General features: G+C 41.0%; 1 protein-coding gene across 7 annotated transcripts; it reads left to right on the forward strand.

Annotated features, from left to right (window-relative positions):
- Positions 1-5,335: 5,335 nt before the first annotated feature.
- LOC128153703 (integrator complex subunit 6-like) lies at positions 5,336-48,069 on the forward strand. Of its 7 annotated transcripts, none has more exons than XR_008239067.1 (19): positions 5,353-5,672; positions 5,759-5,836; positions 24,801-24,950; positions 25,652-25,741; positions 26,048-26,231; positions 27,146-27,274; positions 29,275-29,438; positions 30,516-30,668; positions 32,137-32,269; positions 38,758-38,852; positions 39,604-39,714; positions 41,389-41,604; positions 42,091-42,214; positions 42,799-42,941; positions 43,301-43,532; positions 44,223-44,615; positions 46,524-46,617; positions 47,051-47,428; positions 47,795-48,069. XR_008239067.1 is itself a non-coding variant. In XM_052813303.1 (18 exons), the coding sequence occupies exons 1-18, from the start codon at positions 5,562-5,564 to the stop codon at positions 47,148-47,150; spliced, it is 2,700 nt and encodes an 899-aa protein (XP_052669263.1). In that variant the 5' UTR covers positions 5,353-5,561; the 3' UTR covers positions 47,151-47,557. The 7 variants fall into 7 exon arrangements, 5 of the variants coding, with proteins under 5 accessions (XP_052669267.1, XP_052669268.1, XP_052669263.1 ...); XR_008239068.1 differs by having other exon boundaries at positions 47,051-47,352; XM_052813303.1 differs by lacking the exon at positions 47,795-48,069 and having other exon boundaries at positions 47,051-47,557.
- The last annotated feature ends 6,961 nt before the right edge of the window (positions 48,070-55,030 follow it).

The raw sequence follows: 55,030 nt of genomic DNA on the forward strand, positions 1-55,030 counted from the left end.
CACATTCATTTAATTCATATTGTTGCTTTCCACATGGCTAATACTCTGGATTATTATTTTTTTTTATAATGCCTTTCATCCAAAGATCCCAAGCTGATTTGGCCCAATTCCCAGGTACAGCTTAGCAACACTTAGCATAAGACCAGTAAAAGGAAGTAACAGGGAATTTCATGCGGTTCTTGGCTGGCTGTCAATTCAAACGTACCTACAAGTCAGAGCATCCCTGGCCTGTGAGCCCCTGCTTCCCATGGCTGTGACAGCCTGGTGCATCTCTCTCCTGTCTCAGGTAGAAATCCCTCTTTCTCTTTCCTATCTCTTCCCCCCCACCCCCAAACAAGCTCTGCTGTCTCCCAGCATTTATGAGAGAGAGATGATAAATCTTTATGTGAGGAGAACTTGGTGGGACATATAGGGTCTTGGAGCTGAGCGACCCACCCCCTTAATCTGATGTTATTTGCCATTTGATCACAAAGATGCACTAAGCGGAAGCACACACTTTCAGTTTTGTATCTCCCTGCATATGCATAGGTATGTGCATGATTTTAACGTCTTTTTTTCATCTTCATGTCTAGAGTAACTCATTTCTCCAATTTGCAAAATTTTACCAAGAGGGTTTCAGTTTCTTTTTCAGTAGGCAGCATGTTTTTCAAACTTTTATTCTGAATGTTTTTCTTCTTTGGAGAGTCTTGGACTTTGAAACCAGCTCTCACATGGAAACCCTTGCCTGTTTGGAAATTTGTTCCAGCTTGTTTTGCCGTTCAAAGTGCTGCTTCATGGATTCATTTTATGTCTCCTCAGAGACATTTAGTCAGAATTTTGCTTATCTACCATTATTGCAAAACGATACACCATCTTAGGCAACCAGTCACTTCCTCATCCCCTTTTCATTGGTCTTTAAAGCAAAATAGAAATTAAACTGTGTCTGCTGTTACGCAGGCTGCAGTGATCTGGCTTTCACCTTTGGACCATGGGTGGTATTAGCTGTGCTCACATAAAAACCTTGCAGAAAGAGGAAAGGTACTCTGTACCATGCACAGCAAAGGGTTAACCCATGTGTTGGGGAGATGGGGAGGAAAATCATGCTGGCTGGACTCTGCCTCTTTGCTAATAGGCCTCTTTTTCTGAAGTGCATGGAAGACAGATGAAAAATCTCAGAGTTGCCTTGAATTATTTTCCTGAGCATACAGCTTTCTCTTTCTGTGGTGAAATATGACAGTTACAGTGTAGTATTTATGCACAGTCAATAAATCAGCAGTAAACGTGCTGCATTCAGGGCATGTATCTGTAGTCTGCTCCTTATGCTTTAGCTGAAAATGGAATTCTTGAATTTGCTGAAGCCTGTGAAAAGAAATTCAGGTGCACATCTCCATGGGAGCCTTACACAAAGTCTGATGGCCCACAGTAATGCAGGATGTGGATCTCAGCTTCCGTTACTGTCCTCCAGTCTGCAAACCCAGACTCCCGAAAGGCAGCGGAAAGACAAGTTTTGGATTAGACTCCCAAACTCTTGCTTTAGTGGAATGGTTGCAGAAAGGAGATGGAGCAAGTGAAAAGGGCAGAAATCTCTAAGGGGTGAGTTACAATTTTGTGGAAATTTGTAGTGTAGTTACAAAATAGGGAAAAAAAAAAAAAAAAGTGCTGCTGAGCAATATCCTGGAAAATACTGGTTTGCTTTTTTTTCAGAAGGGGCTGTGTGACACACTGGCAGAAGCAGCCTGGGCCTTTTCTAGTGTCTGGCTTAAGAGCAGCTAACTGCTGACTGGTGAGAATATTTAGCCCTGATACAGCACACAATATCAAAGGACTTGAATTTGCTCAGCTTCTGCCATCTTGAATATAATTCTCTGTATTCTTGCTCTGCTGTATAGTTACTGGAGCTCTGAAGGAGAAATTATTTAGCACAGTTTCTTACCTTTCATACTGGAGTTCAGCTGTACACATTCTTTATGTAAATGGGAGATTTCATCCTTCTGTGAGGGACAGTGGATCTGTGGCTGGCTAAGAGCTAAACACTGCTGAATGCTCACTGTGGTACTGAAAATTGCATCTTGTGTGGTGCCAAGCAAGTCCCTTAGCCCTTGTGGCAGCCCTTCTTTCTGTATGATAGGGATAATATCTCCCAACTCACGGGATGGATTAATCAGTATTTTTATAGTAATTTAGCAGTGACCATTATTGCTTTGGCTTGAAGCCTTTTAAATCAAGCAGGAAAGTCATCAGGCAGCTGTATTACAAGAGCAAGATAGGGAGCCACAGAAGCAGAGGGGGGTTTGAAGGGTTTATCTGTTGATACAGATTTTCAGGAGATAATTTCTGGCTAAGGTATCAAGCGTGCCCCAAATTCAGATGGCTAATTGGTGCCAAAGCTGACCTCCTTCAGTGCCTGAAGGAGCATGGCTAGTGTCTCACAGGTATATTGCTTGTTCAGGTCAGAAAGCAGCTAGGTGAGAAAAAAGTAACAGATGAAGCAATATAAAGGTGTTAAGAAGAAAGGAAGATTGTTAGAGCTAAAATCCTGTTAGAGGCAACAGCTTAGACGTTAAGCTGTGTAAGGATGAGGAACAGAAAAATAATAACTCATCAGCACGATAGGGAAAAATACCACTGATCTGTTTGGTGAGAAATTGACTGAAATTTTCTTCCAGAATTATGTTCCTTTTTACTGTGGGACAGAATATCTACACAGAAGCTATTTCAAAATATTTAATTATAGGAGAGCTTGATCTGCAGTAACTGTTCTGATTAATTTCCCCATAGAGACAATTTCTTTAACTATTGCAGTTGAAGAAATGTAGATGAGTGTAATTTCAATTAAAAACCAAGAAAAGTTTGAACTTTATAGATGTAACAAACGTCTGCTGCCACAGCTGCTAGGTAGTCCGCACTGCAAACACAAATTGTATGGAGGAGCAGTAAAGAACCACTCACTCTAGCTGCATTCATGCACATTAGCAACCATGGTGTCTGTTATTTTCAGGAATTAAAAAAAGTCTCATTAAACTAAAAAATGTCTTGCATTGTGCCCAGAAAATTGCTAGACTTCAGCTCTTGTGGTGTCCAGCAGGAGCAGGCTCCAAAAGCCAAAATCTTCAACAGAGAAAGAGGGAGAGTATGTGAACCCTGCCTGCTGCTGCCCTTGGAAAGGTCAACCTCTGAAACAGGAAACAAGAGAGTTTCATCTTGACCTTTAAATACTATGTTTGGATGTGAGAGAAGTGGCTTTTAGGTATCTGGCAGTCTGGAATAAAAAAAAAAAAAAAAAAAGAATATGGTGAGGGTATGAACTTCTAATTGTTTAGCATTTCCTACAGTCTGACTTGAGGACGCTGTAGGACGCAGGGCCTCTAGGTTGCCACTTTGAATTGGCTGAGGTCAGCTGGAGTCAGAAGTTAGTCTCTGATCTCATCTGGTTGATGTGAGAGACATGCATAGGTGGCCTCATCGAGTTCTCGGTGCTGGGACCTAGCAATATTAGCTGGCATCTTCTACCAATAGTTTAGTTTCCATTCAGTCCTTAGCAAATCTATTCCTATCCAGGAGTTGTCTTTCCAGGCTAACATGCAGCAGTGCAAAAATACGGTATCTGCATTTTTGTCTTATCTATCGATTCAAATACCATTTCTTTCAGTCTGGCTCCATTCATGTGCACTAATCACTTGCATAAAAATATTTATCTGTTTATCCCTCCTGGCATTTCTGCTATGATTGTTAAAATTCAGAAACCTGGCTCACAGTTGGACTCGCACATATGCAACTTATGGAGAGGGCCTGGATAACGGAATGGAGTCTCCAAGTTTGACAGTATTTGTCTTCAAAATGAGCTGCTTTTCAACTATTATTTTATCCACTTTTGGTTCACTAAAATGAAATAATTTGATAATGTTATATGAAAAATATTTGCAGAAGCTAAGGTTTTTGAAAATACAAACTTCTTTCTAAAGGCAATATAGAGACTTGCCGCTGTCCTGTATTCAGATGTTGGGTTTTTTTTGGTGACAGAAGGGACAAGCACATCCCTGAATTAGATGAATTTACACCTCCAATTATTTTGATCAAGATGGGTAATGATATCTTTACAAACATTAATATTTTGTAATGCTTTGTAATGGGGATTTTAGAATTCACCTGTGGTGTTGTGAAACAGCAGTATCATCAAAATGCTTTACAAAACCAGAGCGAAAACTGAAACTGCCTCTTTGCCTGTTTTTCAAATGAATGGCAAAAAAATCCATGGAAAAAAGCCTTTCAATGTAAAAGCAATGGAAAATATTATCAGTTTCTTAATTATTATTTTAAACTAAGATTCATGTTGACAGTGCTGCTTTTGTGTTTTTTGGATTCGATCCTGGAAGCAAACAAGCATTCGGGAGCAGACATAGTGCTAAATATTTCCTCAGCCTCACTCCACTTACCCAGTTACAGTCAGAAGTAGCTGCTGGGGCCTGTGTACGCCCAGGGGCCCATCCCAGCACAGCCTGCTGCTCAAGGGCTGAGGCCTCACTTTTTTTGCCTCAGAGCAGGGCACCTTGATCCCTTCTTTCAGACTGAGACTTTTTTTTCCCCTTTTTCACCTGGGTGGTAGGATATAATGCAGGGGTTTATATATTTGCAGTTTTGCCACAGTTAATTTGTTGCCGTCCTGCTTTCATGCAGGTGGGGTGAGGAGCCCTGCGAGCACCTAAGGACAACGCCCCACACCCAAACCCGGCCGCTGCCTTCAGAAGATGGCCGTTACCTGACTGGAAAACAATCGCACGTGGAGGGCTGAGGATTTAGTGCTTAACTGAAACCTCTGAAGACCCGAAACGGAGCGATTCTATCACCAGGTGATTAGCTGAGCTGCTTCGCTCGGTTCCCCGGGGCCGGCCTACAGCTCCTGCCCGCTCCCCGGCCGTCGAGAGCTGCGCCGTCTCCGAGGCCGGGCCGCGGCGGGGGTAGGCCGCGGCGGGCAGGTGTGAGTGAGGCAGCCGCTCGGCCTGAGGGCGACTGCGCGCGCCCCGCGGCCGTGTGGTGACTCAGCCGCAGGGAAAGGCCGCGGCGCCGGGACGGTCACCGGGGGGGGGGGGGGGGGGGGGAGGGCAGGCAGCGAGGCACCGCCGGCACCGGGCGTTCTCCCTCCCCGGGGGAGCCCCCGCGGCGGGGCGGGGCGGCCCCTGGGGCGAGGTGCGGGGAACCCCGCAGAGGGGCGGAGCGGGGTGACAGGTGCGGCGCGCGCGCGCAGGGGTCCGCCGGCGCCTCCCGCGTCCCTCCTCACCCCGCCGCCTCCCCGCTCCCCCCCTCCCTCATGAATATGCAAATGTCGGTATAATTGGCAGCCAATGGCGTGCGCGCTGGTCACATGGTGCTGGTGGAAGCTCAGGGAAGAGAAGTTGAGTCTCGGTGAACACAGGCAGCTCAGTAACGAGCCGCAGCGGCCGCAGCCGGAGCCGAGCCGGAGCCGAGCCGAGCCGAGCCGGGGCGGGCGGACAGGCGGCCGGCCAGGGGGAGTGAGCGAGCCGCTCCCCCCCCCCCCTTCCCTCCTCCCCGCAGGGTGCCCGGCGGGCCGGGGCTCTGCCTGGACCATGCCGATCCTCCTCTTCCTCATAGACACGTCCGCCTCCATGAACCAGCGGGCGTATCTGGGCACCAGCTACCTGGACATCGCCAAGGGCGCCGTGGAGATCTTCATGAAGGTGAGTGCGGGGCCGGGCGGGGGGCCGCCGCCGCCCCGCTCGCCCCCTTCGCCCGCTCACGCCGCTTCTCTCCGCTCTCTTCGCAGCTGCGGGCCCGGGACCCGGCCAGCCGCGGCGACAGGTACATGCTGGTTACCTTCGACGAGCCGCCCTACTGCATCAAGGTAATAACTCCCCCCCCCGCGGCCGCCCCGGCCCCCCCCGCGGCCGCCCCGGCCCTGCCGCGGGGCCGCCCTTGGCGTGGCGGCGGCGCGGCGCAGCCCCGTCCGGCCCGGCGGCGGCAGCAGCAGCCTGTGAAGATGGCGGACATTTTGCTTTTGTATGGAGGAGAGAGGCTGAGGGCGCTGCTGAGATGGAGGAGGGGGGGGGGGGGGAGGAGACGGACGGGAGCGTGATTCACCGCCCCGGCGTGCCGAGGGAGGCGGGCGGCCGGCCGCGCTCCGCCTCCCCGGCCGTTGCTCGCCCGCCTCCCGTGAGGCGGTGGCTCCGGCAGGGGCCGCGCCTTCGCCTCAGCCCTCCGCCGCGGGTCCCGGCCCCCTCTCGCTGCCGTTTTACCCCCCCCGTCACGTCAGCGGAGGTCGCGTCCCGGCCGGGCTGCGGGGGCACGGGGTTAGGGCAGGAGGCAGCGCCCTCCTCACGGCTGCGGGACCCCCGGCTGGCAGCGGGGAACCAGGGGACAGCCGCGGAGCCCCCCCCGCGCCACCCTCCCCGCCGCTGCCGCCTCCGGCATGGCTGTGGTTTTGGGGACGGAGGCACCCGGGGCTGTTCTCCGCCTCTGCGAGGCAGGAAGAAGCAGCGGTGTTGGGGTTCCCCCTCCTGCTGTGCACTGGAACCCGCACCGGTTTTGTGTAAGGTGCGTGTAATTCCCACTCGGGTAGACATCTCCGTGCAGGGTTGTGGCGAACTGGACGTGGAGTCCGCCCGGCTGGCTTCTCTCGTCCCTGTTTTCTCATTCCTCAAGATTGAGGCAAGTAGGGCCATGCCATTTATCACGTCGACTGCGCCACGAGGTTATGGCAAGAGGAAAAAAAAATCGCGGCTCTGTGTCCCTTATACTGTAGCCTTCAACTTGCTGATAGAAACGTCCAACTTAATTTAAAATAGTTAAATAAAGCATGCCACAGAAAACAGCATTGCTGTGGAAGCTTTAGAATCCTCCTGAATAGTCCTGGATTAGGACTGTATTTGCCATGACTAGTATAGTAGTTATCATAACCATTGGGCCTTAGACCCATACTGTGGCAGCCAAAGAGGTTCATGTAAAATTGCTTGCTAGTCATCCCGGAGAAGAAGAGAGAACCCTCTCTAGATCCCCCAGCTAAAACTTCTTGAAGAGAAGTTGTAAAAATAACTGTGCTCACTGATGCTGTCTGCTCACATCTTTGATAGTGAGGAAACTTAATTATCAAGAGCTATGTATCTTGGCTCCTTTCATCAGCAATATATTTACACAGCTAAAAAGTACAGCCTGCTTTCTGAAGTGACAGGAGTGATTTAGTGAGTCAGTATTTATTGTTTATTGCACCTTTCGTTTTCTCAGAAGAAGGTGCGGAAGTCATCCTGTTTCTGTGAGTTGAAGCCATCCTCCCTGAGTTACAGAAACCTACTATCTGTCAAAAAACCCTAGGTCTGTCTTGGAGAGTGCTTTTTTTTGGTTTTGTTTTGTTTTTTTTTTAAATGCTTAATGCACACATCCTTTTCCCCATCCATGTTTGTGGCTGGATGCAAAACCCAAATCTTTGTCACGCAAGCATTCACTAGATTTCTTGCGTGAAGAGTTTTTTCTCCTAGTCGTGTGTCAACTATTTTACAAGTAGACCTTTCTTAAGTTTGAGGAAGAAACCTTTCTACTGCAGTTACAGCAAGCATACTGGTGATTTAATAACACCATTACTCTTCTGCTGGAGGTCTGTGTGGTAATGCTACAGGTTATTACCACATATATACTCAGATTTGCTGAGGAAGATCCTTATGTTTAATGAGCCTCTGTGTACATTCTGATGTACTAATGAGCATCTGACTGTGTTCCCAGTTTTAGTAAATAGTAATTGAAATAAATGGGACTGTGTGATACCCATCATAGTATTGAATCATGTTTGACATACAGTAAATAGCCAAAGGAAAAAAAAAAAAGTGTTGTAGTTCTTGTAACTTGCTAATGTCTCTTCTTAGAAATTTATTTTTCTACCTTTAGCATGCTGGTTTTTAAACTGGACCTTAAACAGACTTAAAATATTTTTTCAAAACTTAGTAACTTGTGTAGGAACAGGCTGCAGATCAATAAATTTATGTTTATAATAATTATGATCACAACTCCAGTTCAGCTATTACGTAAAGACTTCATGGCATAAATTAGTGTGGTTAGGCTGTCATCCTGTCTCTTAGTCGAGCAGAGAAAGCCTTACAGCAACAACAATGTTTCTTCCCCTGTTTGAAGACATGTTCTCAAGACCTTTTACTGGTATTTATGATACCCCTCTGTTGTGTTTTCTAACAACCATAGTTATGCCAGGAAAACTTTCTGGTCTAGGCTAGATTCTGTATGTCTTACAAAACAAGTTGTAAAAGAAATAAAATTTTGTTTCTTTGCTAATGCTGCTGTAGTTAGATACTTTATCTCTCTTGATTTAGAGAAGGAGAAAACAACCTTGACAAGTGAATGCATTTTGCAAGTCTGCTTTCCAAGTATGTGCGTTAGTGGCTGCTTTATCCTCTTGTTTTCTTTATGATTTACCCTAATTAAATTATATAATCTCACAGATAGTTCTTAAGGTTACCAGTGAAGCAATTGAGGGGAATAATCTTGTTGTGGAGTTGAGACCACCCAGGAGACGTAGAGGCATTATGGAACTTCAGCTTGGAGCAAGGCTGCCTGTGAGATGAGTGCATTGTTTTTGTTTCAGAATTCGTTTACCTGTAGCCTTAATGTATTTTAAATCAGCAGCGCTGGTTCACTTTTGATGGACAAGAATGTCTCAAGAAAACATCACGCGTGTGGTGGTATTGTGCTAAGTGAAAGGATCCTGCTATTGCACAAAGATTTGCTAAAATCTGTGCAAGTAAGATGACGTTTTTGGAACTGTCTTCAGCGTAGAGAGTTTGAAATTATTTACGAGACCTATGGTCCCTCTCCCAGTCGCTCCTGTTTTTAATTGACTGCTCATAGCTCTCTGTTTGTGCCACGTACTTTAAAATGGGATTGCTTAGTCTCAGTTTGCAGTGTGGCTCTGCAAAGAACTGTGCTGGCATGTATCTAAAGAGGGGGCAGGGTGCTGTCCTCGGCAGGTGGGGACAGTGAGATGGGGATGGTAGGAATCTCAGTTCCATTCCCACAGCAAACGCCTCTGAAACCTCATCAGCTGTTTTGCTTGTGTTGGTTACGTAATGTATAGATGGTGATTTGTGACAGTAATTATGATGCAGGCATTTACAACTCTTGCTTTGCTTCCAAAATACTCTCTGATAAGAGACAAATATTTAATATTTTAAAAGCATATTATGAAATGTATAAACCTGTAGTTGTCAAATCATGTGATCCTGTATAGGTCAATGGAAAGATACCTGTAGGTTCTGTGGAATGTTGGGTCAGGCTCTGATTTTATAGACTAGGAGGCAAACATAGTATGTTATTTTCTGAAGTAAGAATGTTCAACCTAATGTTTATAGTGTGTTTTTCCTCCACTGTTTTTAGATTAAAATTGTAATAGGATGCCGTCAAGTGAGTCTGTCTCAGGTTAGTGGCATGTTAGCAACATTGAAGTGAGCCAGTCCGTTCTGATTTTGGGTGTTTGGCATGCTTGGGAGGCTAACGGTACCTATGGTAAAACTTCTTTGTAACCAGTAGCATGTGGCAGGTGTCTATTACGTAATATTAAAAGACTAGTGCTTAAATTTAGGTACTGAAGGAGTTTATTCTCCCATGTGTATCCCGTTCTCTGGGTGAGAAAAATGGGTTTAAGAACAGCCTTGCTGTCTGGCACAGTATTTGATGTTCTTGGCTTTCTAGCTAAGATAAATGCATTATCTGATTCAATGAATATGGTACCTGACATGTCCATGCTTTGAAGACTTTATATTCTTGGATTGCTAGAACCCGGAGCTTGCTCCATCCCATCTGTGCTTTGACCTGGTGTTGCAGTACCTCTGAGCCTTGTGTGCCAGACCCACCCTTCTCATCCCTTTCTGCAAAACGTGGCTGATACCGAATGCATGGGAAGGAGGGTGAAAACAGGCCAAGTGTATTACTGACAGTTCTGCAGAGCATTTACCCAAGCTCCCACAGTTTGTGGTTCAGAGACCCATGCTGAGGGTTGGTATGTCAGTAATGGTCTTCTGTGGCTTTTTCTATGTATTTGCCCAGTTGCTTTTTTTGAAATCACATAAACTTTTAGCATCCTCAGCTGCTTTTTTCCCCCCTCTTTCAAATATATGTGTTTCTCTACACCTAAGCACGTGCCGCGGTATAAATGGACAGAATCTTCAGCCATTTTATTTGTTTTTTCCTGAAGTAGTGGTGCTAGAGTAAAAGTATGGGGAGAAGGGAAGAGTATTCTCACCTGTCCCCTTCCCCAAACTTTTCCTGTTTCCCACGTGGGGTCTGCTTGTGGATTTGTGCTGCAGATAGCTAGTTCAGGCCCAGACCAAAAAAACTAATGGAGGTCTTATGTGAAGTTATTGATTAACTGGACTGGCCTGTTCCCTTGTGACTGATACCTGGCTGCTGGCAGCGATGTGGCCTTTCCTCAGTGCTTGAGGAATATTATTTGTGATAGGGTCACAGAAATATGGCTTTTGTTTTACGTTCCTGTGAGACTCTGTAGTATGACCTTCATAAATAACTGGTCACAAGTCAGAGGACTGAGAGAACTTAAGTTGCGTTTACTCTGCTGAATCTGAAATTACATGTATTTTCCTCTTTCTGTTATGTGTTATACTGAATTCAAGAGTCAGTTGTGACTGCACTGTAAAAATAGGCTTCCTGAATTTGAGTGCAGAAATATGTACGTAGCTGCCTGAGAAGCAGCAGAAAATCCTTAATACAATGTATGTGAAACACTTTACTGTTTGAGAAATGCAAACTGGGACCGATAGATAGGATGCCTTCCAGTTCTGTTGCTGTTCCTTGCTAGTCTGAACATAGGTCTCAGTGCTGAAGAGGTCTCTTGTGGAAGCAGCCCTTCATGATGGACTCTGAGCAACCTCTTCTGTTTCTGTGAAATTCTTATAGGGAGTTGAGCTTGATGACCTTTGATTTTGGTGTTGGATTGGGATACCTTAGAGGCTGGAATAGGAATTTGTAGAAGGCTCTTTTAAGCGTCTGTCAAAGAGTACTTACGAACAGGTTATTTACATATGGTTTATGGTACTAAAATAGCGCTTCAAAACTGGGAGTTCATAAGGTCAGACTCAGGAAGACTGACTTTGTTATCTCATTTTTTTTAGTGGCACAAAAGCTTTTGCCTGCATTTTTTTAATTCTGCTTTCACACAAGCTGTGCTGGTATAGAATGTAACCAATTACCACTGACTCTGCAAAGAGGGGTGGCAAATGAATAGGCTGTGCTGCAAAACAGAGATGTCAGATCTATTTGTCTGTTTCTGGAAGAAACGAAATCAGAGCTCCTGACCCTGAGCTGCAGGGAGAAAGAGAAACCCAGCTGTGAAACCTGTTGGGTTTGAGGCAGAGATCTTCAGGAAAGCTGCCTGAGGTGATGGGAAATGCATGCGTTCGTGTTATAACTTTTGTCAAGGATGAAAAATAGAGGAATATCTAGTAAGCTAACCTGTAGCAAATCCACAGAATAATCTTAAATTGATTAGGCTTTTACAGGAACCTTGAGACACCAAAACCCATCAGTTTTACATGTAAAAGGTCTGGCTTCTGGCAAATGGCAAATACTTGGTGGTCTGACCTGCGCTGTGGAAAAGGATGCGTGAACAGCTGGAAATACGGTTGAAGGTTTACAAGTTGGTAGTGAGGTATGCAGGCAGAATTGTTTGGTGCAAGGCAGATAGCAGCTGCAGGGGCAGGAGGGAAGCTGATAGCCGAGAGATGCAAAAGAGAAAGAAAACTGAGGTAAATGGGAGAGGCCTATCTGTCTCTCCAGATACGCCGTACATAATGTATAAACTTAGTGAACCTACTAGCCAAGCATTATTGGAAGGATAAAAAAAACCCAAACCATGCAGAATATAGTACTGAAGAACTGGATGAAATGTAGGTAGGATATCCAGTGTCTGTTATTGATAACTAATTCAGGACACTTACGTTCTGTATTTGTTTAGCGGAGAGAATAGCCATTCCTGTTTTACCACCATAAATGTTTTGAGTCAGTCATAGCAATACTTGTATTTCTGAACACTAACATCTTCCATTGCCTGTGACGTACTAAGCACACCTCTCCTCCAGTCTTGCAATACCTCTTCCACTGTGCTTGGTTCAGGTTTTGTCATGGAATTTGTGTATTTTCAGAAGGCTGGCTTTCAGCATAAATGACTGGCAGGTTGAAGCCAACAATTGCTCTTCCTCTGTTAAACACAATGAATTTAAGAAAAGAAACAGAAGTCACTTAATTGTGTAAGGAGCACTCCGTGCAAATCCTGATTGTCTAGTTCTTGTTGAGGACAAACCAAAATCACTTAATACTGTTTGAGAATCCCCCACAAAACAGTTTTTACCTGCTCTTTTCTATTTAATTGCCTATCACTTAGGTCTTTGGATGAAGGATATGTGCTCTGTGTGTATGCATGCAAAAAGGTCCTTGTTTTTTTTTTTTTTTAATTAAGCATCTATTTTGGAATTAGACAAGTAAGGCCAAAGACAGTTAAAAGGTTCTTGTTGGTGCAAGTGGTAGGTTTGTATTTTATATACTGCAGTGCATGTCTCTCAAAATATATAAAAGTCTGAAAATCTCTTTTACTAAAAACTTAGGAATTTCCCTGTAGCAAGCATGCAATAAAGTGTTGTAGCTCCTTTTAGCTTATAAAGGTACTAAATGCATTCCAAAAGAGAGCATCGTTTAAAAAGCACATTCCCCTTCCTGAGAGGCAACATATTGGGTAGTGTAAAGCATGTTAAAATGCTTTAAACATGCAGAAGCATGCTAGTCTTACTTCTTTCTCCCTCTCCTGAGTGACTACTTCTTGCTGCCTGCCTTTTGTGAGTTGTAGTGAACATCCTTTTGCAGGAACTGGTGTAATGAGGAGAAAGCACTATACTAAGGAATTTTGTGCATAGTAATGTACCTTTCCCTCTAAAAAAACCAAAGAAACCAGTAATGAACAGAGTGATTCATTCTTCTAAAAGAAATCGTTTGGTGCATTCTGAAATTGAGGTCTCTTGTAAAAATTCAAGTGTTTGCAACAAGAAGGTGATTAAGTTTTTGAAAGGAATTGTTTTTAAATGGAAGGGTAGTTCAGAAGTTAACAACTTCTTGATAGATATGATGGACCAAACTCTGCTTGGCTGTAGTTTTTATCATTAGTTTTTGGAGTTAGTTAAATATTTGAGCTTGTACTTTCACCTGCTGCCTGTGTTCACAGGAAGGGAGAGCCTGGGTTGCTAGGTTAATTCTTAATGAAGATATTTTAACTGGTTCTGTTTCTACAGGAATCTGCAAACTAAAAGCTTGCTTTTTCATCCAAAGTGTGTTGCTGCTTCGTACTATTGATGAGATGCCAGAGGCCTTGAATGGAAATCAACATCTGTTGTTCATAGCCACTGTAGCAATTTATTTTTTCATCTTTCTGTTTGGTTCTTTATTTGATCTTGGACACATTCAAAGATGTAAGCCCTTAAGACTACAGGATAAACTAGACAAAAGTAGATATGTTTGCACTAAGAGGCTTAATTCATCCTCAGTGCAAAGGTCGCTTTTATTTTAAAAATAGAAGCTTAAAATGTGGAATCAAACAGTTGAGTTGGATCTCCATAGCTGTATTTTTTTAGTGAGTCGTTCTGTAAGAAGGAAGGTGCTTTGTGAAGTTGGTGGTTCCTGCCACGTGTAATCTTTATTGGCTGCCTCCTCCTCCTTTGTGCTGTTAATATTTGAGTTTCACACGTGGGGTTTTTTAAAAGATTTCTTTTTCGTTGGTATTTACGGAAGAAGGCCTAGGCCTTGTAACCTGGCTTTGTGGTGTAGCTAAAAATATGCACAGAATACTTCTGTGATTATCTTGAAAATGGGCATTTATTCTTTTTAAACTTTAAAATGGAAAAACTAATATGGTGTTAGATGGTGGTTGTCTCACACTGTAACAATGGGAAAAGGTAGTTAAGGTTGCAGACACTTCTACAATGTTCATCCTTGCATATTTTTCAAAACAGCTTGCCAGAAAGAACTGTGATTTTCAGCAATGGTGCAAGAATGTTGTTCTGAGCTTACTGTGAACAAGAAAAGACAGAACTTAGTGCTGTCTCCTGCAGTGTTCTTATACTTCAGACAGTTGAAATCAAATGGGAAAAAGTAATTTCTGTACTGTGTGACTTGTCTTCTGGAGATCAGTGCTTTTGGAGGGGAAAGCAGTGTGAGTCCAAGGGCCCTGTGAGAAGATTCTGGATGTCTCCAGTCTTCAGCAATTCTCTTCTTCACCTTCTATATTTTGAATGCCTGTATCCCTGATTTTATTTAATAACGTAGGCTACAAAAAAATCAATGGAAAAAGCAGCTGCTGCTCTTTTGAATTTTAAATGCAGATTGTTATTTAAGTAATTCACTGTTGTAGATTTAGAGTCTTGGAATTTTTTCTTCCTTCTTAAACTTTATTCTTACAGTGTACCACTTAATATGTAACTCTTGTGCTTCTACCCCCCCAAAAAGTATAGCAGGTAGTAATTTAAAGGAATCTTTTGCTTTGCATTTTCTTGCTAATTTTAGAATAGTTAGAAAATAGTTGTGTAGTAATCAATTTCAGCTGTAAGCAGCATGCTCTAGGGTTAAGGTTTTAGTAGGGTGCCCAGAAAGAAGTATATTCTTGTAATGAGACTTGATCATTATGCAGATCAGAATCTGTGGTTGCCCATAGACTTGTATTGATCCGTATATTCACTCTGCAGAGTGTTTGGAAGGCAAAGTTTCTTTTGGTGGAAGATCTGACATTTACAAGTATCTCAAACTTAAACGAGTTATTACCAGACAAGTAAACCAGAGCCCTGTTTTCTTTTAAAGAGCTTTTTTTCTTCCTTATTATTTTCTAACTAAAGGGCCAATCTCATATTTTACCCAGTTACTGTGATTCTTTGCTTGGGCTCCTATGCAAACTCTCCAGGAAAAGCAGCACTAGATGTGTTCAATGTTGTTCTAGGCTATAAAATCAATGCTTCAGAACTCCTTAATTTTGCTTTTTAAAGATTAAGATGATTGTTGATTTGGCTGCGTTTTCAGAGGTGCTTTTAAATGCTTAAAAGTGTAGAATAGTATTTAAAAAAAAAAACCAAATCTTCATAAGATAGATGTTGTTGAATGACTAATTTGACTGCAAACAAAGATCTACAGTGTGGTTAAGCTGGTGTTGCTATGCTCTGCTTGTAAGTGAGAATAATGCATTAGTATTGGTCTTCATAGCATGTTACCAGTAGAGCAAGTAGGTTTTTACTTGGGGGGGGGGGGGGGGGGGGGAGTTAAACTCTGCTTTGTGGGAAAATCTGTGGCTGTTGAGCCAGAACACTTGGTGCCTTTGGCTGCTGCCAGGCGTCCTGATGGCGTGCTGGCTCGCAGGCTGGGGACGTGGTGGGCGCCCTGGGCTGGAACGGGGCCTGGCCTGCTCCTGGGAGGCAGGCAGCCTGCAGGCCCTGGAGACTCCGTGGGCATAGTCTCAGGCCGGCCAGGTCCTCGGCGTGGCAGCGCGTGAAGAAGTATGCAGGGTGCTGCAAGATAGAGCGAGGCGGTGAGTGCCTCCGGTTAATCAAAAGAGCTGCAGCTGAGATAGTTGCTTTTGAATCGCACGACTCTAGAGGAAAGCTGTGACTTGCTGTCTGCTAAAATAAAAAACTGACTGTGACAACGCTACCAACTCCACCAATGTATTTTTTGCTGTATCAGACTTGAAGGTGAAGTTGACGCTATTTGCTAGGCTAGTTAGTTGAGGTTTCTCAATTTGTGTTCCTTCAGTGAGTATATGAATTTAATTGTGATCTTAAGTCTTTTTTTTTTCCCCAGCAGTGCCTTGGATAGCATTTCAAATGTGAGTTGAGGAAATTGGTTGATTAGGTGACCCCTCTAGATTTGTTACCTTCTTGAGATTCAAAGTAATCTTGCAATGCATGTAGCTCTCTGGTGTGCTGCGCTAGTCCTATGATGTGCTTTTGGAAGGAGTGGGGAGGAATGTGACAATTTTCAAAATGAGTGTGGATCATGCTGTGTTGTCTTAGCTCTGGGCTGTAAAGCTAGAGGATCATCAGTAATTAATTCTTTTCCACTTGATTCCCAAAAATGTGCCCTTGTGCTGATAGCACACACTCTGTAGCCACTTAGCTGTTGCCTTTATTCCTTGTGACTTTTCCAACCATGCTGGGAGTAGGAAAGGGCCAGGAGGACAGAGCTGGGGGCTGACTGGCATTGAAAGCATGTGTGATAGTCTGGAAGAGCAATGGGTGCTATGGGTAAATGCAAATTTTTGATTGAAACTTCCACGTTTAAACTGTTGCCCCCTGTACAGTGTTTGTTTTAGGTGCACCTATAATGGTATTTCTAAAATGAGTGCTACGCTGCTGAACAGAAGCACGTAGCCTCTCATTTTGCTTACTGTGCTAGAGCTGCAAATTGTATGATTACATCTGTGTTCACTCTCCATTAAGCTATTGTGTAAAACGTAGCTTGTTCTGGTTCAACTCTGTACTGAAATATCCTAGCTTGTCGAGCGTTTCTCAGAAATACTGCTTTTTTAACTGGATAATGTTCTTTCATTTAAATAAGAATGCTTTTTGAAACAGAGTGATACCATGATCTCTTTGGTATTTATACTTTCCTTTCTTCATGTGTAGTCCTTTCATCCTTGTGCAGCAAAAAGTGTGGTGAGCGTAGCTGTCAGAACACATGAAATATTGTTGACCAAAAAGCTAAATTCAGAGACAGATTAAAGCAGGAGCAGCAGGTAATAAATAAAAAGGTAGTGTAGGCTTTTTTTTTTTTGCTTGGCATTGATTATTGTTATCACTTGATTGCAAACATAGCTTCAGCTTTGAGCATCTCTGTTTGATGTTTCTTACAGGTGAAGGTACTGCTTCTCTGTAAATGCCGACATTAACAGAAGGCCCCAGTACTCGTTTTGTAACTGGAGCTTAAGAGCCTCTCTACTAGTGTTTGCCATGGATACTGTGCTTAAAGATTAATATGAGTTGTTCTTACATAAACATCTTGAATTCTTCTCGATGGAAAAGCATTTCCATATCTTGTTTAATGTTGAAGTCATCTTAAAAGGACAGTGAACCACATGGTGTAGTTTGACTGAGCTTGTTTCCTAAGGTGTGTGATTTAAAAAAAAAAAAAAAAATTTTTTTGAGATGTGGAGAAACACTTTTTTTTTCTATTTAATTGACTGCCTGTCAATAACAGTTACATATTGTACTAGAATGCAGTTCTGATCTTGTTCACATTCACTGATACATATGCTTTAGAAAAGAAGCTGGTCCAGTCTATTTTATAAATGAGTTAGTCTTTGATTGGTGCACCTACAGGAGAGTTCAGCTTAGAAATGTGCAATTAAGCGGATCTCCTGTGCACCTCAGGTCACATTGCAGACCTGCCTTGGAGTGTAAGAACTGCATTGCTTTTGGATGAAATAAAACTGGAAGATGCACCCCAGCCACCGAGTGAGGAGTCTACAGGACAGCTATTCTGAAGTAAAACCCCTGAAATGTAGTAGTATGGCTGTCATCTCCTTAGAAACAACTGCCTTGTTTGTGCTGCACTGCTTGCTGGCCTAAAGGTAGCCAGTGCGTGACGCGTTCTTCCTTGCACTAAAGCTGTTGCCAGTTGTGTAGGAAGAAATAATTTGGGTGAGGGGAGGAGAGGCTCTCTTATCAAGGTACATAGTCTGTCCTAGAGCTGGAGAAAAGGGAAGAATTGTGGTGCCTGAAAATGGATGGAGGTGGAGGACACGTAAAGTGACAGCTTTCTGTTAAAAATCTGGTGTCAGAATGTCTCGGCTGTGGGAGATTAAAGGAATTGTCTACTCCAGTGTCTTTTTTTTTTTTTTAACATGTATTTTTTCTAAAGAGGTACGAAAGCAGTTTATGCTTCTCTGTTCTCTTGGAGATGGTTTACCTATATTAAACTCCTGTGACTATTTTTATTTGACTGGGACTTGAGCAAGTGTTTTTTAAAAACAAACAAACAAAGCATAAGCACTTGACCACTAGGTTTCAGTTTGAGTGTCCTTCAAAACCAGCAGAAATAAATAACTTGACAGGAAGAAACGAATTCACTTACTATTAAAATTCTAACCTGTTGCTCACTAGCTGTAATGTAAGGAGGACCAAGTGATGGACGCTCTTGTAGACTCTTCGCTGTACTTAATGCTCTGTGGGCTTATTGAGGAAGTAGTTTAAACCTGTGAATTTACTATCTGTTAAAATACTCCTCAAATAAGAACTGAAAAGGTGGGGGTTTTTTAGGCTGGTCTCATAGTAAACAGCAGCGTGTACCTGCTTGAGTGACCAACCAGGGCTTGTTTCTCTTCTGCCTGCAGTAGGGTCATATCCAAGTTTTACCCTGAAACTCTGTTCCCTGTTTTGCTTTGCAAAGCCAGATTTCCATGTGAAAAGCTACAGATAGGCTCCCTTGGCTTGCTAACCCAGATGTATTTGTCTTTTCATCCATCCTTGCCCTAGAATATTACTTTGCTACAGCAAAGGATAGGGGTGGCAGCTGTCTGTGTTCCAAACCTGTATGTAAGGCAAGGGGATACTGGAAGAGTGGAGAATAAAACTAGTAATAGAAATGACTTACTGTGTGCTGGAGAGCCTAACACAGCAATAGCAATTGCACGCAGCTGGCTTGGTGCCATCAAACCTTCCTCCTCTTCCCACAAGCTTTGCATCAGACCAGTAAGATCTGCTGGTGTACCTCCACCAGCACTCACTAGTCTTCCAAATCCAGGACAGTACAGCTTGGATCCAAGCTAGTTCATTGTGTTCAGCACTACCCTGATGATAAGCTGATTTCAGGCCTGTGTGCCAGTATCTTTCTGTGCTGGAGGTATGCTAATCTCATATCTAAGAGGTGGGTGTTGTGATGCTGTGTCCTGTGCCAAGAACAAAAAATAATTGATCTTGTGAGTTTCTTTACTAAGGGCTGTTTGATACTGTGCAGTGACAGGACTGGTATGTTGCATAAAAGTAACTAGAGAGCACAGGTACTGAAATGAGAGAAGAGTTATTCTGCAGCCAAGGTATAGATAGAACCCGAGGGCTCTGTTGCCTCAAAAATGGCATTCATAATTATTTGGAGGAGAGTCAATGTCTGTGTCTCTTAGAGCTGTTCCTTCTGCCCCATTAGCACAGTGTAGACAAACATTTGTGAGGATGAAATTAGTAGGTGGTGTAGGTTGTGTGATGTTGACTTATTTTAGGACTTTTACATGTTAAATAAGACACAACGTTTATAGCGTAGTCAGTACCTTTCTTCTGCTGTGCACTACTTCTAACTAGTAAATCTCTGAACATCAAATAAAAACCATGGGGGTAGCATGGGCATTGATTGTTTTGTACCAACAAGCAGCATAACCCTTTCCTCCATGGGGCAGGGAGACACATGGTACCAGGACTTCTCCTCTCCCCCTTTGCTAAGTTTTGCCATAGCAAAACTGGGATGACCAAGATAAGTCTTTGTGTTTGCTAGAATTCCAATTCCAGAGTTGCTGAAGCTGGGGCAGGGAAGCTCTGGGTTACATAGGAGGGTATTCCTTGCTGCAGAACCCACTGAGCAATGCTGGGGCTGTGTTCAGGAGATTACGAAGAGGTGAAGGTATTTTGGTGTTGGAGAAGCAGCCTCTGGCACTATAGGGGGTCCAAACTTCAGTTCCCTAGAAAAGAAACATTTGCTTGATACACACATAGATGTGAACAGGTTTGAGTGGTGATCACTTGTACAGTTACGAGTGAACAGAAAGGTAACTTAAAAATTAACCATTCTGATGATTTGGAAGGCAAAATGCTCTGCTGGTTTCACTGTCTTCACACAGTACTTGCAAATTCCATAGCAGGAGTGGTTTCAGATTTCAATAGCTGGATTTTTTTCTTATTTTTTCCAAATGGATGTCACTGACAACCTAGTATGCCACAGGCATGTTATCCTGACCTAGTCTAGGTTTTCCGAAGATGGGTGCATTTAATAATAGCTTGAATTATTGAGAAACTTAAATACTTTAAACAAGTTGTAATATCTAAAATCTAATTCTTTGTAGAGGAACATTAGCAGTACTCTAAAAATCTGTATGTTTAAATAAATATTGAGTACTTACTGTAACACAGACTGTTGTGATTGGCATGCTAGATTGCAAATTGTCTTTACTTGGAAGATTATTTTTAGAAATGTTATAATTTTTGAATCAGATCTGAAAGCAATCCAGTGAACAATAAACTCTACAGTTCTGTCTTTTGGCATTGCCTGTAGAAACACTAAAGATGAAGACTTGCAGCCTCAAAAGCATCAGCTCCTTGGATTTCACGGAGCTGGTGAAATCAGGAGAGGCTGCTTTGGGCCTGGAATTCTTTTGCTCTGATGCCCAACCTCTGGGTCTGCCCCTGGAGGCTGACCAAACCGTGCTAAGAAATACCTGGAAACAACCATGCTGCCCAAAAATGTTGTGTTGTCTTTAAATTAAACAAAAACAAAACCACCCCCAAAACAACAGCAAAAAACCCCTAAAAGCCAAAACCAACCAACCAACCACACTACAATAAACCAATAAATATGACATTTAAGCTAGTGTAGGTGAGATTACAATGCTTATGTGTTACATGTATTCAAAACTTCGTAATGTTTTACTTGTACTTTGATATTGCTTCCTTTTGTGTGATAAAGGTGGTGGCTTCCCCTGCCCCCCAAGCATTTTATAAGATGTTCTTTCCTGCCTCTTGCAACTGAAATCTGCTTCTGTTGTTTCTCTGATGTCTTGAAGGTCTTTTTAAGCTACTGATCTGAATGAGACTTCCTTTTGCTGCTCAACTCTATTCCTTCTGATGTTCGGTTAGTCCTGGTTCTGGTTGTGGTAAATAAAACATTCTCTTCACTAGGTTGTTCACCTTGACATTTGTCTGAAATCTATATAATCTGGGCCTATCTACTGCTGAAAACAGCAATTTTGACCTTACCTGCTTCTTGAAGCAGCTTAAATGCTTCTGTAGCTGTATGGTGAATAGAGCAGGGCATGGATTTGTCTGAAAGCTAAGTCATGAGAAAAAAATGTTAATTTTTAAGTATGTTATTTTTTTCAGTATTATTTGCTTGCAAAGGCCGAAGCCAGGAGCTGGAAGGTGGTATGCTGCTTCCAAATCTCAGGGTTTTGTAGGATGGTATCCAGAGCTTGCAGTTGTCAACACAGAAGGCTAAATGACACTGCATTTTTGCCTGTTCTTGGCATAAGCAGGCAGGATGAGATTTTTGCTTATAGTACTTGGTTTTTTCTCTGCTATCTTTGAAAGTCTTTTGGTATGTGTATACAGGCTAAAATTATTTGTTCGTATAAATTGTCAAAGGAGAAGCTAGTAACATAGTGACAAGACAAAAGCTGCTGAGATTGCTATTAATAAGTTCTGGGCATAAAAGTTATTAAGTAGGAATGTAATATTGAAGATGATGAGAAATTACTCACGATGTTACAGTTGGTTCATAAACAACTAAAATAATTAATGTTTAGTTCTGACTTCATAATTATGGACTTGTGGACGATACATAGGTTTTGTAGAATATGTGTTCAGTCCTCTAAGGTTGTGGAGGTTTGGTTTTTTTATTGGTTGGTGGGGGGTTTTTTTGGTCATTAGTGTTTCTGCTGGCAAATGGAAGTAGCACTACATAAAAGCAGCACTTCTTTCGAAGCAGCATTAGTGGCAGTGTTTTGAATTTAGGAAGGATTATTATTTAATCACTTTAAAGTGCTTTGTTGAACTCATTATGCATATGCTCTGTATTATGTACTTGACTCTTTATTTTGCCCTAAGAATGATCCTACTTTATATATGGAGGGGAGAATATATAGAATTCTTTGGGGCTTTAGTTTCTGTCCCTGAAATACATGTGTAATTATATATATCGGCTAGAGTCCTTCTGGAAAAAACATTTCACAGAAGTAGACCTTGTTGTCATTAATTCTGGTGTTTTTGATTCAAAAAGCTTGTTTAGGCTAGAGAATGTGGTACACTAACTGATCAGACCTTTATTTAAAACTGGGTATGGAATTAGGAAATCTTGCATTTGCTGCCCTTGTTCACTTAATGAAAAATTCTTCAGTACTACTCTGTTTATTTAAAAGGTACAGTTCTCCTCAGCTTTATCTTTAAAGATCCTGTGAGAGGCTGTAAGATGAAAAATTATTTTCTTTGAAGGCAAACCAGTGGTGATCAGCTGCTCCTTGTACCTTCGGTTTACTCAGTTACGCATGGGAAAAATGGCAGCATATTTTGCAGGCAGTTGACCACACTGCAGCTAGATCAAACACCGTAGGAGCTGGAAGCCAAGCAAGTGTTTTCAGAAAAGGAAAATAAGAATCTCCACTGATATTTGGAGATTCTGCTAATTTTACAAAGAAATACTCCTAATTTCCTTAGAGGTCAGATCAAGAGTTGTAGGCGAGGAATAGTGTTTCCTTAGTAAATGTTTTATTCCCTGCCATGTGCTTTTGCAACAAATAACTCAAACAGCAGTCTTTGCTGGAAAACGCTTTTTGAACTACAGCCTGGCTATTCTCAAGAAGCTGGACTAATCTGATGTTTTTACCAGACAAAACGAAGCAGTTTCACCTACATCTAAGGGTTCATAGGATGCATACAAAAAGATTCTTGTAATTGTTCATTTTAAATTGTTTTAAGGCAAACTCGTTGGGATTTGGTGTTCTTTTACTCATTGACTAAGTGACTTTTACTCCAAACCAATGACCCCTTACTTTATTCTTGCTTTGGGCTGAGAGCACATGTGGGGAGTTGCTGTGGCTCAGCTGGTGAGATGCTGTATTTTGTTAAGCTGTGGTGAGGGGATGTTGATGGTGTTTTATTGAGAATTACCCAGCTGATCGAACTACACTGTTCCGTTGAGTACAGTTCAAGTGCAATTTGATGATAAAACTGGGCCAGTCCTGCTGGAAGTCTGTTCTTTCTTTGCTCCACTGCAGAATTTTCTCTGTCTCCCTTGCAGTACTCTAAAGCTTGAAGAACTGGTGCAGGGAGCTAAACTTGACCAAAAACTGTTTTTTGTTGAATCTCCTTATGATAACTTCTGATTCTGAAAAGGAGCCCTTCTCAGTCCTCCTAGCTTAGGTCTGAGCAGAGACATTGATCATCTCATGTCTTTCCTTTCTGCTCCATTCTTGTATTTGTTTATGGCTCTAAACTTGTCAGTCCTATGGCCATCTGCGCAGCCAACAGTGTGTACTAGAGATTGGCAGTGGGATATATCTGTTTAAAAAGTACAGGAAAATCCTGTCCTTTCAGGTTCTTGTATAGCATGGAGTAGTCAGCAGGTAACTGTTGCTGAGCCCAGTGCCCCGGGGAGGAGAGGACCTGCTCAGAGGTTGTCCCAGCAAAAGTCAGACTGTCTGAAATGATTCCCTCCATGTCTGCGTAACTAGGATTCCTTGTGGAGCATGGGAATGTCTCCGGTGCCAGATGGTAGTGAGCCTGGATGAATAACTGCTTGCTTACTGCAGGAATGGTTTGGAGAGTAAGATGTGATAGCAAGGCTGATAATTGTGTGAATATCTGGGGTTTTCAAGCTTTGCTTGTTTTACTTGAGGCAGTTTAAATCCTGCACCGATTCCCTGCGAGCTAGTGTTTGCTAAAATAGCTTACGAACTCGGCAGTGTACCACTTTTTAAGAGAAGGGTATGTGAACTGCAGCTGATGCGTGTAGGATTCAGAGTGCTTGGTAGAACTGATTCATCCTCATCACTTTTTGCTGTTCCTTTGAATGTTCTGCAAGCTTTGTCAGCAATAACAACTTTTTTCATGACTTCCAGAATTTCAAGCTGTGATACTGAGACACTCTAAACAATGATTTGGTTCTGTGTTACATGGGGTGCTTGCAACTACTCCATAGAAAGTTTTGTGCTGGAAAGTAAGGACAGAATAGTGTAGCTGGAAGGCTGGCAGTTGAAATACCAAGGTAGGAGAAAGGCAGGGGGGTTTGTAATGCAGAAGTGACAGAGGGTGCTTGATAATACATTAAAAGGCATGAAATGAGCCTGGGAGGTGTGTGGAGGAAGTACAAGAAAAACGGAAAAGTTGAGTGAGAGTCATGCAATGTATTAAAAATAGCTGATTATGATTTTTTTTAAATACGCTTGCATGCTTCCTACTTGGGGATGTTGTGGAAGGGGGAGGACTAGGGAGCAAAGATGGCAGTCACTGTTAACTACTAGTTCTTTATATTTTTTCTTTTTAACTGTCACTGTTAGATTTTTTTAACTCCTGCATTAGTACACGTTGCATATGCATCCTTTCTTTCCTTGCAGCCTCGATTTATGGATAAAAGGGGGATGGGTGTATGACAGAAGAAGCAGCAACATTATGCTGCTTGTATCTTTGTTTTATCATCGCTATTACTTTGGCAGCTGCATTTCTGATTTCCAAATTTGACAGTTTCTTCTAATAAAATATTCACATGCTAAATCCAAATACTTCTGTTAATTCCATCACCTCTACAGCAGTTCTCATGGTAAGAGCTGGGTATTTGCAAATTTTTTCAAATGCTTGACAGTGCTTGTGTTTTGTGAGTGTCCCATTGTAGTGTTAACTGTTTGTTTCACATCAAGTTGTGCATACGTGAATTAGGTGTGTATAGCACGTAAATGATGCAGCGTATCCATTAATCAGGAATATAATCTAATTTTTGGTGGGAAGGGAGATAAACGACAACTTGCAGTTGATTGCTGTTTGTTGCTAAAATAACTAATAAGCTTTTTTTGTTTTATGTAATAGGCTGGATGGAAGGAAAACCATGCAACATTTATGAATGAACTGAAAAATCTTCAGGCTTCAGGACTAACTACCCTTGGTCAGGCACTCAGGTCATCATTTGACTTGTTAAATCTCAACAGATTAGTGTCTGGAATAGACAACTATGGACAGGTAACAAATCTTTTTATAGTCTTCTGCCTTCTTTATTTTTCTGTGTTTTTCGAAATTATAGCGGGCAAGGGATTTTGGTGGTTCAAGTTCGGTTTTGCATTTTACTACTTTTTAAAAATGTTGGATAGCTGTGTGTCCCAAGTTTTAATACACAGTGAACTTTTTTTTCTTTTTTCTTTCTTATTACATCTGCTGAACATACCCTGGAATATACTAGCACTTTTTTCCTTTTGAGCTACAAAGAAAGCAGTAGTATAAATGACCCCGACTGTAGACACACAATTGCTATGTGTGGGAGTATGTACACTGGATGGTAGTGAATCTGCTTTGCAGTTTTGTTATCTGTAGTTAATGTCCTGACTTCCCCTCTCTCACATTTGAAGAGTTTTTCACTGTTGTCATGAAATTGTGAGTTCCCTGTATTATTACCCATTTATATACTGCTTTTGTGGGCTAAGAGGGATTTTGTACTATTACTGGAGGAAAAAGACTAGTAATTCAAAAAATCTTTAGGGGGTGTGTGTGGGTGTACAGAGTAGCACATCTTGCATAGTTCTTTATGGCTCCACACCTATTGAAAGAAAATGACAGGATTATTTTGAAAGATTGCTCATCTTACTGTTTATTTTATAATGACAAAAATATAAGCCTATAACTGAGTGTTAAGGTTACTCTTAGCATTCCTGTGCTTTTGTCTCTAGGGAAGGAATCCATTCTTTTTGGAGCCATCTATTTTGATTACCATCACAGATGGAAACAAACTGACAAATACGTCTGGAGTTCAAGAGGAGGTAAACTTGAATTAAATTCTTTCAAGTTATAATCTTGCAAGTTGGTACTATGCTGAGATTAATATTAATTGTATTTTCCTGCTAATAGTACTTCTGTTTCATCAACCTTTTCTTTATAATAGAGAACAGAAACTAGTTATGCTGTCATTGCCCAGCCGGTAAATTCATAGTTCACATGGGATTCCAGACTATAACTTCAGATAAATTAGTGGATAGGAGAGAAGTGGGGTCCTTTACAGAGTAATGAATGAATTTGAGTATTGGTTTGTCAAGTACTTGAAATATTCTTAAATCTTTCTTTACCAGCTTCATCTTCCTTTGAATTCTCCTTTGCCTGGAAGTGAATTAACCAAAGAACCATTTCGTTGGGATCAAAGGCTGTTTGCTCTAGTGCTGCGTTTGCCAGGAGCTGCATCTGCTGAACCAGAGCAGCTTGGGAGTGTGCCTACTGACGAATCTGCTATCACACAGATGTGTGAAGTTACAGGAGGTAACTAGATGTTACTTTGCTTTGGTTCACATTTGGTATTTGCCTTAAAGTATTTCTTTTCCTTTGATTCAACTTCATCTCTTGCTGTTTTCTCCATCTGAATTACTAGGTGTCCATGTGAATCTGTGTGGTGTTTTTTGAGCTTGGTTTCCAGTAGCACAGGAGCACTTTGAAATAAAACCATATTCCTATTTCAGATCTTCTAGATGCGAGAGAATTTTCTTAATGCACCAGTAGGAGGGATTGGAAAATTTCTTAGATTGTCCTTCCAGAGGTTGGCTTTGCTCAGTCATGAGATTTGTTATTTAAATGATGAATTGAGTGGGACAGGTATTATTGAGATGTTAATTCTGCTGCAGGGCTAATAAGCTAAATTTAATCTTAAAAGAATTAATTCTGGAGCCTGTTCCTTGAGATGTGATCAAAATTTTTTTTTTTGATTGGTGCTTGAAAAAAATGTTGTGTGGGAGGGGGAAGTTCGGGTGTGTATAGAAGTTGGTAAGGTTTGGGTAGACAAAAGCAGATAGATTACATAGACTTGGTGAAATCAGATGTTCTTAAGGGCCTTTTATAAACTTGGCCTCGGACCAGCCTGATTTAGCCTTAATGGCCTCTTTTACTAATGAGTAAAAGCTCAGCAGGATGTGTTGTGTTTGGTGGGTTTTTTGGTGTTTTTTTTGTTTGGTTTTTTTGGGTTTTTTTTGTTTTTGTTTTTGTTTTTTTCCCCTCAGTTGTATTGCATTTGAGAAGTATTTTGCCTTTTACATAAACTTGTACAAAGTTTGTTGCTGTTATTATTTTGGATAAAACTGAAAGCTTTGGCAGTGTGACTTATATAATAAAACATCTTCCTTAACTAAGATTACTCAAAACTCGCTTTCATATTTTCCTTGTGTAATTTATCTCTTGCATAGGTCGTTCTTACTGCGTTCGGACACAAAGAATGTTGAATCAGTGTTTAGAATCTCTAGTTCAAAAAGTCCAAAGTGGAGTTGTTATTAACTTTGAAAAGTCAGGACCAGATCCAGCTCCTATTGGAGAAGGTATAGTAACTGTTTTGTTTTTTTTCCCCTAATGTTCAAGAAGAAATGTTTTGTGTGCATGCAAATGTCCTTAAGCATCTTCAGTGTCCTTCCCACCAGCTTTTCACTGTGGTGTACAGGATGGATCGGATGCCTAATACATTCTAAAAAAGCGATTCAGCTATAAAGCTTCTGTGCTTCAGTGATAGAGCTCTGGTATCTCTTTAAATACCCCAAATCATAATGGATGTGCTGTTCATAGCTTTTGAGTGGTTTTATGTTTGCTTATGTTTAGTCTTGGCTTTGTTATGTTTTTACAAGTGTTTGATCCTTGATAAGTTAAATGGTGCTATATGTTTTCATGTATTTGTATGGATGATCGACCTGCTTGCTAGCTCTCCTGTCAATCTTTTCTCACCTCTTTTTTGGGGGGCTGAGGGAAGTCAATGTTTGCAGGAAGTAGTAAAGCTTGAATTACAGTGTTGTCAAAACTTGGTTTTAAAATAATTAAATCCAGGACTAGTGTATCTAAACACTTCAACATCTCTAAACTAATCTCAATGCTTAATTTTCTGTATGTTTTCATTCTGCTATTAATCACAACACAGTAAGTTTCAGTTGAATGTTCTTAGCTGCAACTGAAAAACTCTGCAAAGAACAAGGAATTATTTTGCTAGCTCTAAAGTGCCTAACAGGGAAGAAGAAAATGCACTCTTAATGTGGAGCAGTTTTTCAGATTTGCAGAAATTCATGGCTGAAAGGAAGGAGAGCAAGCTGACCAGTTCATATTTAGGAAATGAGGATGTTCCTGGAATGTCAGAAACATAATAGCTTTTGGGATCCCCTGAGCATCCTAGCATAGCCAGTTTTATTCCTGCTTTCATTTTTAAATCGCCTTTTCCTTGCTGTATATATTTTTTTCTCCTTTTGCTTATTTAAATGTCATTTTATTGGAAGGCTTTCCTATAATGCTGTGCAGGACAGCACCTCAGCAAATTCCTGTCTGCCTGTTGGCCCAAATGCTCTCCTATGTGGCAAAATGACTGGTGAAATTTGTTGGTTTTTCGGGTTTTTTAAATTTTTGTCACATTTAAATCGTGATGCACTGTGGATATGAATGTATAAAAATATTGAGACTTTCCATCTTTATGGGAATTGGGAAAGTCCGAAACTAGAGAGAAATATGATAGGATCTACCAAAGCTATAAAAATCATTGTGTACTTAATGCAGAGAAACCAAATTGACATGTAACTGAAAGGTGTTTTCCATAGTAGTATTGGCCAGCTATCTAAAGCAAGGAAAATTAGTAATGTCAAATCTTTTTAAAATGAAGGAGATTCTTTAAATGGGTGATCTATGCTGTGCTGCTTGCTTTGAAGAGCAATCTTTGAAAACTAATGGTGAAATTCCGTACTGCTGCAAAATTCTTTGTCCTCAGTGCGAAGAGTCTGCTCTGGTATATTGCAGTGGACTGGTGGAGAGAACACTGGTCTTTCCAGTAGACAGTGGGGTTTAAGTGATCTGTGAATTGTTACTAACTAAAAAATATTACACAAGCTGCACCTGCAAGATGCATCTAACTTTTCTCCACTTTCAGTTTCCACTAATGGCAGCATCAGTCAGTGAGCTTTGCAAATTATCAGTCTTTACAGATGCAGCAGAACTAAAAACTGTAGGCTTGCTGTTGCCTATCAGATCTATGTCAAAGTACTAAGCTGAAGCAAATAGCATTTTCCATAATATGTGAGTATGCCTTGTTGCACTAATTATCTCATGGCGATGCCACAGGAGCAGAAGAGTAGATGTGGGCAAATGTTATCATTGTTTCTCAGATGATGCTATTCTACATTTTAATGTATAGGTTTTTTTCACCCACTGATGTAAAGATCTGTATGTCTTTGAAACAATTGTAATAAAACTCCTTATTGGTTGCTAATACAGAAATTTTGCTGGGAGGCAAATGCATGTATGTAGCGCTTTATTTTCTTTTTGTTGTTATTTTGCTTTGTTCAAATTTTAGATGGACTTGTTGATTCATCCAGACCCATCAATTCATTTGCTTCTCAACCGTGGCATAGTTGTCATAAACTCATTTATGTACGGCCTAACCCTAAAACGGGTGTTCCTGTTGGGCATTGGCCAATCCCAGAATCTTTTTGGCCTGATCAGAATTCACCAACCCTGGTAAGTAAAATAAGAACTGAAAAAAGGATTCTACACCTAATTAAAAAGACTGAAAACGAATACTACAGTAGTGTTTTACTTCCTCTGTTTACTAATATGATCTGACTTTGCTTTAAAAGGGTAGTTAAAACTGTTTTTAACACAGAATGGTATCATCTAATGTAGATACTGTATGCTGTGATGTTTTTTGCATCTCGATGGTTTACTTCCATGTATATGGTTAGTTAATTTTGGTAAATGGCTTTTGAAAGATTATAAAATTGAACTGTAAATTACTTCACATACCACAAATCATAGTGAGCCTATTAAATTTTAATCAAAGCTTTATAAAATGTATTTATATGGAAAAAGGAGTATTTGTTTTTGATAGATGATCAACCGTGTTTTCTCTGCTTAGTATTACTTCATGTATGGACTCTTTCACTAGCAGGAAGAATTAAAACTGAAACAGAAGAGCTACCCCATTCAGAAAATGAGGAGAAAACAGCATTCATTTCTCCTTTTCTTACTGAAATGATCGTACATTTGGCATGCCTTACTAAACATCTAGTTTTTGTTAGGCATGTTGTTTCTGTACTTTGCAAGTGCTCAAGGTACTGTCTGTCCATTTCTGCCCTCCCTCCCCGGTTCAAAAGGAAGAAAAATCAGTCTTGTGGGGAATATCTTAAGATATCCTTTGAAGAGAGTGCGGTTTCACATCTGGAATTCTGTGAACATCAAGCTGGGAAGCAGAGTTGAAGTTTTCTTTAAACCTATCTGTGCTGTTATAGGTTGATTGACATGGAGGTTTTTAAATATCAAGATAAATAGCTGAATATTAACCATGCTTTTCTCTTGGCGGGAAGAATGTGTGTATCAGTGTGTGGCGCTTTTTTCTTTTTTTTAAAGTTAGAGAAATATCTGGTTAATCTATATTCTGTTGTGGGAACGTGTATCTTTTTTTCTCTGTTAAAGGAAATTGTGGAAACTGAGAGTTTAAGCCTATAGGATGCTAAAATATCCACTTGTGTATCTTTTTAAGAGATTTTTTTATCGCAAATACCAGACAATTGATGTGCTTTTCCCCCTTCCTTTTAGCCTCCGCGCACAGCTCACCCTGTTGTGAGGTTCTCCTGTGTTGATTGTGAGCCAATGGTAATAGACAAGCTTCCTTTTGACAAGTATGAGCTTGAGCCTTCACCCTTAACACAGTACATCTTGGAACGAAAGTCTCCCCATACCTGCTGGCAGGTATTTGGCCTTTAATTCTAGAAATGTAATGGGTATCCTAAGGTACTTTAGTCTTTGTAAGCCTGAGGAATTGGGGTCTGGTTGCAGACTCTGCATTTGATGAGAAGAAGCATGTCAAGGTTTCGGTTACCTCCTTTCTAATAGAATTATCAGGAATCAGAATGAGTGTTCCCTCTACAGGCTTTGTAATCTCATTTAATTCTGTTTCTAGGTCCATCTCATTTTGCTAAGAAATGTGTCCTGCAAGTTCCATTTTTGGCTAAATTGAAATTCTCTGTAGGCTTCCATTTGCTTACAGGGAAAACCTAGCACTAGTTTCCATCATGTTACCTAATCAACAGCTGCAAATAATTTCCACTAGATGGTTGAAACTGCTAATGGGAATTGAATGGAAGCTGTTGATCTTGTTGACTAGATTGGCCTTGAAGAGGTCAAAGTTCTATTGCTGAAATCCTTTGTCACATGCTCCTTTTGTGATTTTTGGATAAGTGACTTGTTTCTGTGTCCTCTACAAAACAAGGATTGCAATTCCCTTCTGAATGGGGTTCCTGTAAAGAATGGCTTAATAAGTACACCAGGAGTTTGCTTAATGTGATGGAAAGATGTGTTTGGAGGTGTCTCTTTCATGTTTCTGTTTCCCTGATATATTTTCAGTTAAGTTGTAATATTTAACATGCATATTCAGAAGAAAAATTTAACTTAGTTTTAATAAACTAGTTTTTAAAATGTCCTTTAAGCATTTATAGGTACATTATTTGCCTAAGTTATTTTAATAACTCTGCTGTTTTTCAAAAACTGCTTTTTTTCTCCCAGCTACGTATCAGACCCTTACAAACTTGAGAAATAGGCTCATTGTCATAGAAACCACGTAACAAACCCTGTTCCTTATGCCCTGAAAAAAACAGAGGAAAAACACTTCCTTTTTACTGCAAGGTTTACTTTTTTTGGGGGAAACCCATTTTTGGTTAGATGTGGGTTGACTGTCCCAATAAGAATACGTACCATCTTTATCCTATTGAAATAGTTGTTTGCATGTATTGCTTTTCAAGGTTAATACCCCATATATATACACTCAAAAAAAAAAAAAAAAGCCAATGTTAAGAATGTTGGTGCTTGGCGTAATTAAAAGACATTCTTGAATGTTTGTTTGTTATGCTTAATTTCTGTGCTTAAAAAGTTTCTTTTCAGAGCATCACTTCAAAGTAGTGTCAGTAAAGCACTAAAGATTATACTGTGCAGAGCATTTCCACATTGTCTGGGGGTACACTAGATGTTGCATGTCTCAGTTTTGTGATTGAGCAATGTATGTGCATGCTCATCCTGATATGTGCAACCTCGAACTTGGCTGCTCTTTATAATTTGCTGTCTTAATGCAATTAGATTCAGATTGATTTTAATTTTTAAATGCCCCATGCTTAATATTCTTCATATTCTTCTAATACAGTGAATATCTCTTATTCTTTGTCAGGTATTTGTGAGTAGCAGTGGAAAATACAGCGAACTTGGCCATCCGTTCGGGTATTTAAAAGCAAGCACTACTTTAACCTGTGTAAACCTCTTTGTGATGCCTTACAACTATCCTGTTTTACTTCCGTTGTTAGGTGGGTAATAAATTTACATTGGACTGCCAATGCAGCTACTTCAGAGTAAAAGAAAAACAATAATGGTTGGTGTTCTGCCTTAGTTTGAGACATTATAAAATAATGGAGATCAGAGAGTAGAGAATGTTGCAAACTCTTTAACATAATTTGGGAGGAGAGGATTTTCATACCCCCTCTCCCTTTTTTTCTCTCCAGCAGAGGAGGAGAGCTACCTGCTTCCAGTGCATGTTTGATGCTGTTCACCTCCTAGACACGTAGCCTCTTCCTTAACCTGGAGTAAGCTTCAACCTCCATTCTTTTCCCTCATTTAGGGTGTGGTGTATCCAGGTTTTGCAGTTGCTCTTGTAGCAGCTAATTTTTTACTGGAAGATCAGATGCAGTGTTTGTGTCATGGGTGTTGGGAAGAGGGAATTCCCTGACGCAGTTTAGAACAGTAAGAAGGAATTGAGCAGTGAAACAGTCTACATTTCTTCCCTGCCCAAAGGACCAGTGTGGTTTTTTTTCACTCCCACAATGAAATTACTTTCTACAGGAAAGACGGTATGAAAAGGTACTGTGTGAATAACTGCCATAATAATTATGGCTATTAGGGTTCTGGCATAAAGGTAATGGCAGAGAGGAGAGTTTACTGGGTGCTGCTAACCCTTTTAGTTACAGATGCTGTAAGGCTTTTTTTGTTCTGGTTTTTGTGGGTGTGTTTAGTGATACAGAGTAACAGTGGAGCTCAAGAGAATTAATGTTGACTCTTAACTGTCTTACACAGGATTTTTCCATTCATTTCTAGAAAAAAAACCACAACTGAGTTCAGGAGTGCTTTTTTGTAATCATGGTCATAACCAAAAAAAGAAATTTGTGCTTGCTGATAATTTGAATGTGTCTTATATAGTCATCCATGTAGCCTAATAATTGTCCCAAAGTGTGCAAGTAGGATATTTCTAGACTAAATTAGAGTTTCTGCAAGTTTGTGGCTACTGAATTACTGCAGCATCTCCACTAGCTGAAAAGCCATCAGTGTTGACATTTGCAGTTCTGTGTCTTCCCTGGCAGCTCTTGTCTTCCCCCTGCCTTTTTTGCAGGGGTGTAAAGCTCTTCCTACTCTTTGGAGAAAGGCATTTTTTCAGTATGTGTAGTGCTATTCTGTAGTTTAATCACCTGGTATCCCACATCTTAAATTTCTGAAGGCTGTTTAAAGGAAAATGCAGAGCTTCCATGTTGCCTGAGTTGTAGAGCAGATGTTTTCTCTAGAATGCAAATACTGTGCATTCCATATTGTTAACACAAACACATACACAAAGTGTTAGGTTCAGATCTCATTCCAGGGCTTTGTTTATCCTTGGTCTCTAAGGCATGGTGAAATTAAGTTCCATGGAATATACATAAAACGCAAAAGCAGATCTGACCCCTTTTCTCCGTAGTAGTACAGATTACCAAGATGATAAGCAGCATACCTGTTAAATTATTTGTAGATGTTTTAAAAAATACTGACTCTGTGTTTGTCTCGGTAGGTAGGGGTTGTTTAAACCCTCCCCCTGTGTCTGTCTTAATACATACCGATAGTGGATACTGATGGTTCAGCAGAGGACTGATTTGCATGTGTAAAACCAATCTTTCATTACTCTCACCCTGGTTAAAAAGGATGTGAGAACTTCCAAGCACAGAAGTCTGCTCTCTTCAGCCACTACTACCTGTATTGCCGCATCAGTGTGGTTCTAGTGGCTGCTGCCCTACTGGTAGAATATTGTGTTGGAGGCCTGGGACTTACCCTGGGATTGTACTGTGGATAATCTCTCTCCGTTCCTTCCAGTGACTCTTTCAGACAAAGCCAAAACCACTTTACAACTGTATTTGTACTGTCGTATCAGGTGGCTTATGTGTGTTCAACCTTATAAACAGATAGCAAGATGCTTAAGACTTTTTTTTGCTTGCATTTTTGTTTTCCTCCTGTGTTCTTGAGCCAGGGAAGTTTTAATTCTGTTTTTGGAAAATAATCTAAGAGACAGCCCTAAAAGACAGGGTAAGATAGGCATGCATGAGGAAGCTTGCAGACAATACTTGAGCAAACTGAAACAAGTTGTAGTGGTCTGTGACTGAAGGAGGTAAATTGTACCACCACATCCTATAGATCTGGTGATTTTATATCTCAGTTTCTGCAAGAGTGGATTTGGGAATGCTGTAGCTTCTCCTAGTTTGTAACTTAATGGGTCTGCTTTTAGAATCTGAAGCTTTGTAAGGAAAGGAGCCAATTAATGAGAATTCATAGAACAGTGAAGCCACACTGTATATGTGTGTATGTGTAACATAGTCCATATGTTAACCTGACCTATGCACTATGGTAAATTGGTTGTCTGACAAAAATTCTGGTCTCTAGTTCTTTTACAGAGGTAAGACAGACCATGTGGGATGTGCTGCTGCAGCTGAGCAGCTCCTTTTTGCTCTCATAGGAAAGGCTAGAGAGGCATCATGACTAGCTTGGGGTGGTGGTTTGGTCTGAGAACCGAGGCAGTAGGGTGCAGTTCTTATCATCTTTTTTGTTCAGTGTGAGGCAGACTTCTGAAGACAGAACTTTTCAGAGACAGATGCTGACATACTTTGCTGAGTATGTTTGGCCCACAGATTATAGAAATTTCCTCTTGAAGGATTGTTGCCTTTAACTGATACTAGCAAAGCTGTTGTACTTCAGATACTGTTCTATTTAAAAACTATTATACAGCCAAGTTCATAAAGTAGAAGTCAAAGGGTTAGAGAGAGAGCTTAGCAAAGATGAGGTATATTTCTAAAGGCTTCTGCCTTGCCTAAGATGTTTCCTTGCCTGATCTTAGCTGCATTAGTGGGAGGGCAGGCACTGCTGGGCAATAGGAGTGATTGTTCATTAGGAGCGTCAGCAGAAGCAATAGTGAAATGGCCATGATGAAAATACCATGAGAAGGTGGTTAATCCCCTTTCTCTGTGGGTCTAAATATGCAGAAGGATGAGCATTTAGAAAATGTCTTCCCATGAAGGACTGCAACACGGACAGTTTCCTTTGATGCTTTTACAGGCTCCTTGAGAGAACCTACAAGTAATGATTTTATATTTTGGAAACCAAGGGCTGCCTTTCTCACAAATGTGAACATAGCATGCTGTGACACTGGGAGGGAGAGCCAAACACTTTGTATCAATGTGCCACAATACCTTTTTTTAATGGTGGATGCTATTTTACATTGTAGTGCCTTATTTTTGGCTAGATTGTTTGCAGGGAAGGATACTACTTTCAGTGAATGTGAAGTCTTGAGTCTCTGCTGCTTAAAACAAATGAGTATATCTGTTAGTGCAGAGGCATTAGAAAGCCCAGAGAATTATAGGAGTCAACAGGGAATGGTGGTGTACTTGCTCAGGTGGAATTTAATGTGAGTGGTGATTTAAAAAAAAAAAAAAAAAGTGTAAGTTTTTACTTTGGGTTACATAGTGCAAGCTATCACTCACAACTAGACTGTTTTCACATGAACTGATCTTGTAATTAGGCTCCAGCTGAACTAAAATTACCTGCTGACCATTCTTGCTCTCATGCTCTTTTTAACTGTTCACTGAGCTTGAAAGTGCATCAAGCCCCCTATGTGGTACTGGGTATTAAAGATGTGTATTGGTATCCTGTTTGTCACAATTTGGTTGTTTTGTACATTAATCTGAAGTGGATAAAGACTTTGCAACACAGTTTTAAATTAACTGGTCTGTCTGTAGTTTTACCTGCTCTCTTGAATTATTGCAGCTTGTGGGCCTTTCCTAGTGTTTTTTTTTTATACCATGTTCCCAATTATCCACTGCTTTCAGCTCCCTCTGAGTTTAGAAGTAAAAAGAATTCAGCATTAAGTGGACTACTTAAAGAGTAGTGTCTGAAAATGAATAGGTTAGATTAAAACTAATTTATGAAAGTATTTTTTTTCAATACTTTTGGATTTTTATCTACAGAAGTTTGGGATTTAATCTATGAAAGACATAGTTAACTGGGTTACTGTTTGTTTGCTTAATGTAAACTATTATGTGCAGCCCAGGGCACAAAAAGTACATTTCAAGTGCCTGTGTTGCAATCTGCTGACAGTGTATGTCTCAAGCTCTTGTGATAGAGGCAGGTAAGATGTTGATGATGTTCCCATTGAAACTTGTGGCTATGTTTACCACCATGACTGTCTTCCTTTTGGAGGGTAGGAGTTCCTGCAGTGAGTTTGTGCTGTGGGGAGGCTCTCATTTTAAATAGACAAATCTTCACTGAAGCTCTGCTTAAAGAACTTCTTATAGAATCATAGAATCATTTCGGTTGGAAAAGACCTTCAAGATCATCAAGTCCAACCATTAACCATGCCCCCTAAACCATGCCCTGGAGTACCCTGTCCACTCGCTTTTTTAATACCTCCAGGGATGGTGAATCAACCACTTCCCTGGGCAGCCCATTCCAATGTTTGACAACCCTCTCAGTAAAAAAATTTTTCCTAATATCTAACCTAAATCTCCCTTGCCTCAACTTGAGGCCATTTCCTCTCGTCCTATCTCCAGCCACCTGACAGAAGAGACCAACACCCACCTCACTACAACCCCCTTTCAGGTAGTTGTAGAGCGTGATAAGGTCTCCCCTCAGCCTCCTCTTTTCTAGACTGAACAACCCCAGATCCCTCAGCCACTCCTCATAAGACTTGTGCTCCAGGCCCTTCACCAACTTCGATACTTCTTACTTCGATAGCAAAGATCAGGGAGGTGCTTTTGCATTTTATGTCTCAGACTACAGCTATGCTGTGGATTAGGGATCATAGCTAGCTGAGCCAATATGCATTATGAATGTCTGTGCCATTTAAGAGTGGCTGTGCAGTCGAATTGTAGGCGTTACATATACTGGTACAACCTTCACGGTGCAGGAAGTGAGACAGTAAAAAGGCGTTGATAAGGGGTTTAAGGTTCAAGCTGTACTCATAATCAACTCAGACTTTAAAATATTAGGACATACTATAATACTGAACATTTTAATTTTTATTTTTTTTTTTTTTAATTTTGGGAGAGGGGTATACTTTAACTTCCATTTTGCTGAAAAAAGCTAAGAGGCCTATAAGATAAGAATGGATGTTACTTTATATTTGTCATATGTCATGATATCATCACAGGTTCTTTGGGATAATAGTGCTAAGCATGTGGTATATTGAGATTTTAAATGGAGTTTTAACTTGTCCTCTCAAACTCCGCCCCAATTCCTTCAGGCCAGGAAGGAGAACAAGTAGCATCTGTAGTGTGGTTTTTATATGCGATACAGAATTCATTTAGATTGGAAAATACCTGTAATTAAGTGTGGTTTCATTGTGAGAACTTGGAAAATCGTATCTTAACATCTGTTCGATTTGTGCAGAATACTATGCAAGTCAAATTTTGTTCTCCAAATACATCTTCCTGAAAGCTCAATCTGGAGAAAACAATTTCCTCGCTGCATCTGTCTTTCGCACACTCTCTTCTGTGCATCTCTGTTTCCTGCAGCTCTCCCCAGTTAATTTTTGGACATCCCTTTCTCTAGTCCTGCGTGTCCTTCCATTAGCCTCACTTCGCCAGCATGTTACAGCCATACTAAGGAGAAACTTGATTTCAACTGATGATTCATAATTTCAAGTGATAAATTGCAGGATACTGTGCTCATTTTTGATGTTTAGAGATCACTGTTACAATTTATAGCATGCATGGCAAATAGGTACATGCTTCAACTCAGTGATTCCTAAATGGCAATATGCACACCGCTAGTGTGAGCAAGGTATTTCTAAAACAGCATCCAAAGGAAATAATCTGTCTGGTTGCCCCTCTCTTAAAGGGCAGCAGTTTTTGTAGCTAATTGCTGTCTCTTGTCTATATCTGTGGGAGAGTTTGCTGCTCTGGCAGGAGGCAGGCAGTGTGGATGGAGGTACAGCCCTTCTCTGCTGGGGGGCAGCTGCTGCTGTTGTCAGCAGAGTCCAGCAAAGCTGACCAGAAGGATTCCCTGCTCTGATAGTTTTTTTTTGTTTGTTTGTTTGTTTTATTTCCCTTTGATGCCCAAGAATATTTTTACTGGAGACCAGAATTCGTCATGCAGGTTGAACAAAAGAAGGCTGGGCTGAAAATGGAAATTGAACCAAATGAATGTTTTTTGTTTTAATCAGATAGGAGTCCCTGATGATGTGAGAGAGAGGCAAGGGAGGTGAAATTCTTGACAGGTGGATCTGTTGCACCTTCCATGCTGCTAGTAGTTCTGTGCAGTATTAAGTCTGGTGTACCTTGTAAGTTTGTCTGTAATGAGGACTTGTTCTGGACTGTCTACTGCAGCTAAGACTGGGGATTCACAATCCTTCAAACCTAAGGTTAAGAACAGTTTTTGTGGGGAAGCCCCAATGGGAGATGGGTGGAGGGAGAAAAAAAGGGAGGGGAACCTGGCACGTTGAATTTTGCATAATGCTAATGGTCTGGGACTATATAAATGAAACATTCTTTTGTTGTTTTCCTTGTTGCAGATGACTTGTTTAAGGTTCACAAACTTAAGCCAAATCTGAAGTGGCGACAGGCTTTTGACAACTACTTAAAAACGATGCCTCCTTACTACTTACTGGTATGTTCCTTTTCTCATTTCATCCTCCTGAGTATAATGGCTGGTGTGACCAGAGTCCTGTGCATCATACCTCTTCCTAGTAAATTTTGTTTACATAATTATGATGACATTTTAGGTAGTAAACATGTTGCTTTGCAGAGGTATGTAGATCAGGTCAAACATTTTTAAGAAATAAATAAATTTCTAGTAATATTGAGTAATAGTAACTGTATGAAGATATTAAATGTGTTTCCTGGTCATTAAATATTAAATAAGCCTTGATCTGAAGTACTTTAGATTGTTAGAGAAACCAAATTTGGCATTATTTTTGTAACTTGATAAGGAAAATGCAGATTTGTTTGTTTATTAATGTGGGTGAAGTGCTAGAACTTGGGAAGCTGATACTAAGAGAACTGGCTGGGCCAAATAAAGGGTGGGGGGAGGCACTGTGTCACCTTTACATGTAGCTTGGACAATGCACCTCAATATGGACTTGCATCATCCCGGCTATTCTGGTACCGAGCCTTTGAGTGGAAATTGCCAGTGGCACCAAACTGTGTGGTGTCTTGGTAATGTGGCATAATGTCCATCGCGAGCTAGTTAGACTACCAAACTCATGTCACATGTTATCTGAATAGACTTGAATTTTAGTGGCCAAAAGTGGAAAAGCTAGAGCACTAATCCATGTGCCTTAGCTTCCTGTAATTGATCTTATAAATTTTTTTTTTAAAGACTTATTCTCTTACTATTGTGTATTTTGTTTTCCTTATAGCCATTAAAGAAAGCCCTAAGGATGATGGGAGCTCCAAATCTGATATCAGATAATTTAGATTGTGGACTTAGTTACAGTGTTATCTCTTACCTTAAAAAACTCAGCCAACAGGTAGTATTGATAAAACCTTTGCAATTAGAAGTGCGTTGATTATTTAGTTTGTGGTAATCTCATTATAAAGCAGTTAATCCCTGTGGGAGTTCATACGGGTGTGCAGCATATATTATAATTGAAGATTGGTGAGCATTTTCACCGCCAATATGGATGAATCCAGAGTGGTTCTGTAGCCAGTGATTGTGCCTTCTGTAAGTGGTGGAGGGGAGTGTGAAGGAGACCTCTTCAGCTATATTTTAAGTATCTGCTAGATCTTTAAACTCCAAAGATTATCACTAATTGGATTTATGACTGCTCTTGCCGTTGTTCTTCACAGCTGAAGTCAGAGGCTTGCTCTCAGTCTCATGTTTATTTGCATGTGTGCCTTGACAATGTGTATGTTGCAAAAAAAGTATGTTCTTGTCCACGGGGAATAAAATCACAGCTCAAGCTTTATATCTGAGCTTCCTGTTTCCTTCAGGTCAATCCAATCCATGTGTTAAGCATGACCTGGTGGGAAATAGTCTTATGTATCTTTTTCTCTTTGTCAAGAATGCTATTTCAGGTGTAACTGTCTCAAAGCTGTGCCCCCTTAGCATGAATGGTTCTTAGAACAGTAGTTTAATATCTAGAAGTCAGTGGGGAAGCAGTGCAGCCTTTAAAATTACAATGAAAAAAATCCTCCTCCTTAAAGAATGCACAAAATACTTTCCAAAAGCGTCTGAGTGACTGAGCATCTCTTAGACAGAAAACTTCCTGTGGTATTTCAGTAACTTAATGATATGCAAATTCATATTATTTGTCTGCAATATGGAGTTGGAATGGCTTGAGATGGCTACTGTGGTTTTCACAGACATTCTCAGCGCATGAAATAGTTTAAATGTGTTGGATGCATTATAAGCTCCTGTACAGGGACAAGCAATTCCAGAATTCTGCTGTGCTCCTGCTGTCATTAAATTCAGTTTCCCACAGATAGTGAAGCAAACTCTGCAGAGGATGAGATCTGGGGGAAGTGGGTTGCAATCACCGTGGGTTTTGGTTGGTTGGGGTTTTTTGGAGGTATTGCCAGTGGGTAAAAATCTTACTTTGAATACAGTTAAAGATAAATACAGTAAAATTAACTGTAGCTATAATAAGAGATCTGTGCTAATTGGAGAAATAGTGTGCTTTTAGAAACTTACTGATGAAGCAAATTTCTTTTCTTTTACGACTTTTCTCCTTTATTGCAAACATAGTGCAAACCTTAGTTTGTAGGTTGTTTCAAAAATAAAATCTGCAATTATGTTACTGTATATGAATAATACTGTTGTTTTAGATGCAACTTTATAGTAACCTAAGGCATCCCACCTTCCGTTATTTTTTTTTTTTGCTTTCCCTTTAAAGATGATTCTTTAGGGACACAGAAGAGTCACAGACTTGCAGCAAAGTCAGGGATATTCACAGACCTCCTACTGGCATATAAATTTAGATACACTGGCTAAATATTTTTTCCATATGCTAGCACATTAGGGTTTCTTTCTACTTGAGATCTAATCAATGTAATCCAATATATCCCTGGGTAGGTAGTTCTCCTGTTTGTTGAGTAGTTGGGAATTAAATTTATAGTTTTATTCTGTTAATGTACTATGTGTTTTGTACTGGAAATCTGCAATGCCTTCTGATTCTTTAACTCATGGTGTGATTCCATTTTAGACAAAAATAGAGTCGGAACGGATAATAGGTTCAGTGGGTAAGAAAGTTCCACAAGAAATTGGAATAAAAGTGAAAAATCACTCCAGTGGCCTCTCCTTGGTACACAGTAGGGATTTTAAGCAACTGCTGCAAGGAATCACTGGGGAATCTCCACTGAGACTGGCGGAAATGAATGTTAAAGAATTTGCTGGCTTCCACATAGGACTTTTAAACAAGGTAAACAGCATAGTGATCTTGCATGATTAAGCAGTTGATCTCGTCTGTTTTAAATGGGTAACTTTTATGGACTTAGTGTAGAAGAAGGAGGTTAAGTACTTTCACTGAATCGTGAAGAGTGCAGCATAGGCATAAATAGTGAGAAGAGTAAATGCAATTTTTTTTCACTTGATTTTGGGACACTGAGAGTCCCATGGTAGTAGAGAAAGATTACTCTGTTTTAAGTGACAATCTCTGCAAAAGATAGCTAATGTTATTCATACAGGAATTAACATGCTTAGTCTTAATGGAGCTGAAAGTGCTAATGCTGAATAAGGTCTCGTTGAAACGACAGTCATTGGTTCTGCTGTATCCAGTTATGGAGCTCTGAAGTTATTTTAGAATAATTTTTTTAATAGTTAACGTTATTACAGTTTATAGAGGAATTTCTCTGTGCGTGACAACTGATGGGTTCACTGAAAGTTATTTGTTTGGTTATAAAACTAGGATTTGAAGCCACAGGCATTCAGAAATGCATATGATATTCCTCGTCGCAGTCTTCTAGACCAGCTAACTAGAATGAGAACCAATCTTCTGAAAACACACAGGCTTATCTTGGGGCAGGATGAAGGTAAGTAGTCACTGTTCTTCATTAACAGTTTGGAGAGAGTACAGCTGGTTTGTTTTTTTTTTTTTTATGCTCTGAAGTAGTGTTTTCTGTCCTGGGTGTGGGAGCAGAAGTGGACATTGCATCATTTGTTGCGTCAGTCAGTGTCCTTTTCTTGACTCTGAAGGGGAAAAGAAGGAAATTTTTGCCTTCTGTCATGCAAGATGTCATGCTTGCTTTGAATTTTAAAAATAAGTTTCATGGGAGAGCTTTCCTGTACACTAAGGTTCAGTAGACATGTTTTTTATAGTGATGGCGGCTTAAAGCAGGGAGGGGCTTATTTTGTTTCACCCTCGTTAGGTGCTGGTGGTCTAAAGAGGCAGTTGCTAGCATAGAGATTAAACTTGCTTATTTTTCGTTTTTCTGCCAGTTAAGCTCAGCTCTTGCAAGCCTTTTTTCCAAAATTGTAGTCTTCAGCTCTTCCTCTGTAGTGAAAAGAAATAGTAATTTCTAGTTCTTAAATGCTAACACTTGCAATTGAAGTGTGTGAAGTTTGTATTGCCTTAATTTTAAGGTAGACTAAATTAAGATCTCTTGTTCTGTTGCAGACTGCCTTCATAGTGTTCCTGTTGCTCAAATGGGAAACTACCAGGAATACCTGAAAATGATGCCTTCACCCCTTCGGGAGATTGACCCGGATCAACCGAAAAGACTTCATACATTTGGCAATCCATTTAAACAGGATAAGAAGGTAGGAGGAGCCATGCTGTCTGCTGTATCTTTATATTTAACATGGCTTGAAATAATTCGCAAGTAGAATTTCTCTCCTGCAACTGCAGTGTTTTGGTAACCTCTGCAGCTCTTCTGTCATGTGCAGAAAGGAGTGCTGTCTTTCACATGGTCCAAGAGAAACGTGTAAAGAATCATGCTCATTTACAGAATGCCACTGGTTTGTCTCTGGTTACAGTGTACATTAGGTATCTCTGTTCTGCGAGCTGTAAAGTGTTCTCAAAGCCACCTGAATTTTAGCACAGGGACTTCCTCCATTAACACATTGATGAAACAATTTCTATTGTACTGTTTTTAAAACATTTTTTCTTTCTTTTTCAGGGTATGATGATAGATGAAGCAGATGAATTTGTCACTGGGCCTCAGAATAAGATTAAGCGTCCCGGAGAGCCCAATACTCCAGCATCACTAAAGAGGAGGCGTAGCATGTCACCACTGTTGAGACGGCCACAGTCACCACCCGTCGTAACGAATCATGTCGGTGGGAAAGGGCCACCATCTGCTTCTGGATCCCCATCGTATCTGAACCTCAAAGGCATCCCAGCAAATAAAGGTATATTGAGTTGTAGTACAGCAGCCTGCGTGGTTACAAGTGGGAATATCTGTGCCAAAAAATAAAAGCTCCCTGTATGCTGAGTTGATTCAAAAGGGTATATAGGCATGTATGTATGCTTTAGTGTTATGTAGGACTGAATTTCTTTTGTTGGCCTAGATAAAAAGGCTGCTGCTATAGCTGATGAAGTCTGGAATAAAAAAAAATAATTTTGAAGAACTGTTTTTAAAAAAAAATTGCTGAAACCTTTTGCCAAGGTGATTTGGAGGTAGCAAGGATTTCAGATCAGCTTTTAGTTCTCATTTGTGTATTCTGTGGTGGGAAAGAAAAGTTAAAATATGGTTACGTTTTCACTTCCCACAAATATAATTTTCTTACCCACCATTGCAGCAAATGGAGTCAGAAGAAAACTGTTAGCTGGAATTGGGAGAAGGAAGCAAAACATTAGTTTATTTAGAGGTCATAACACTGCAATAGGAATACAGAAAATGGTGATTTCATGATAGTGATATGAGATGGTAACAGTCCAGAGGGAAGTACTCCCTTGGTCACATCAAAGGTATTGGGGAGTTGTTCAGCACTGTCAGATCACTACACAGTACTTAAGCAAGAAAGGATACAGAACTATTTCCTTTTGGTTTTTTGATACTGCAGTTATGCACTAGTAAGATACATATTTTTAATTTGTAGATACCAGTAACAGTATTGTCCAAGATGGCAATGGAGAGAAGAAAGCAGAAAATTGTCAGTCACTGGAAAAGCAAATTGATGGCTTACCTGTGCAAATGGCTCCTTCGGTTCCAGCTGCTATGGGAGAGGATGAAATGTTACCCAATGACTTAGACTCTCTACCTGTTGAATTCAATTGTTTAAGTGAAGATGGGTTGGATCATAAACCTGGTACCAACGCACTTGTTCGAGGGCCTCTAAATTACAGTGTGGCTGGAGATGACCAAAAACGGGTGATGGAGTCTACTTCCGAATCTGTGCCAAATTCATTTAAAATAACACCTATGATGTTGGAGGGAAACAATGCTGATATCAAAATTAAAGTGATGAAAGAGGTTCGCAAACCTGGAAGAAGTAAGTTTTGGGGGTGGGGGTTTGTTAGTATATTGTACATGGTGCTAGAGAGAAGACTTTTTTTCTTGAAATAAGGAGCTATTTTCAATATACATACAACTTTAGATTTTTTATAATTCCTGATTGCACATGAACAATGGAGGGACAAAAAAGGAAGAAAAGTTCTTACATGCTGGGCAGGTGAGTTGAAGTTTAGGCAGCAGTGTTTGGAAAGTTGATTGTGAGTGACCTTGTTTGCCCTTGAAGATAGGTTAACTGCTATAAGCAGTACCCTGTGAAAGCACCTTTCAGAGACGTTCTTTGTAGCTCTACAAAGGTGTTACCAATGATCTAATGATACTAGATAGACTTTGCCTTATGCTGCACTGCTCCCTGCATATGCATAGTGTACTTTGTTGCTTTGTGTCTGCCAAAACTTCCTTTGGAGGGCAAAGGCATATGTAGCTACAAGGGTGCATCCTGGAATATGTTTGAAAGGGAATCTTAACAGTTAATAGCAAAGTGATTTTTTTTTTTTTAATTATTATTTTGCGAGATAGTGTAATTAGTGATGGAACACTGTTGTAAATAAACTCTTTAAGAACTGAAGACTAAAAATTACGTTGTTCTTTTTTTCTGTAAGGCTTGATAACCCCCCCCAAAATCTAAAATGTTGTGAGGAAAAGTAACTTGCCTCCTCAGCTTTTGTTACAGGTTTACCTGTACTTGTATACAGGATCAAAACCAAAACAATAACCTGAAACTCCAACCGATGTATATGCTGTAAGATTTGCCGTAGGCATAATCTTTCAATTTTTCTTAACTGGCAAATGTCCCTAATGTGGTCTGTGTCTGAGTGAATTATTTCTACAAATTAAACTACTGAATGTTTTTTCTAATACATTGTCAAATGCCAGTAATTAGTATAATGGACTATTCTTAACTCTTCTGGTTTTCTGACCTTGTGTTGCTTTCCCAAAACCTAGTATTTCATTGAGGCATATAATCTTTGTGACAGACTGAGGATGTTGAGAAATGAAGCCGTTTTTATGCTGTATCTGTATTTTATTTTTAAGATGTTTTAAAACTACCTACTTGGGTATGTCTTTGCTTCCTGTTTTGAAAAGTGGGCTCATCTAATCTTATACCAAATTCATGTCTAATAAGTGGTGATGTAGAGTAAAATAGTACTATGTTCAGTATGAGTCACCTGTCTTGCTGCAGAGTTCAGGGAGTCATCAAAGAAGGAAACTAAATAGTAGTGAGTTAAATATGTACACATATTCACAGTTCTGACCATATATCCTCTCTGTGCCTGTTGCATCACTCTGAGCAGGCTCTTAGTCACAGCACCATAAATATCTTCATACTGGGTTCAACTATGGAAAATATTGAAGCAATGCTATTTTTTAATTTGTTTCTAATTTAATGTGTCCAGTTCATTCTTTTGCAGTGGATATATTTACTTTGTACCAGTAAGAGAGTCACATTAATTGTGCTCACGCTAAATATTGATAATTTGTCCTTCTGAGAGAACTAATACTAAACTCTGCTTTCAGAAATGACAGCTGTAGGTAAAACAGGGCTTGGTGGCCCTACATGCATATTAACTGATAATGATGGCACCGTGTTCATGGAGATAGGAGACTTCTCTACCTAGCCTGCACGTTCTGCATTTCTCTTAAAGAGAACCTAATTCTTTGGTGCCACATTTGAATATCAGATCATCAGTATCACTTCAGATTATTGGTATCACTTGCTTTCTGCGCATAAAGCTAATGCGAGCTTTTTTTCTTGCCTTAGATGTATTACCATACACAGAAGTGTGAAACTCTGGGCTTTGTTTTTTCTTTTGGCTGTTAAGCCTTATTGAAAATGCATTTGCAAGACTTGTTTTTAATATATGGTTGGATTTTTATCTTTTTTTAGATTATGAAAAAATTTTCTCTCTTCTTGAGGAGGTGCAAGGACCTATGGAAATTCAGAAGTATTTCATTGAATTTGCTATCAAGGAAGCAGCAAGGTTTGTATAGATATAAATGACTTGGGAGTTCTAAATTAAATGTCAATTTAGAGTCATGATAGTAATCATAAACTCTGCCAGTACTAGTATTTTCTGTTTTCCTTTTTGATGTATTTCAGTTGTTATAGTTGTTTTAGTGGTCAAACTACCATTATATTTTTACGGAGTAGATGTTGTTTATTTAAAGTTTAAATGTGAAGTAGAGAGATGGGTTGTTATTGAAGACCGACCCAAAATTTGGGTATGTTGGGGAAGGGTGGCTGTATTAAATTAAATTTTCTGGTCATTCTAATGCCAGAAATAAAGAAAGCTCTTGCATACTGGAAACAGAGAGCCTCCGGTCCTATGATTTGTCATGGCTGAATAGTCTTGAGTTGTTCCAACTGTATTTTTGGAAGAAAAAAAATTAAATTGCTCTCCCTCTCTTCTTTAGGTTTAAAAAACGGGTCTTAATACAACACTTAGAGAGAATACTAGAGGAACTAGAGTTCAACAGCCTACCCAACAGAGTTAATCATGTCAACAGTAGATAATAATGTACCGGCCAGGCGAATATGGACCAGGAATGAGTTTGCTGTGCCGCAGAAGAGTGGAAGAGGATGTAGCTGCTGCCCTCACCATCTTGGCAGTCAAGTGATTTTACTGTCGCAGTCTGAGAAGAAGCAGTGGAGCTTTAACTTTAAGAACCTCTATCGGCAGAAGCTGGGCTATAACCTTAAGGATTTGCTATGAAAGGTGTGGCTTTTTTCCTGTGGAGGGTGCTATTTGCTCAACAGGCTGAAGAAAATAACCATTGCTGCCCCTCCTGCAGGTGATGAGAATTTACTCATTTGAACGCTGTCATTAGACATTTACGTGCTATAGGCAGCAGGTTGCACTAAAATGGGGCACTGTCAAATGCACACACTGTCTGCATCGTGGAGAGAGCCCGTGTGTTCCCCCCCAAAAAAAACCCTCTCAGAAACACCTGTACTGGTAAAATTGCATGTTGCCACCACAGAGACAAGGGTCTTGTTCCCAAGAACTGCTAGCCATGCCTTTAAACTTGAGATTCAGTGTAGATTGAGAGTAAAGAAACTGCTATTGTGTTAATGAAAGCTAAAGACAGCCCTGTGACTGTTACCACCTGATGGTCACTAAACAATCTACCTCAGACTCTCTTCTGTTTTGTCTGCAGACATTATGAAAGTGCACCTGAGGCTTCCCAGGTCCCCGACTTCAGTTCTCTTTCATCCTGTGAGGAGGACGGAGATTCTTCAGGTGGCCTTGGCACACGCTGTGCTTTGGAAGCACTAAAAGGAAACGCTTTTAAAAACGTGTATTTTAATGTTCATACAAAAGAGATTATTTTGAACAGTATTGTTACCAGATCACTAATTTGATATTTTAACTGTATAAATTTTTTGGAACATATGTATATATAAAATAAACCATTTTATTAATTTTTAATAAGTGCTAATCTGAGGAGTCTGTAGCGGGCAGCACTGAGTTCCTCCAATTGTCTGTTATCAACAGACTGCTCATATTTTTGTAAAACCAGTGAGTAGTGTAGCTATACTGCAGCTGAACCTGATCTGCACACCCTCAAACACAGCTTGTGGTGATAGTTGCAGAATGTGTTTGTACCCTGGAGCACCTGCCCCATCACTCAGCTCAGCCTTCATGGGGTGCGTGTTTTTACTCAATATTAAAGGCACAAAGTTCCAATTTACCAAACCCTTGATTACCTGACCTGGTATCCTGTCCTCCGTTTCTCTTACTATTTTGTCCAAAGGTAATTTTATGTATTACAAAACGTACAAAGAAGACTGAAGCACCTGCATGTAATTATTTTTTTCCTTTAAAGCAGTACTGATAATGTGCCAGTAGTAAGCGGCTCTTCTGATAACTGTGTATTTTCAGTTGTTCACACGTAACATCCTCTGATCCTCTAACAGCTTTCTTTTAAAGACAGGTTGAAGTTGTGCTCATGTTAACTAGCTCTTTACCTTGTACTGCAAGTATCCTAGGGATTGCGGTTGACTAGCCAGCGTGTGAAAGGCAGGGAAACAGATTTTAGGTGGTGAGCCTGTACTTCTCTGTTTCTGCTAGTATTTTTAGTACTAGCCAGCCTGTGAGACATCTTTTCCATCCGCTCTGAAGCAGTGGCCTTGTCTCTCTGGAAGATGCAGTTTGACCATTGGAATTACACCAGTGAAATTCAAGAAGGAAATAAAATCCAGCAACAGCAAATCTGTCACAGTGTTATATGAATGAAGTGACACGGGGAAAGGCGTTACTATAAATGTGTCCTAATTCTTCTCTTAGAAGTAGCGTTTATTCATCTGTACAGTTGAACATTTTTTAAAAAACCATAGAAATACCTTGGAATGATACAAAGGGGGGATTCACTCCTTCAGAATCGTTACATGGAAGCTGTATGTCACCGTGATAGACTTCCCATGCCTAATGTTGGACTCTTAAAAGGGAATTTATTTACAGAAGGTCAGATATACTGTGCATACCTTGTTTTAAAATGGCCTTGTTGCATGCACCAAGTTGCATGTAATATGCTATTTTTGAAGTAGTAGGTGGTAAGAGGAGACAGCCCTCTTCTATCTAGTTAATGGTTATTTAATTTTCTTTTCTGGTTCCAGAGACACTCACTTGATCATACTGTGTCTGAGCAGGGGCTGAGTTTTTAACTAGTGACTTTGCTAGTATGTAAACCTGCTCTTTTGATGTGATGCAGTTGGCTGCCAAATTAGCTACAGGAAGCTGATGACTTATATTCACTTGTTTGGAGTCTTATACCTCAGAAACTACAAAATAGTCCATTCAAGTACAAGCAGTGAGAATTTTCCTTTACATCACCATTATTTGAATAAATTGAATTTGGATCGGAATATTAGAGGGGAAGAAACCTTACAGTGAACTGGACGTGAGTCTTCATAAGAAGGAAGATGCACCATCCTCACAGGTTGTGTCAGTGAAGAGGTGAAGAAAAAGGAGCAACAGTAATTCATCTAAGAGTGCGCACAGCCCTGCGTCCCAAATGGAGCACGAAATGAACGTTGCTTGCTTAGGAAACAGTAAATGCTCCACAACCATGTTAAGGAGAATCTTAACGGAGGTAACTCGTCCTAAGACAGATGGCCTAATGCATTGAACAAATACAGCCACAAGCTTTGAATGGCACACTTCACTTTGCTGCGCAACTGGGAGAGCCAGGAGAGGTTAGGCTAGTGTCGCCTTGCCTTTTCTAGGTAGAGACCATGACCCCAGAAGCAACAGCTGCGTTACTGAGAGCATGTCTAGTCTGTGTGACAGATGAGCCTCTGCACAACGAGAGTGTTCCTCAACAAGGGCTCAGGAGACAGCACAGGTCCACAAATATGTAATGGATGTGTGGAAGGAATCTGGAAAGCTATATGTGCTTTGCTCAGACTTACATTTTTGAGCCCTTACTAAGGCTGAAATAATGTGGCATAGTTAAACTGGGATGTTAGGAAGTGGGGAAAAAAAATATGGGTTGCTGTGTTTCCTGTAAGGAGCATTGTTTAACAATCTGAATTAACAAATTAAGCACTTATCTTTCTGCCATGTGTAGAAGGGTGTGGTACTTTGGGGTCTGGATACCTATATGTATTCTGCTTCTTCCGTTTCCTCACCATCTCTTAACAAGCAGTGAGGTTGCCTAGTTATCTTTATTTTTTTCCCTTGTAAACACCAAGGAGTCTTCCTCTTCCCTAAAATGAGTCCATAGCCATGCAGCTCCCAGTCCAGTCACTGATGGCAGATATGTTAGGTGCTGCTGTTCCCAATTTGTGCGCACAGTGCGTTTATGATGGGCAAGTATATACTTGCCCAGGTTTAAGCAGCATGAGAAAGTGACTGTGATCTTCCAAAGTAAAAGCTGCAGAGGCTGTGACAGTGCTATGCTTGACTTCGCAGTGGTCAAGCAATTTTATATCTCCCTTTATGGGAAACTTCTTAAAAAAAAAAAAAAAAACAACCAAACAAACAAAAACCAAAACCCCCCCCAAACTTCCCCCCTGCCCCCGCTTTGCTTCTGGTAATTTTTTCCAGGTTCTGCCTCTAAACTGAATGGCTGCAATGGCAGCAATGTGGGGTACTGAGTTTGTTTCCTTTTGTTCTGTTCTTTAATATCTACTAAGAAACTTCTGTGGAAAAATATGAGTGGAAATGCATTGGCTAACAAATGAACTATTAAAAAAAACTATAAAGCTAAACTATAGCGTTTCATACCAGCAACATGGCAACATCACACCTTTAGCGAATGGACTCTAGAGCACTTGTCTTGAAGAATATGCAACCTAGTTAAGCTGAAAACAAGGCCAAAGACACTTCAAATCTGGCAGAAACGAGGTTTGGCAGAGATCTGAAGGAAGGATGTTAGTCACTGGATTTAAAAGGAGCTGCTGCTTTCAGGTCTGCAAAAACAAGCTGAAGTCTGTCTTAAGTGGAAAAGGAAGAAACTGGAGAAGAATAATGCCTTGGGATTTAGCAAAAATCTTGTGGCTTGCAGGAATTGTTAAGCTGTACTTCTAAATCTGAATCTTGTGATCATTTCAGGGAGGGAAGACTAAACCAAAAAGGCTGGACTTGCCTATTTTCTCTATTCCAGTTCAGCTGCAACCTGGCATGTTGTTTCATCCTTGAAAGTAGACTCTTGGCTTGGCTTCAGCATTGGTGTTTTTCTTCTCTCATTTTGCATTGACAGTGTTTGAGACTGTCTCTTGGTAGTGGCTAAAAGTGTGGCAGTTTTGTGGGAACCTCGTTGTCAGTTGAGCAGGGGCTGTGGGTAGAGTCAGTGTGAAAAGCAGCCACTGCTTGCATGCTGTGAAAACTGGTTCAACTTCATCTGTTCCACTTCAGAGCCTTCATTTTAAAAGTGTATGAGATGCTTCTCAGGGCTGGTAGTGCAAATCCGGTAACTTCAGCAGCTGATTACTCACAGTTCAGAAGAAGAATGTGCCAAGGAGTTAAACTGTTGGTACAGCCTTGTGCTAAACTCACCGGAGGGTATTTTGTATGCAGTGGCAGAATATAGCTGCATATACCTTCCCTGAGTTGGCAGCCATGTGGGTTTGCCAGGAATGGTGACTGCTGGTACCATGTAAAGAAAAAATGCCTTTACCATGCGTTGGGAAGCTGTCAAAGATACTGCATATTTTGTAAGATTTTGAGCTTGGGCTGAAGCTCTTAAACAATTTATGGTGAAGTCCAAAAGAATAGTTTGGCCTGGGAAAGGCAGTGGAATGGAAACCTCGATCAGATTTTTGCTGGAGATTTATTTATTTTTTTGAGAGCTTGGGGAAGTTTCATCTTCACATCTGCAATGGGAATTTCACGGCTATTTTCTAGTCTTGGATCAGCTCCAGCAGCAGTGGAAGTAGCTGGATCCTTGGCATTTATATATGCTTGCTGTCATCTCAATCACTGTCACTCCTCTAATGCAAGCAGTCTTGCATAACATCCCTTAAAATATTGGGCACCTCTGGCAATTTGCTGTGTCCCAGTGCTCCACTCGCCACTGCTGAGCAGCTGGTAGGAGGGACAGAGAGCTAGTAGGAGGGACAGAGAGCTATTTGCGAAGCATTCTTATGGTGTGTGCCCATTTGTAAAATACTTAGAGCCTTGCAGGATGGTGAAACAGGAGGAGAGGTTTATAAAACATTTTGGTAGTTATAAGGGCAAAACTGTTTGCATGGTCAGCCTGTTTCTTGTCGTTTTCTCTAAAGTATGTGCATATTTTAATGTTACATTTTATTTGTAAATATTTAATATGTCAAATATATCAGAGAGGTTCAGCCTTTTATAAAGGATGGAGTTGGAAGACTTCCCCTCTTGCTTCATGTTGCAGCTGTGACCCATCTGCTTGCGCAGAGGTGGCCTTTGCAGAGAAGGATGCTGGGCTGGGCTCAGGTTTTTTCATGGGGAGGGACTCTGCTCGTGAGCCATACCAAGTCTTGGATATGTGACAACTGCCTCCTGGCATCTGGAGCTGGACTTTTTGCTGGATTTGTGGAAATGCACATATTGTTTTTTGAGGTGGTGGTGGTAGTAGTAGTGTGAGCAGTTACTATCTGGGTACAACTTTTAAAGTTTGGGAACCTGTCAGTATGATTGGGGTCTGATTGTAGACAGTTGAAGGTGTTTTGATGAGTCTACACTGCTGTGGTAGCTCCCTGATCTCTTGGTAGTGGGTGCCTCAGGATTCAAGGGTGCTTTCTTAAATAGGGCAAATAAAAATGAGACCTCTTCCCCCAAACTAAAAAGTGATAAAAAAAAAAAAAGAGGCATTTTGCTGATTGCAGATGATTATAATGCAGCTGCTCGACAGTGACATCCCAGCCATGGAAAAATAACATTGGTTCTTCGAGCTATTTTCCAGTCCGTGCAGCGTATTAAAATCCTTCATGCACAGCTGGCACATTTAACTTTGATTATGTTGTTGAAGTGACTGATCTGGGAGCAGCCTGGATCCCAGTTGCTTGCAGAATTCGAAAATGAGGTTGTTCCAATTCATCTGCAGTTGGTTATTTTGGAAGAGACACAAACTACCTCAAGTAGTTTTAGGGCTGCTAATTAAAGTCTTGCGGCACTCCTCTGAGAGTCTTTAAAGACGGATGGAGGGACTTACCCAAGGTCGTATAGTGTGTCACTAGCAAAGATGGTTATAAAATCCATGTCCTAATTTGGTCTTGTACACTGAATTACTTCCCTGGTGTTGAAAATCCCACTACAAAACAACATGCTGGCTGCTGGGCTCTTGTGCGTGTCGGTGGGCTCCTCCCTGCACTCTCCAACCTGCCAGCCCGGGGCTGGCACGGGGGGAGCGTGGGGTGGGGATGGAAGAGGCTCCCTACGGCCGGCTTCCATGCAGAGGTGGCTGAAGTGGGTGTCTTTTTCTGGAAGTGTGCTTCTGGGGCTGGAAAAAAGTGGGAGCTTGGAAAGGGAGAGGTGAGAAGGCTGGAGAGAAGTCACGGAAGCCAGTAGGCACTCGTGGTGTTACTGCCTCTTCTTCAAAGTCGAGTTCTGGCTTCTGACCTGAGCGGCTCCAGCGTCTTTTCTTTCTCAGCTGTGTAAAAGTGTATTTTTAAATTCCTCTGGCATCCTCGCATTCAGGGCTCCTCCTTCCACCACTGACAAGCGGGCAGAGCATAGAAGCTGCTATCTAAAATGATCATTAGTGGAAAAGGAGACAGTGGGGGACTGATGAGCTCTGGTAGAGGCTGTTTTAAGTGCATCACGTTCAGCAAATGTTCCTGCGGGAGTATTGTTAGAAAACAGGAATACAAATGCGTGGCACTTGCAGCGCTGCAGTGGCAGCGTTTGGCTTGCTGGGAGCTGGATGCGAGCAGGGCATGCCAGGGCTCGGTGTGCTGGTGAGAGATGCAGGGGAGGATGCTCACCGAGCTGCTGCTGCGGCTCTCCCTGTGGCTTGCAGTAGGTGAAATGGGGTGAGACAGACTCCTGGGAACTGGCTGTGAATTCCCCTGAGGAAAGGCAGTTGCTGGTGAATCATGGCCCAGGCTGTGATGGGAAACTATTGCTGGGTAATAGGTTGAGCGATAGCTCTTTCCAGAAGTGCGCACGACAGGACCCAGAGGAGGCTCTGATCTCACGGGGCAGCCGAAAGCTGGTTTTTGTCTGGGTTCCAGTTGGCCAAATCCTGCATTCCTGCAGATGTAAGCAGAGCAGGCTCTGCTTCCCAGCATCTGCCTTGCACCCCTGGATTTGGTGTGCCCACTCTGTTGAGGTGAGAAGGGGCTGTGAAAGCAAGGAAATGAAAGGGACTGCTCTCGTCACGAGAGGTTGAAAATGCTAATGAAAGCCTTGCCCTGTTCATCCTCGGGCACGGACATGCAGAGGGGGAGTTTCACAGAAAGGTGGAAACCTGCACCAAGCCGGTGTCTTTGGGGAGGCCGGCCACTCGGAGTTGGTGCCTTGCGAGCAGGGTGTCATGGTGCCGTGCTGATGGACATCTGCTCTGCTCTGCTCTTTCTGGAACTGCATCTGACATGACTCACCTCTCTTCTTTCAGTGCTCCTGTCTTAACTTGTACGTTAGCTGATCTCCGCCGAGTGTCCCGTTGCTCTGCTTCCCAGAAAGTGGTGGCGTTGAGCCTCATTTCTGGCCCTTTCAAGCTCTGTAGTTACTGCTTGAGCGTGAGAAGCAAAGGCAGAGAGGAGAGCACCTTGCAGACCTCCCCTGACCGCTGTTCATATCGTGCCGGGTTGGGAGACATCTCAGCCTGTCCATTTCAGAGGTTGTCTTCTGCCAGCCCTGGCCAACCCAAGGCAGCAGCATGGCTGTACTTGCAGTAGACCTGGGTTTATTAACCAGCCCTGATGCACCCCATAGATATGTGGGTCCCTCCCATGTGAGATGAACGTGGGTCTCCCTC

The sequence above is a fragment of the Harpia harpyja genome, chromosome 18 (genome assembly GCF_026419915.1).
Source record: "Harpia harpyja isolate bHarHar1 chromosome 18, bHarHar1 primary haplotype, whole genome shotgun sequence".
NCBI classification, from domain to species: domain Eukaryota; kingdom Metazoa; phylum Chordata; class Aves; order Accipitriformes; family Accipitridae; genus Harpia; species Harpia harpyja.

Excerpts from the sequence above, each read along its gene's own strand:
- LOC128153703 (XM_052813303.1), top strand. The coding sequence starts at position 5,562 with ATGCCGATCCTCCTCTTCCTCATAGACACGTCCGCCTCCATGAACCAG. Across the intron at positions 42,215-42,798 it reads TATCTTGGGGCAGGATGAAG|ACTGCCTTCATAGTGTTCCT; the intron begins GTAAGTAGTCAC and ends GTTCTGTTGCAG. Across the intron at positions 46,618-47,050 it reads GCTATCAAGGAAGCAGCAAG|GTTTAAAAAACGGGTCTTAA; the intron begins GTTTGTATAGAT and ends TCTCTTCTTTAG.